The sequence below is a fragment of the Artemia franciscana genome, chromosome 6 (assembly GCF_032884065.1).
Source record: "Artemia franciscana chromosome 6, ASM3288406v1, whole genome shotgun sequence".
NCBI classification, from domain to species: Eukaryota; Metazoa; Arthropoda; class Branchiopoda; order Anostraca; family Artemiidae; genus Artemia; species Artemia franciscana.
Window position 1 is genome coordinate 33,986,164 of NC_088868.1, and position 60,948 is coordinate 34,047,111.

The following is a 60,948-nucleotide window of genomic DNA, read 5'->3' on the forward strand; positions in this document are numbered from 1 at the left end:
TTCTTGAGCATTCCACAGAAATTTAAGTTCTTACTTTAACGACAATATACACATACATTTCAAGTAAGATCTCCAATACTGCTTGTTTCACTCTTCAAATACTAATCTTTGTGAGATTTACTGCTAACTGTAACTTTATCATGTACACAATCTTTCTTGATACTGAATCCATTTCCACTGTTCCACTGGTGTTTACACACTAACTCACTCCGGCAAAATATATTCCTTTTGCTGCGGGTACCCATTTAAAGCACACACAAATCTAATTTTTCACTTTTCATAGATTTCTTGCTTTTGTTAGGAGATTTTCTTAGGCCCTTTCTAGAAATGTGCAATATATAAATGAGAGACAAGTAAGATTTTTATTTTTCCAAAATTCTTTCTTCTGTGTTTCAAAAAAGTTAAACACCTGTATCCATAAAGATATTAATTATGAAAAAAGCAAAAAATCATAATACAAAAACATTACAAAGTAAAAATTCGATATAGCAAAATGTTAAAACTTAAATTTCTGCAAAAAAAATGAAATACTCATTTCTTTCAAAAGACTAGCCGTCTCTCGTCTAGCCGAAGCCTGGGCCCCTCCCCGGGATGGGTAAGCGCAGACCAAACTCTCCCCCGACCACCGTCTATCTGCTGGTTGCAGACCCCTTCAGACCGAGCGAGACCTCCACCGCGAGGGTGTTTATTAATAAAAATATATTTTCACATAAAAACAATAATACCGTGAAAACTGAAATCCAAAAAAGGATAATTCAATACACTAATATTGAAAAAAAGTAAAATTCAAGTCACTAAAATCTTAAAAAACAAAAATTAATGGGAGGTGTTCTGGGGAGGGGGCCCAAACTTCGGCTAGGTGATATGGGGTACTGAAAATGGCCTTTTGAAGGAAATGAGCGATTCATTTTTTGAGAAATTTCAGTTTTTAACATTTTGCTATAGCAAATTTTTAGTTTTTAATATTTTTAGTTTTAATGTGTTTTCTAGTATATGTAGAAGATCCTGAGCTAATCGTGTAGAGAAAATCCTACATGTATCCTTACCCTAGGTTTATCGAAAGTGTAATACAAAATTAATATGTAGAAGCAAATTTATTGTAAAATTTTAGTACAAACCTTGTCAAGCATATCAATAATGAGATTTGTCACTATATCAAAATTGACAAAGTCCTTCTATGTGAAAAAATCAGATTTTTCAGCACTTTAATCGGGTACCCAAAGTTAAAAGAACATAGTTTCCTAGATCTTGAGTTAGTTTGTAAACACCAGTGGAACAGTGAACATGAATTGTCTCAAAAATTAGTGTGTAAATGATAGAGTTATCATTGCATTGAATACTCACAAAGATAAATGTCTGAACTACGAAAAAAGTAGTATTAGAGGTCGTATTGGAAATGTATGTGTTTGTTGTCATAAAAGTAGAAACTTAAATTTATTTGGAGTGTCCAAAAATTTCCATCGTCAAAGTGGTGGATATGCACGAGCAACATTTCCAGAGAGGCTAGCGCTCAAAGATAATTCAAATCTAAAACTAATAGTTGACGATCAGAGCAAACTACTTGCTTATGGCTGTGGCAGCACATTATCGATCGATAAGTCGCATAGTCATTTTCCTTGCATTACCATTCAAAAGAAAGCAAGATGAAGACAGACATACTGCTGTATCAATGTTATAAAGCATATCTTATCGACAGCCCAGAACTGCAACCTATTTAAAATTAATGTAATAATAGACAGTGAAATCGCAAGTAAAATAAAAGCAGCATTGATAGATAATACCCCTGATGACTATAAGAATGAATTGATGAAAAGAACACTGTATACAGACATTAGTAGTGCTAATGGTGGTGAATCAAGAGATAAATTCATTGAACATAATTATAACAATGTTGAAACACGCGATGAGTTTGTAGATGAGACCGCACTAAAGACATGTAATGACACAAATGGAATAATGAGTATTGTACTGGATTCAAACTAAAAGAAGAGAAAAAGTGTCCTGTTAAGAAAGAATATGACGAAACATCTTATGAGAGGAAACTCACACATCGAAAAAGCGTGTTTACAAGATCATCGTAGCATTGAATGCTCTGAAAGATGAATAACTGAATTACGAGATAAGCAGTAATGGAGACCTTACTGAAAATGTATGCATGTATTGTCATGAAGGTGAGAAACTAGATTTCTTTAGAGTACCGAAAAAATTCCAATGTTTTAGTGGTGGATATACCAGAGTAATATTTCCAGAGATGATAGTGCTCAAAGAGAATGCAAACATAAAACTAATCGTTGATTACGAAGGCAAACTTCTTGCTTATGTTGGGGTTAACACCTTGTCCGTTCATAAATCCTATCACTACATTTCTGCAATTACTTACTTGTACTTGTACTTGTAACAGGACCACACAAGGACGCCACACCCGGCATCTAGAAGACTAAGCATGGATAACTCCCATTTGTCAAGATCTCGTGCCTACTCTTCAGCAAACCGGAGCCAGCAGCTCTCCCATTTTCTGCCAAATCTTCAAAATCCGCCAATGGGGTTAAGGTCGTTTTTGGCAGTTGCTCACCAATTCTTTGATTGACCGCCAGGTCGCCTGCACCAATCTGGCAACGGGGCAACTAGAAGCACTTATTTTATGATGCGGTCATTGGGTCTTCTAAGGACATGGCCAAGCAAACGCAGTCTTCTCTGTTTGACAATCGTGGCGGTGGGATCGATTTTACAGCAGTGGTGGCGCACATCAACATTTGAGATTCTGTCGGAGCATTGAATCTTCAGGATTTTTCGTAGACAGTAGTGGTCAAAGACTTCCTAATCATGGTGACGAAGTGCTTTCAGTGGCCAAGTTTCGACTGCATAGAAGAGAACAGATCTAACAGCCGGCTCTTTGCAAAGATAATATAACAATACTTTTGCAAACATAATACAATAATAGACTTAGAAATTGTAAATAAAATAAGAAGGGCATTGTCAGATGTCATTTCAAATGAATATAAAGATGAATTTATGAAAAAAGTGTCTGGGAATTTAATTATCCTCTAAATCGGTACCTGGAGAAATCTTGGGAAGGTAAGCAGGAAAGGTGTGCGAAAGCAGAGAATGGTTCCCCCCCCCCATTGCACTTCCTGGCTGAAGGGCCACAAAACTTAATTTTGCTTACTTTAATAGTGCTAATGATAGTGAATTAAGGGACACAGTTATTGAACGTAATAAGAGCAGTGATGAAACGTACAATAGATTGGTGGATGTGACTTCAAAGAAAAATGTCTATAAGCCAAAATGTAACAATGAACATTGAGTTGAATACGAAGTAAGAGAACAGAAAAAGTTTCCTATCAAGAGACAACATATGGAATTATTTTATGAAAGAGATTTTAAACATCCAAAAAACTTTCTATGATATCAATAATGTGTAATATTGTATATAATGATGTGTAACTATTTTTTTTTCTTTTGTATTAGATTGTTATGATTCCTTTAGTCTAAGACTAGCAGAATTAATGGAATTTATAAACGTATAAGGAAAGAATAATCTTAAAGACTAATTATGTTAAACACTAATAAAATGCAAATGGGCCTAATTCAAAGAAAGTTCAAGTTAAAATCCTTCTGAAATTGAGTGACAGCCAAGATTTCTCGAAAAAACCTCGTGAAATACTATGTGTGGCATATGCATAAACCTTAGAAAATAATAAAAATTTGATATAAATCTTAAAATACAGAAAAAAATCGGTTAAAACCCTAAAATATAAAGCAAACAGGCCTAATTCAAAGAAAGTTGAACATAAAAACCTTCTAAAAATGAGCGACAGCGAAGGGCTCTCGAAAAGAACCTGTAAATTACCCTATGTTGGATATGCATAAAGCCGTGAAAAAAAAAATGAAACAAATCTTAAAAATATATAAAAAAAATCGGGCAATACTATCAAAATATAAAGCAAAAGGGCCTAATTCAAAGAAGGCTGAACTTAAAAGTCTTCTGAAACTGAGTGATAGTAAAGGGCTATCGAAAAAACCACGTGAAATACTCTTTGTGTTAACAAACTTTTGTTGTATTTCTAAGGTTTTTCTGGTACCACCTCCTCCGAACAAAAATAATCCCCTCCCAGAACTCTGGACCCTGCTGGTGCTACCCTCCTGGAACGTTCACGGCGAGTGACAGCCAAGAGGTCTCGAAAAACCCTCGTAAAATACTGTGTCTGATATGCATAATCCATGAAAATAATAAAAAATAAGAAACAAATCTTAAAAATCTAAAAATTATACAAATATAAAACTTAAAAGCAAAAAGGCCTATTTCAAGGAAAGATGAAGTTAAAATCCTTCTGAATTTGAGTGGTAGCCAAGACCTCTCGAAAAAACCTCATGAAATACTCTTTGTTGCATATGAATTAACCCGAGAAAATAATACAAATAGGAAACAAATCTTAAAAATACAGAAGAAAATCGGTTAAAACCATCAAAATATAAGGTAAACAAGCCTAATTCAAAGAAAGATGAACTTAAAACCTTCTGAAAATGAGTGACAGCGAAGACTTCTAAAAAAACCTCGTGAAATACTTTGTTTAGCATATGCATAAGCCCGAGAAAATAATAAAAATATGAAACAAATCTTAAAAATATAGAAAAGAAATCGGTTAAGACTCTCAAAATATATAGCAAATGGCCTAATTCAAAGAAAGTTGAACCTAAAAGTCTTCTGAAATCGAGCGACAGCCAATGGCTAGAGAAAAAAGACTCGTGAAATACCCTTTGTGTTAACAAATTTTTGTTGTATTTGTAAAGGTTTTTGTGTACCTCCTTCTCCGATCAAAATAACCCCCTCCCCAAACAAAAATAAAACTAGATACGACCCTGCCGGTAATATCCTCCTGCAGCGCTCTCTTTCAAAGCACCCGGCAAAGGTTGAGACCTCTGCGAAGATCGGGAACAAGGTGAAATTCAAGACACAAAGATATAATAAAATAAAAAAAAATAAAAAAAAGACACGAGGTTGAACTTCTAACATAAGTGGATTATCTAATTCTATTTCAAAATGTACGCCACGAGTTGTGTAATGGTATACCGCTTTGTTTCTAAAGAGGGGTGCAGCCTCTTCTTGCTGCCTTCTTTCCAAGCAAGCATCAACCCGCTGTTCAAGCTGGTCGCCTACCAGATGTTTCTAATTTTTTGAGAGCGTCACTGGAATACTTTTGAATACGACCTAATTTTGTATCGTCTGTTGTGAGCGAGGTATAAAAATTAAAAATGAACGACATTTTTAAAATGTTTTTACCTCAGTGTATAATGATGTCCTTAATTTTGGAAAAAATAATTGTGTTACAATGGGTTGAAAAAGAAATAATGGCATGCTATTTTGTTTGTGGGTGGTTTCTCTCCCAAGGGGAAAATGAAATCATTGCTTGGAGTTAAAATCATGCATCTCAGGAACACAAATGTTTACAAGACAAAGAGTGTGAGGAATATCGCAGTAGAGCTGTTTGCGTATGAACTACGTTCCAAAAAAAGGAATCGCACCACGTTCTGAATAACATTTACCGCAGGAAGTACCTACCAAAAAGGGAACACATCACGTTCTGAGTAGCATTTGCGGCAAGAAGAACCTACGAAAAAGGAATTGCAGGCTCTAGATAGCCTGATCTATCAGGAAATACATAAACCATTCCTACTAATGTATTTAGGTTCTTACCACCATAAGATGATGTTTGACGCTGCATTTATGAGAGCAGGATTTTTTTGCAAACCAAAATAACCAAGTTATAAACTTTTATGCAAATATTTTCTTTCCATGGGCACCAACGATTCCGAAGAGACACTTACAATCACTATTGCTACTTTCGTATACTCAACTAATTGAAACTAATTTTAACATATGTGGAGAAAACTTATCTTGGGACGGAGATAGTGCAAATTTTAAAACATCAAAAATACTCCAATTAAATAAAATGGAACTGAAAAATTATGCAGAGCCGTAATACCGATATACTTGGAGGGTTGGCCCAAAGAATCCCCCTTGATTATGTTAACAGCCTGAAAAAACAATCAGGAACATAGTCCAAAAGGGATAGACGGGGGCCAGAGGACCGGGGTCCCCCTGATATAGTAAATTTTTCCAAATTTCTTGCAACTTCCTATTTATATTATCAAAATGTTTTGTTTTGTTTTTTTACTTGGCTCCTGCTGAAAAATTCCTGATTATGTACCTGTACATTCCGAAATCAAATGCAAACACCTTCCCCCAAATGTGATCGATTACTACAACCTAGTTACCATGACAATAAGCCTTAGAAAAAGACGGGGTAAATGTTTAGTTTCGTCAAAAGCTGTCTAAACTGGAAACTATGCTGCGAAGCAGCATAGTTTCTAGTTTAGAGCACTTAGAAATACTAATTCTAGAAGCGCATCCCCGCGGGTAGCAGGACGAGGTCTGTATTCTATTTTACTGAATAATTATTCGCTCTGAACCCTGAAAGAGCAAATAAAAAGTAGGTCATAAATATACACTAACAATTCAACCAATCAGAATACAGACCTCACCCCACTGCCCGCGGGGCTGATGGACTAATTGGCTTCGCTCCTTAGGTAATACTCACTCGCGAGAATCACTATTCAACCAAATTTGTTTCACCAGGATTTTAAAACAAATTTAATCTCGAACTGAAAAACTGTATGATCTCCATTCCTTCCGAATGCATTTCTTCAAATCAACGGAACATAAACGTAATATTTAACTAATCGCTCTGATTCACCGGTTCACTGGCTAGTTTCATCTCGAAAGTGAAAGTGAAAGTGGATAATTAGCATTAATGGATATTTGAGTTCTTTAATTATCTGTTGACTTCCTACTATACAGAAATTACCAGTGATGACTGGAATTAGTATTTCGAATATAATCTCATTCATACTGTACAACCCCAAAATTTCCCTTGGCTTCAAAACCCTGCCCACTTTACGCATTTTTAGTTTGTCCCATGGAGGAGGAGGGTCAACCAGAAATGGAATTAGCATTTCTAAGTGCTCTAAACTGGAAACTATGCTGCTTCGCAGCATAGTCCCCAGTTTAGACAGCTTGTGGCGAAACTAAACGTCTACCAAAGGTGGCAGAAGGTACACCTATGATAAATAGAGAAAATGGTTATTTTTTAGTTAGACCCTAAAATCTGTTCCCTTAAGGTCGAGTGCGTTTGATCCAGGTCCAAATAAAATTGAGAAACTAAACATTCACGTTAATTCTTACCTTGGTTTAAATTCAGCAATAAAGTTAACATCCAAGCAAAGCATTTCATATTGTAGATCGTATTTGATACAAAAATCAACCCCATCACTCGTCAGAGATTATCAAGCTCTCCAGGTTTTCTGCACAAAATTTGTATTACTGCAATATTAGTAACTGGAACGGTTTATGACGTCTTGATAAGGTTGACCAATAGAAATCGAAAATACGTTGCGACACCTTGCTTATGCAAAGCACCATTTTAGAATTGAGTAAGCTCCGCTCGCGCTTACTTGCTTCAAGAATTCATGCTTGGGTAATTAAAAATGTACGAAGATCAAAACATAATTTATTATTAGGTATGTAAGCAAGGAGGGGGAACGGAATTTAAAATTATGTCCCTTTTATCATAGTTGCAGGTGGCTCCCCCTCTTCAATCCCTCATATGGGGTAGTCCCTGACGTAAAATTCCTCCCGCCTAAAATCCCCCTGACCAATCTCCTCTCGCTGAAACTTTCCCTCAGACAATTTCACCTGGATAATTCCCCTCTCGCTGAAAATTTCCCTCAGACAATTTCTACAAAAAACGACTTTTTTTCGTTTGATTTCAGATTATTTCTCAAGTCTTATTGAAAATCCCCTCCTCCTTGGAAAATTTCCCTCAGACAATTTCCCTATCCCATAGAAAGTCCCTCTCGCGGAAAATTCCCCAACGGAAAATACTCCCGTAGAAAATCGCCCCCCTAAAAAATCCCACAGACTCTTCCGCTGCAAACTTTCCCCCGGCAATTCCTCCAAAATATTCTCTTCACGCGCAAAATTGAGCAGCCAAAGAGAAAGCAACACAAATAAAAAAAATCCGTAAATGAATTGCGGAAAATTCCACCGTGAAAAAACCCCTGGAATATTCCCACCGGAAAATTCCCTCTTCATGGAAATCTGTCAACAGAAAATTTCCCCTTAGTATTTCCCATTAATAAATACTAACTATAAATAATTACCATGTTTACAATCTACAGCCTTTTTCCAACTCTGTGCGGGAGGTCACGTTATCACAGAGGCATAGTTACTAGAAATTCGACCAATAGATATAATAGACCAACCATAAAATAGACCAATAGACCATAAAATAAAATAACCATAAAATAGACCAATAGACCAACCATAAAATTTTGATTGGATGACTTTGCAAAAAAATGGGGCGTTGGGAGGGAACTAGTCCTTCAATCTTTTTAGTCACTCAAAAAAATCACGAGGACTTCTAATTCAGTTTGAAGGTATTCCCTATCCTCTAGGACCATTGGTTCGATACAATCACTTATTGGAAAAAAAAACACAAGAAATAAACGCATATCCGTGATCTTTCTTCTGGCAAAAAAAAATCCATTGTAGATAAGTGCTTGAAACCTATATATCAGGGATCTCTGATATGCTGAATCTGATGATGTGATTTTTATTAAGAACTTTGGGGAGAGGGAGGGTTGTTCAAAAACTGTTGTCTTAAGAATCAGGCGAATTTTTTTGGGCTTGTAGCATTTGAAAGATAACATTAAACTTGAACTTATACACCAAGACAAATTGTAATTGGCACTAACTAATATACTAACCTGCGACTTTAAGAAAATGCTAATTTAGCCAAACTGAATATTAGAAAATTAATTAGTCTCAACATGCATGAGGTTGAATACGAATATCGTGTTAGCCAATTAGTGTTTAATTATTTTTTTTTACTTATTGGCGAACCAAGAACGCTGTACTCAGCCTTGTAGCGTTTGAAAATTCAGCGTTGCCAATTCCCACCTGTCGATTCAGGGACATTTTTAATTTTCAAATTCATAAGACTAAAATATGACACAGGCTTTGCTAAGACAGAGGGTAACATTAATTTACCAAAAATAATTTACAACATTTTAATGAGATATATTTAGAAAAACGATTTCACCCTTAAAATAAAGATAAGGGCAAAAATGAAATGTGACTGTTTGATTGGTTAAGTAGAAATTTAAACAACCACGTAAATCTTAAACATTGAAAAAAAAAGAAAAGGGGATGAAATATATCCAAGGAATAAGCTTAACACACAAGGCGCCGAAAAGCTTATGAAAATTTAGCATTCCTTTCAAGTCGCTTCGTACACTCATGAAAATGTGAGGGGGGGATTTATATTTCAAAATAGATGGGAGAGAAGGCAACTTTGTTTTTGTTTTTTTCCATGAAAATGCTTAAAAAAGGCACTTTTCAAAATACCCCCCAATATAATAATTATTTTTCTCAAAGCTAGGGGAGCAGGGGAGTCAAATCACGAAATCTTATGGAAGAGGGCAAGATGTATACTCAAGGAGGAGGGGGGTTGACGCAACAACATTGAAGACGTATCTAGAAATACCTAGGTGGGAGACAGCCCAAGATTGGTTTGGAACCACTGGTCTATATCGAATCCTGCAGTAACCAAGTCATCCTCTCATTAAAAAACGCACTGGTCATAGTATTACCTGTAGTTAATAAGTGCCAAAGCATTACCTGCAAACGGATATTTTGTTGATCTGGAATAATTACCAAAAACCGTTTGGTGAGCTACATTCTGAGAGAGAGGCAGCAGGACAATGAATGTCAAAGGCAGTTTTAGGAGGGCAGAGGAGACGCTTGTCCTGGGCTCGGAAATTATAGGGGTGAAAGATATCAAATAATTAGTCTAACAGTTATAACCATTTTGTAATTTTAGAAATTTCATTGTAAAAATAGAATAGAGGGCGCAGTTAATAAATGAAATTAACTAATAGATTATTAATTAATCAATAAAATAAAAACAAATCAAAAATAATTAATTAATAATAAGTAAACTACAATAGTTAATAATAATTAGAAAATAATCAAAAGATAAACTATAAATTAATTAATAAATTGAAAATTGTTTCGTTGATAAATAAATATTTTTTTTTGTTTGGTTTGCAAATTTTTGGGAGACAGGGAGTTGGAGACACTAATTGAGATTATGCCCCAGACGCAAGATAGGCTAGAACCTCCATTGATGTATATTCAATCGGTCTTTGATTTTCCTGATGTACATTATTCTGCTGGTCCTCCCTTAGAAAACGGCTTAGGAAATAATTCGTTCATTTGCACTTTGACTCAAATATTGGACGAAAGGCAAAGGTCCTTCCAAATGACAGTAATGCACGTGAACAAATAGATTTTCACGCTGGTAACAAGCTCAAAAAGACACATTGGGATTGTAAGAATTCGTTTTTTTTTCACCTATTTTAGCAGTAATTGTCGTAGCTACAGTTAAATGTCATTCTCAATCTGTTGTAATATTAAGAGACTTGCCTTTAACAATTTTAAAATTGAAATACTTCACGTTCTTCTTATATGAACGAAGTATGGTTTAAACCAAAGTCTGTTTAGGATATTATTACAATTTGGAGTTATTATGAAGGATGTCAATAGGGTATTATGTATTATTCTTATATTGGCACCAAACTGGTAATTTTCTGTGCTAAATGTAGGCCTACACGATTAAAAATGAATAATTAACCATTACAACTAAAATCAATTATTTCTCTAAATCACTATAGCTAATTAACCAATTAATCATTGTAAATAGGCCTATGAAGCAGATTTTCAGCAGCAAAGATTTTTATTTTTTGGTAGCATTTGAATTGTTTCAAACCATATATATACTAACTGATATTTGTTACAATTACTATCCACCTGAAATTTAAATACAAACCTCCACCTGAAAATGACTACCCCATAGGGGTAGTCATTTGACTCGCATTCGGCTTTCATTTTGCCAATGCAACACCATATCTCATTAGGGTTCTCTAACAGCCTATCACTACATTTATCTATAACGTCTGCCTTATGTTTACTAAGGATCTTAGAAAACTACGCTTAGTATAAACATCGTTAACAACACCAAACCGAGGTCTGCCACAATCGTTCCAAATACCATACCATAATTTAGAAGTTTCACATGCTCGTACAAGCTCAGGGTTAAGAGACCATCTAGGAACTTCAGATGCGACGCGTACTGTACGTTTAGGCACAGCAGCAGCTTCTGTACATCGCATGGCATGGATAAGCTCAGAACAGTATATGTTTAACAGAATCTGCTTTCACCAGCTGATATATCCGCATTCGGCTGAAGGAGCAGGAACGGTATTTTAATTTTCGCCAAAATACTGTCGAGAACACTTGAGTATGAAGTTAAGTCAATTTTGTTCCATTCATACTTTGAATATCCATTTCTTTTACTTGGGGACCTATTCTCAACATGCGTAACTTCGAATAAGCAGTTAATGATCAGAAACTGATCAAAAAGCAGGAAATGATCAGAAGCTGATACGCCGGTGTCAACGTGACATTTATCGAGTGTTTTTATATTGTTAGAACACAGAAAGAAATCCAAAGAGCTAGTGGAGCCTGAATTATGGACATAGGTGAAGGAGCAATCGTTCAAGACAGGTTGCAGATCAGCAAAAGTGGGTAAAAGGATTTGAGTCCTTGCATTAGCATTATCATTCAAATCAAAATTAAAGTCTTCCACAACGATTACCTGACCATGCTTATCTAAACATTCCCTGACAGAGTGCATTAGTTTGGCGCAGCTAACACTAAATCTCTCTTCCGAGGGAAGATCACGGTAGTCCGCTGGGAGATAGACGGAGAACACATATGTATCTCCAATTTTCACAGCTATGTAATGTTCGTCTTCAGTAACCAGCTGAGTGGTAAGACGAGTGTTGACAAGAATGGCAACCCCGCCTCAGGGTGTCCCTCTTCCCGAAGAGATAGCATACATAGCAATTAGTTGGATGCATTCAGTTAGTTTCAGTAGAGAGACAGAAAATGCGGTCAGGAAATGCTCCTGTAAGCATAGCACATCATTACAGCATAGTACACTGTCAAGAAAGGGTAATTTTTCAATTACACTGCCATTTATATTCCACGAGCACACCTTTAGCTGAGGAGTTGTCATTTATTCACCATTAGCTTCATTGCTATTGGATATTTTATACTATAGCGAGGATGGTCATCAGAACCGCAAAATGCACATTTTACACTTGGCAAAAAATAAGCAAGGGAGGGGGCCTAGGTGCCCTCCAATGTTTTTGGTCACTTAAAAAGGACACTAAAACTTTTATTATCCGTTAGAATGATCCATCTCGTGACTTCCTGTGACCACAGGGACTATACGATCAACCCTAGGACCCTACCCTTTCTGCTTACAGACAATTCTCAATCATACTGCAGAGATCTGTGTCCGTAGCCTCATCAGGAATGTGGCGTACAATGCGGAAGTGCAAGGAGTATTTTAGTTTTCCATCTTTCACGGCATTAACAAGAGTAGTTGCAGCTTCCTTGTCATCAAGTACAATCCACCACTCTTTCTGTAAAGGCTTCAAGTCTAGTATATGAGAACAGCACGCACCATCAGCAAGGCTCTCAAGGTAACCCTTGCACTCGACAGGCTTTTCAAGACCTTTAGGTGGTTGTTTCAGGATTACTGAGTACGTTGGTTTCGTTAGATGAGCATCAGAGGATCCCTGAGGCACTTTATTATGCTGATGTTTCAATGAGGTTATATGTTCCTTGAGGTCGTCAACAGTACTACAGACTTCATTCAATTTCCTGGTTAGGGTTGCAGTAATTTCACCAGGGATCATCGGCACTTCATTGGACTCATAAATTACAAGCTTGGGTAGCGTAAGTTCCTTTTCGTCACAATGCCGAATAGCCCTTAGTAGATCGGACATAATATCCTGTGTTTTTACGGGATCAGAAGCGCGAGTAGTCATGCCAGCTAGTGGCCAAAGAATTTCCTTGGCCTTCAACAGTATATCGGGCTTGTAATATTGCGCAGATTTCGAAACAATATCATTGCTTGCATTTCCCGCCTTATTAGCACAAAAATGGAGTTCAAGGCATTTGGCCAGTTTTCACTGGCCAAATACCAAAAGTCAACTATATATATATATATATATATATATATATATATATATATATATATATATATATATATATATATATATATATATATATATATATATATATATATATATATATATATATATATTATTTATTATATATATTATTATTTATTATATTATTATTTATATTATATATATTATTATTTAAAAAATAGAAGGAAACACCCCCCTAAAAATCATAGAATCTTAAAGAAAATCACACCAATAGATTCAGCTTATCAGAGAACCCTATAGTATAAGTTTCAAGCTCATATCGACAAAAATGTGGAATTTTGTATTTTTTGCCAGAAGACAGATCACGGATGCGTGTTGATTTGTTTGTTTGTTCTTTGTTGTTGTTTTTTCCAGGGTTAATCGTATAGTCCCAGTGGTCACAGGAAGTCTCGAGAGGGATCATTCTAACGGATATCAAAAGTTTGAGTGTCCTTTTTAAGTGGCCAAAAACATTGGAGGGCACCTACGCCCCCTCCCTCGCTTATTTTTCCCAAGTCAGTGGATCAAAATTCTGAGATATCCATTTGATTATAGTCGTAAAACATAAGTCGTAATAGCATAGTCGAAAAAATAACTATGTCTTTGGGGACGACGTGCTCCCCACAGTCCCCCTGGGAGGGGCTTCAAGTTACAAACTTGAAAACATTTTACTGTTTTAAAAAATAGAGTTGAAAGAGTCAAAATTTAGCGTAAAGAGCGGGGCGCTGAGGAGGGATCAGTCTCTTTCATATACGGAGTAATTTCTGTTCGTTTTAAGTTTTAATGTCGCTCTTTACTTTCAGTTAAAAAACTTGTTTTTTATTTAATAATTAAATAAAGACTAAGCATGATGTCACATTTTGCACGAGCTTTGAAACGGAGGAAGTGAATTAAGGTGAATATAATGAAGTATATCAATGAAAAAAAAATGATAAAATGCTTAGTTACTTCAAACTAGTTAGTTTACATTGAGTCATACGCTATAAGTCAGCAAACGGAAGATGATAAAGAGGTCAGCGGCGAAGCTAACTTGTTATGGAAAACGCTTATTCTGAAACATCTGACCAGTTTTTTTCAAACCCTTCCCATCACTCCAGTAATACAAGCATAGTGTCTTTTAAAATCATCATCAGCTTTTAAAATCAACTGCTATTGCGTATAATGTTAAGTTTTATAGTTTTACAGCACTTAATTAATTTGCTGCTTTATTTATCTCTTCTTTTGCCGGCTTGGCCAAAATGTTTTTTATGAAAACAGAAATAATGAAAATAAAAATTAGTTTAAAGAAAAAACAGTTATTTAGATAGGCAAGAAAACAGGCGAATACGCAGAATTTTTCTCAGAAAAGAATTTCCTCTTCCAAAAAACAAAAAAGAAGCCAAAAAAGATAAAGTTAAAGAAAAATATGGGAGAACATAATAATAAACCTAACATTTCATGAATAATTACAGCTTACGAACTCTTGGAGAGCATGAGTGTAATATATGCCGGGTGTTAACCCAGGGAGCCGGCGTTTTCCCCTCTCCCGCAGAAATTCTCCCCCGCATAAAATTCCTCCCAGATAATTCCCCTGAAAATTTCTCCCGCGGCAAATTTCTCCTCCCCAGAAATCCCCCACGGAACATTCCCTCACATGCAAAATTGAGGAGTCACAGAGGAAGTACAAAATGGGTACCTCGAAATGTCAATACGTTGTCCTAACGGCTAACAAAAGGACCAGATGAGTGCCTTTTTAATGAAATTTAACGTGCCTTTTTCAACAATAATATTTAAAAAAATGGAATCAAACACATCATGTTTTCTGAGCAAAATGCGAGCGTAACAAACCAAGTTAAAATAAAAATACAGAAAGAAACATTGAGGAAATTAAAACAGAATAAAACTCAAATTAGAAGAATTAACAAATCTAATAGTCTCCTTGGAAAAAAAAATTTCTCAATGAAAAATGCTTTTGAAAGTTTCAAGGAAATATGTTCACATTTTTTGAGAGAAAATAATAGCGAAACAAACAACCCAAAAATAAAATGACAAAAACAGACAAAGCTGAAAGTAAAAAGAACGAAAAATACAAATTGGTATAACTAAAAAAGATAACAGTTTAGAAAAAACGCAAAAGATAAAATGAATAACATGGAGTCAACCTGTAAGTCAGAACCAAGCAAATTTAAAATGGAAAGAACTCCTTATCTATCTATATATATAAAAATAAGTTGTCTGTCTGTGTGTCTGTCTGTGGATCAGGTGACGTCATGTTTCTGTGTTGACTGACGTCATGAAATTAGTTGTCGTCATTTTTGCTTTGACGGTGACGTCATTCAAGATATTTAAGACATATGTTCACGTAGAAATCTATTAATGTTTAAGTTTACAATGACTGATGAACTTACCATGGCAAAAGCCGATGAAGATGCTCAAAGAGTCTATGCTAAAAAACTTGCTGCTGATAGAGAAAGTCAGAAAAGAAAGCGTGCCGAGGAATCAAAAGAACAGCAAGGAAACAGGCTTGAGGCTGATAGAGAAAGAAAGAACAGAAAGCGTGCCGAGGAATCAAAAGAACAGCAAGGAAACAGGCTTGAGGCTGATAGAGAAAGAAAGAACAGAAAGCGTGCCGAGGAATCAAAAGAACAGCATGGAAACAGGCTTGAGGCTGATAGAGAAAAAAAGAAGAGAAAGCGTGCCGAGGAACTACCAGAGCAACGCGGAAGCAGACTTGCTGCTAAAAGAGAAAGTGAAAAAAGAAGGCGTGCCGAGGAATTACAAGAACAGCAAGAAATCAGGCTTGCTGCTGATAGAGAAAGTAAGAAAAGAAAGCGTGCCGAGGAATCACAAGAACAGCAAGAAATCAGGCTTGCTGCTGATAGAGAAAGTAAGAAAAGAAAGCGTGCCGAGGAATCAGAGCAACCTGAAAGTTATCGCCTGGCATTCAGGTACAACCCAGTCGATGATTATAGCTTGAGTAGATGTGTTCAAATCGGGACAATGTCTAAAATTTGTCCCTATTGCAAGGCCTTGAAATTCAATGGTGAAACAATGGGAATGTGTTGCGCCTCAGGAAAAGTTAAACTTCCTCTATTGGCTGCACCACCAGAGCCATTGAAGACGAATGAATGCTTGCCTGAAAAATTCTTATTTATGGGCACACGTAAAAATATTAAAATTAACTACAAATATGCGTGTCCGATTGCAAAACGATGACTCTGGTCAAACATTTTCAGATCAATTGCTGACAATTGGAAACGGAAAGCTCCCAGTAGACTCAATTTCAGGACGTATACAACTACCTGCTGATTTCTGTAATTTAGTGACGTCCAAAAATGAATTGATTGAAAAAGTATTTCCGAATATTCTAAAAAATTATAAAAATAATAAATGGCTAAGTGAAAGAGCGATTCTCGCACCCAAAAATATAGACGTCCACGAAATCAACAATATTGTTTTGACCAAGATTCGAGACCAGGCAGTCCTTTACAAGTCAGTCGACACAGTTTTGGAACCAAATGAAGCGGTTAATTATCCATCTGAATTTTTAAATTCCATAGATCTTTCAGGGTTTCCACCACACGTGCTACAACTAAAAATAGGCGTACCAATAATACTTTTAAGAAATATAAACCCACCAAAGCTTTGCAATGGCACTCGACTTGCCGTAAAAAAAACAATGGAAAACCTAATAGAGGCCACAATCTTGACAGGGCCTTTTGAGGGTGAGGCTGTTCTTATTCTTCGCATTCCCATGATTCCAACGGATCTGCCTTTTCAATTTAAAAGATTGCAATTCCCAATTCGATTAGCATTTGCAATCACCATTAACAAAGCTCAAGGTCAATCATTAGAAAAATGTGTTATAGAACTTAATACTGATTGTTTTTCCTATGGACAATTGTACGTTGCATGTTCGAGGGTCGGTAAACCTGACAATCTATTTATATGCAGCGACAATTGGACAGCGAAGAATGTTGTATATTCGCAAGTTTTACGCAGTTAATTTGTATTGTATCTATCTATCTATCTATCTATATAAAAACGAGTTGTGTGTATGCATGTTTGTTTGTTTGTAAAAAGAGCGTTTGCATATGATGTCATTATTAGTACATACGGCTTTGTATATGCAGAGACAATGGGAAAGCCAAGAATGTTGTATATTCGCAATTTTTACGTAGTTTAACTCCTGCAGACGAAATGAATGCTTGCCTAAAAAATTCTAATTTATGGGCACACGTAAAAATATTAAAATTAACTACAAAAATGCGTGTCCGATTGCAAAACGATGACTCTGGTCAAACCGTAGACTCAATTTCAGGACGTATACAACTACCTGCTGATTTCTGTAATTTAGTGACGTCCAAAAATGAATTGATTGAAAAAGTATTTCCGAATATTCTAAAAAATTATAAAAATAATAAATGGCTAAGTGAAAGAGCGATTCTCGCACCCAAAAATATAGACGTCCACGAAATCAACAATATTGTTTTGACCAAGATTCGAGACCAGGCAGTCCTTTACAAGTCAGTCGACACAGTTTTGGAACCAAATGAAGCGGTTAATTATCCATCTGAATTTTTAAATTCCATAGATCCTTCAGGGTTTCCACCACACGTGCTACAACTAAAAATAGGCGTACCAATAATACTTTTAAGAAATATCAACCCACCAAAGCTTTGCAATGGCACGCGACTTGCCGTAAAAAAAACAATGGAAAACCTAATAGAGGCCACAATCTTGACAGGGCCTTATGAGGGTGATGCTGTTCTTATTCCTCGCATTCCCATGATTCCAACGGATCTGCTTTTTCAATTTAAAAGATTGCAATTCCCAATTCGATTAGTATTTGCAATCACCATTAACAAAGCTCAAGGTCAATCATTAGAAAAATGTGGTATAGATCTTAATACTGATTGTTTTTCCCATGGACAATTGTACGTTGCAGGTTCGAGGGTCGGTAAACCTGACAATGTATTTATATGCAGCGACAATTGGACAGCGAAGAATGTTGTATATTCGCAAGTTTTACGCAGTTAATTTGTATTGTATCTATCTATCTATCTATATATATAAAAACGAGTTGTGTGGATGCATGTTTGTTTGTTTGTAAAAAGAGCGTTTGCATATGACGTCATTATTAGTACATACGGCTTTGTATATGCACAGACAATGGGAAAGCCAAGAATGTTGTTTATTCGTAATTTTTACGTAGTTTGAAACACATATATAAATCTATCTATATTCACAGGTGGGACACAGGGACACAACTACAATGGCGCATAACTAATATGGCGCGTAACGACTTACGCGCGCGGGGGGGCTTGGGGGGGCGCGAAGCGCCCCACCAACTAGGTGTTGGGGTGGCGCGAAGCGCCACCCCAACAGCTAGTTCCAAATAAACAAACAATATTTCAAGTAAAGAAAAGGATAAAAAACAGAAGAAACGAAAATCAAGAAAGGGGTTTTTACAAAGCTAATGAAAATACTGGAAGAAACAAGAAGAATATTTTGCGAGGACAACCGCTTCCCTTCTTCTGCTTTATAGGAGAAATTCTCTCTCGTTGTATGCATTATTTTTGCCCAAACATCCCAAATCTCATTGGGCCTTCAAATAAATAGAGAATTAGTTCTAAGGAAGGAGTTGGAGGTAAATATTGATGTAAAATCCTTCTTTATTTCAAGGTATATTTCTAGTCTAGGTTGTATGAAAGCTTCGGAGGATACTCATTCGATCAGTAATTGAGAATTCTAGTCTTTTTTTTAACTTAAAAGTGGTCAAAGACTAACTAGCCCTTTTCTAGTACTGTTTTTTATATGTGGACCTTTTGGTACCCTTTAGGACTTCAGATCAGTAATTCGACCTATTCTGTGATTTTTCTGTGACTGCTCAATTTGCTTGAATTTTCAATGGGGAAACGTCTCGAACCATTAACCCCAAGCCCTTACATATACCCAACTAAAGCAACTAATTGATTTTTCAGGAGAAAATCACTAGTGTTTCCACTTCCTAATTAAAACATTTGGGGTATTTTCACTTTCATTCGTACTTGTATTCGTTTATTAAAATAGCTAACGCAGTGCTACAAATGAACGCTCTTATGCTCCTGTGGCGATGAAAAGGAGTCACTTATTATATCATGTGTCTCTGGCACGAAGCACGAAGGCGTCTACAAATCTGTTCGTACTGTATTTAACATGTTGTAGTTTTTTGTGATGCCTAGTAATTCAGTTACGAATTTGAGTATTAACCGCTCAACACGGATTTTAAAATTTCTGTTATGGTCCCAAAAAATATTTTTTGACATTTATTGGAATGCTTCGTGAAAACATAAACATAGATTATCGTTGTGTGCATTATTTTTGCCAAAAATATCCCAACTCTCATTGGGCCTTCAAATAAATAGAGAATTAGTTTTAAGGAAGGAACTGGAGGTAAATATTGATGCAAAATCCTTCTTTATTTCTAGGTATATTTCTAGTCTAGGTTGTATGAAAGCTTCGGAGGATGCTCATTCAATCAGTAATTAAGAATTCTAGTTTTTTTTAACTTAAAAGTGGTCAAAGACCAACTAGCCCCTTTCTAGTACCGTTTTTTATATGTGGACCTTTTGGTACCCCTTAGGACTTCAGATCAGTAATTTGACCTATTCTGTGATTTTTCTGTGACTGCTCAATTTGCTTGAATTTTCAATGGGGAAACGTCTCGAACCATTAACCCCAAGCCCTAACATATACCCAACTAAAGCAACTAATTGATTTTTCAGGAGAAAATCACTAGTGTTTCCACTTCCTAATTAAAACATTCGGGGTATTTTCACTTTCATTCGTACTTGTATTCGTTTATTAAAATAGCTAACGCAGTGCTACAAATGAACGCTCTTATGCTCCTGTGGCGATGAAAAGGAGTCACTTATTATATCATGTGTCTCTGGCACGAAGCACGAAGGCGTCTACAAATCTGTTCGTACTGTATTTAACATGTTGTAGTTTTTTGTGATGCCTAGTAATTCCGTGGTCGAACGGTACGAATGGTGGAAGAACAGATCGGTACTTCTCAGTTACTAATAGCGCCTTAACGAATTTCAGTATTAACCGCTTAACACGGATTCTAAAATTTCTGTTATGGTCCCAAAAATATTTTTTGACATTTATTGGAATACTTCGTGAAAACATAAACATAGATTAATCTACAGTATAATCATAAAACATTTTTGCAAGTTATTGATGTTAATTTGACACCGTATTAAATTTAAATTTGCAATTTTATCTTGTTGGGATAAACTATCCAGAAAGACTTTTTTCTCTGACTCACGAGATCTAAAATATCTCTTTCTCAGAACGCTAGCTCATTCGCATTTATTTTTATTCATTAATATACTCGAACATAATGTACTCAAAGTAAAGCAGTACATTCTCAGAATTACCATCTATCCACTATCTGACGATGCAATCAGAAAACTTTAAAAATTGGATTAAAGTTTACAAGAAAAGCACAGAAGGAGATAATCCAGTAGAGGAAGAAGTGACTACGAATGGGTTCAGATTTTTTTTTTCTGCTTTGGTACAATACACAATTATATATACACAAGCTATATATACACAAGCTATAGTTCCTGACTAGTTAATTGGACGTCTAGTATTCCTTTCAAAACAATAGGGATGAATTGGAGACAAAACTTTATCAAAGTTTTTGATGAAATCAACTATAATTCAGTTAAAGGTCCAAGCGATAAAAATTCACCCTTAGAAATTTTTAGCAGAGAATACCTTTCAACTATAGAAAAAAAAGAAATATTGTTTATCTCAGAGGTTTAGTTTAGCAGGGAGCCCTCCTGACTTTATTTTAAATACATTTGGAAAATTTAAAGGAAAAATTTAGTATGCCAGAAAATGTAGCACCGTTTAATCCAAATTACTTAGGTCAAATGATTGTACTGTAAATGAGCTTGAAGAATAAAAAACGACTAGTGGACCAAGTTTTCAATTGTCGACGTCCAAATAGAGTGCAAATCAAGGCGAAAAGAGGGATTTTTGCTCAAAAAGAGCGGCTACCACCACGCGCCATGCCTCTCTCACTATTTTGCCCACTCTTAAATAAATTAAAAGTAATTATAAATTATGGAGCCATCATCAAACATACTATCTTTAAATTTTTCAAATGTATTTAAAATATAGTCATATAGCTGACTTTACTATAGTCAAGCATCGTACCGTATCGGCAAAAAAAAAATGTTGAACACACTCTTAGTCACTTCTTCCTCCTTGTATAGAGTCTTTGTGTGTGTTTTTTGTTGTTGTTTTTTTTTTCGTTTCTCAGACAATTCATAAATCATGTTTTTGTTATGAATTTTGACCAATACCAAAAGCAAGTTTCAGTGTTCGTCATACTGGGCTAAAAATTTCTGAAGCTGAGGTCCACCTAAAATTCGTTATCATTGTAACAAACAACTGTTTAAAGAGGCTCTTAAGAAAATACCTGAAAGGTCAACCCAGTAGAGAGTAGTTCAATGTGGGTTTTGTGTCAGGTGGTTTGTTTGATATGACTTTAGCTTCCGTTTGTGCATTATTTGCAGCACTTTGCAGCAGGGGGCATGTGCCCATCAAGGTCCTAGGTATATAGGTAAAATTATAACAGTTCATATAACTGGCTTACTAATAAAGTGAATATACCCACTCGATGCCTTTTTTTTATGTTCTTTGTGAATATAATAATCGCTTCTACCGCAAATTCAAATTTAAGCGCTTTTTGAGCTCTTAAAAATGAAGAATTTTCAATTAAAGTATGAGTTATCGCTCGTTTTCCACAAACTAATACTACGATTTTCTCAGTGCTAAAATTATTTATATTAAGGTTAGATTAGGTTAGGTTAAAAAGTGCTTAAATTTGAATTTACGGTAGAAGCGATTATTATATTCGTAAAGAGCATAAAAAAAGGCATCGGGTGGGTATATTCACTTTATTAGTAAGTCAGTTATATGAACTGCTTTAAATTTACCGGCTATATATTTGTGTCTAAATAAAAATATTTTATATTCTTTTTTTCACCTTTGTTAAAGATCTCCGGACGTAAAACCCAAATTATCCGACAGATCAAAAAATTAAATGAAAGGCAGAATTATTAAATCAAATGCATAGAGCTATACCTTATCGAGATCTGGACTCAATGCAACTTTGCTGCCAGAAAATACTGGTATCATAGTTGTGGTGGTAACAGTAGGAGCAGTAGTAGCAGTAGTAGTGTTGTATTAGTAGAAGTAGTAACAGTAGTAGTAGCGGTATTGATAGTAATAGCGGCATGTAGATGTTGCCACTTGGTCAGCTGAACATCCCCCTCATGATGCCCCGGAAGCTTCAACTTTACACGGTAAGGCGTTTCAAAAATATTGCTGATAAGCTCTTTTGACAATCTGTATAAACATAGCATGTTTTGAATTAGTTGAACTTTCTCCTCAACATTTCCTGTCACTACAGAAAAAGCCCTTGTATAAATTACGTATTTTTATTTAGTTCGATCGTTCCTTTATTTAGATTTTTACTTAGTTCAAGAATGCCTTTCATCTTTTTGGAAACTAAAGGTTTAACATGCCAACCTTTCTCAATAACAAATACAATATATAAACAATGAGTGACTTGCATAACTTACAACCCTTAACCTGAGGACATGGGGGAGGGGGTATCATCCATAAAAGCAGGTACTGGATCCTTCAACTATGCTTGAAATGGCTATCTCAAAATTTTGATTGGATGGATTTGAGGAATAGATGGACGTGAGAGGGGCTAGTTGCCCTCCAATCACTTTTGACTCTTAAAAAGAGCACTAGAACTTTCAATTCCAATCAAATGAGCTCCTTTTGAATTTTCTATGAAAATATTACTCCTTCTAGACGAAGTGTCTTAAAAAAAAAACACACACTGTGTACACTTAGCTCGGTACTTTGGCAGCGCTGTTGCGCTGCCAAACCTTCAGAGCATGCTGACGGGTATGTTGAACCAACAAAAAAAAAATACTATATACATACTACATCTACCGCTATTAGAACTAATATTAATAAGGCAAATGATATGTTGATCCCCGTCCTGCCCTGGTATCCGGGATCAATGCTTTTCCTGAGGCCAAAATAATTTCAATGATTTAAAAAGAAAAAACATTAGAACTTGGAATGTTACGACATTAAGAAATGGCTAAGGTATTGATATTTTGACTGACGAATTCAGACGATTCGAATTGGACTTATTAGGAGTTTCAGAAACTCATATCCCACGAGTAGGAAGCATGAAATTAGATGATATAGAATTTGTTTATTCAGGCAGGAAAGATGGGGTACATAGAAAGGGAGTAGGCTCATAATGAATAAGGAAGCTGCTAAGTCTTGTTTTGACTGGGAAGGTATTAATAATAGAATAATAATTGCTCATTTTATGACTAAATAGTTGAGGGTATCACTTATAGTAGTATATGCCCCTGTCGAACCGACGGACTCAGGTGACTTGGTGATACTAGTGACTTGTGATGTGACTTAGGTGGATTTTACTTACAGTTACAGGAGCAAATAGACAGGGTCCCAGGTAGAAATATGGTGTTTTTACTAGGAAATTTCAACACCCAGATCGGTAGAAATAGGGATAGATGGTATCCTAGCCTTGGTAAATTGGAAGTAGGCAAAGAAAACAGTAGTGGCTACAGACTTTTGCAACTTTGTAGGTATAACAATTTAGTTACAACCAATACGGTGTTTGGTCATGAAATGGCCCAAAGTTGACATGGTACTCACGTGATGGTAAGACAGCAAACCTTGTTGATTGGGTGATAGTAAACCGAAGACTGGCAGGATTAACACAAGGTATAGGGTATATAGGAGTGCTGTTATTAATGTGAAAAGTAAATATCGCCATCTAATAGAGTCTAGGGTTAATTTAAAGCTGAAATATCGGAAGGGTAACTACCTACTAGGAAGTTACGATGCTGGTAGACTCCAGTATGGGAATTTGAAAAAAAACTTTCCAGGAACAGTTGATTACTAAACTTGAGAGTTTAAAATTTGACAATGTGGAAAGTTAAGACTGCAGCTAGGAATATTGGTGAAAAACCTTTATTTTTAATAAAGAGAAGAAGGGGTTTATACAAGAATTATCTGAGTGATAGATCATATGAAAACAAGAGGAATGTAAAGAAAGTGAAGAAAGCATTAAAATACTAACTAAGGAGGTGTGAAGTGGGGCCACGAATAACATTGCCGAGGATCTGGAAGATGGAGCTAGACGGCATAATAGTAAAATATTTTACTGGCATGTTAATAAATTGAGAGAGATAGTGAATCCGGACTTGTCCCAGTTAAAGATAAGAACAGGGCCACAATTAGTGATAAAAAGAGAGTTCAAGAGAGATTGGTGGAACATTTTGAGAATGTGCTAAACCACAATACAGCAGCAGGAAAAGATATAGAGGAAAATAAAAAAAGCTTGTGATACCTTGAATGTGAAGCAAGATTTGTTTTGTGAGGAACAATTAGCTACAGTAGTAATATGATACTTCTTAGATTGAGAGAGGCTGCAGACAAAGTTTCAAGAGAAGAACAGCACGGATTTAGAAACGAAGAGGATGTGTCGACCAAATTTTCACTCTTAGGTTAATAATTGAGAAGTGGCTTAGTTGTCAAACACCCCCGGTCCTCAGTTTTATAGATTATGAGCAAGTGAGAGAAGAACTTTAGCAAAGGTCTTATCCTTACAGGTTAAGCCAGAGAAATACACTAAAGTGATAAGTGATATGTATGAGAATAATTAGAAAATTCAGCTAGAAAATGAGGTTAGCAGCTGGTTTGTATTAAATCAGGAGTTAAGTAGGGTTGTGTTCTATCCCTCTTTATATGGATCATTTTGATGGACTTTGTCTTAAGGAGAACAGGAAAGGTAACGGAAGACCACGGAATCAAATGGAGAGGAAATCTCTCCTGGACTTAGATTATGCTGATGATTTAAGCATCCTTGATGAAAGTATGAGCAAAATGAATGAACTTTTAGAGTTTTTGCAAGTTCAGGGTGCTAGAATAAGTTTGAAAATTAATGTTAAGAAGACTAAGTCACTAAGGCTAGGAATAAGTGAAGATGAAAAGGTGACGTTGTGTAACGGAAATATTGATCAGGTGGGCAGCTTCACTTACCTTGGTAGCATTATTAGTAAAGACAGTGAGAGCAGCAAAGACGTTAAAAGTAGAATAGCCAAGGCTCAGGGTGTTTTTTCACAATTAAAAAAAGTTTGGAAGAACAGGAAGATATGTCTGCAAACCAAGATTGGAATATTGGAAAGTAAAGTGATGACAGTGGTCAAATATGGCTCTGAAGCATGGACACTCCGAAAAGCAAGATTTAGTAGATTTTTTCCAGAGAAATTGCCTACGGATTGTTCTGGGTAACCAGCTGACTAACCGTATTTCGAACAGTAGGCTGTACGAAAAGTGTGGTTCAATCCCACTTTCTGGGGCTATAATGAAATAAAGATTGAGATGACTAGGACACGATCTGTGGATGACAGATTGCCGAAGATTGTCCTTTTCGGTCAACCGTCTAGGGCTGAAAGGAAAGCAGGTCGTCCTCGTCTGGGGTGGGAGGATGAAATAAAGAAAGATTTAAAAGAAATGAGAACTTCCTAGGAGGGTGTAAAGAGGGAGGCTTTGAATAGATTGAGATGGAGGAGGAGCTTGCGTAGCTGTGTTGGCCTCAGGCGGCTTGGTGCTGTGGTGAGTTGTTAGCAGCAGTAGTAGCAGAAAATTCGTTGCTGGTGCTCCCATGTCTTTTGACTCTTAAAAAGGGCGTTGGAACTTAGTATTTCCGACCGAACGAGCTCGTTTAGAGTTTTCAATGATAGCACTAGGCTGCCTATGATGTTTCTTCTATAGGATTTTGAAAACCTGCAGGCATATAGTTTCAGTCATTTAATTGACCCCCCCCCTTGCCTTATAGTTCCCTAAGCCTTTCACCTTAACACACTAGCTTAGACAAATTTGGTGCGAAAAAAGAAAGTGATAATGGTTACAGACTGTTGCAATTTTGTAGGCATAACAGTCTAGTCATAACCAATACAGAACTTAGTCATGTAATTGCCCATAAGTTAACCTCGCATTCACATGAGAGTTAACCTTATTGTTTATATTATTGTAAACTGAAGACTGGCAGGATCTACACAAGATACTAGGGTATATGAGGGCTGTTATTAATGTTTAAGGTATAAAATTACCGCCTAGTAGTGTCTAGGGTTAATCTAAAGAGGAAATTTAGGGACGGTAACTACCTTCCGGGAAGCTATACCGTTGGTAGACTCCAGGATGAGAATCTGACAGAAACTTTCCAGGAACAATTGAATTCTAAACTGGAAAATTCGAAATTTGACAATGCAGAGGATGGGCAGAGTAATTCTAGGAAAATAGTATGTGAAGTCGTTGATGGTGTCATAGGGAAGAAAGTTAGATACGAAGCTAAGAATATTAGTGAAAATGTTTTAAGTTTAATAGAGGGATTGTACAAGAATTATTCGAGTGACAGATCACATGAAAATAAGATGAATGTAAAAAAAGTGGAGAAAGCATTAAAATATATATTAAGGAGGTGTAAAGTGGAAAGCATGGATAACATCACTCAAGTTCAGGAAGATAAAGCCAAACGGCATAGTGAAAAATTGTACTAGTATGTTAATAAATTGAATGGGAATTGTCAATCTGGACTTGTCCCAACTAGAGATAAGAACTGGTACACAATTAGTGATAATGAAAGAGTTAAATAGAGATGGGCACAATATTTTAAGGATGTGGTAAACTGTGATATAGTTCTAGGAATAGATATAGACAAGAATGAAATAGTTTGTAACACTTTGGATTTGAAGGAAGATGTATTTTGTAAGGAAGAACTAGTGACAGTACTAAAAAAGATTTGAAAACAATAAGTCCTCATGTGCTTATAGTGCGATAAATAAGTTTTTTTTTTTTTTAAATATGGTCGTTATGAATTTAAAGAGAGAAGAGAAGAACATTTTAAGAATGTGCTAAACCATGACAAAGTTACTGGAAAAGATATAGAAAAGAATGAAGAAGTTTGTGCTGCTTTGTATGTGAATTATAATTTATTTTGTGAGGAAGAATTAATTATACCCTGGGTACTCATAGTGCTGTAGGCGAGTTTTTAAGTTACAATAAGTTACAGAAGACTAAGAATGGGATTTTTGAAAAAGGGGAAGTACCTGGCGATTTTAGGACAACTCAATCAAACCCCTCTATAAGAAAGGAGATGAGAGCGTATGGTAATTATAGAGGAACTAGCTTGCCTTTTGTGGGAAGCAAATTACTTAGTAAGATGGTACTTTTTAAACTGATGGATGCTGTAGATAAAGTTTAAAGAGAAAAACAGTATTATTTTAAAAATGGGAGAGAATGCGTTGACTAAATTTTCACTCTTAGATTAAGAATTGAAAAGTGGCTGAGTCATAAAACCCTTTTAGTCCGCAGTTTTATTGATTATGAGCAAGCGTTTGATTCAGCTGATAGAAGAGCTTTAGTGAAGGTCCTTTCTTTGCATTGTATACCAGATAAACATATCAAGTTCGGTTACACTCGGAAATAAAGAGAAAGACCTTCAGCAAACTAAACCGATCTATCTGATTCTTCATTTCCAAGAAAAAATCACAATAACACATCGAACATTCAAAATTTTTACATTACTTACAGCAAAGGCAATGTGATTAGCAACAAGTGGTCATGTGATAAGATTAGAAAATTGTTTCTTTTCCTCTCACTGGACCAATTTTTTTTTCTTAAGACATGCCCTTGAACACCTTGTTGTATATAATCTTTGAAAAAATAACGAACATTTCTTTGAAATGGCTTTACCTACAATTCAAATCCTCAAGAGCCATTGCTGACGCGTAGGGCATCAAAGTTACGTTCCAGTAGCTGGGACGTTTTTACGGGGGGCAGGTAACGAGCCTGTCACCCAGCCTCGCTGCAGTAGGGACCGATCCCTGGACCTCGTATCGACAAGAACACCTTTAATCCGCTGTGCTGCTACAATGTCATTATGAATAATATACAAGGTCATTATGAATAATGTAAAAGAAATTTATAAATGAAGGAATCAGTACTTATTGAAATACCTAATAATGTTTATTGTAGTAAGAAATACCTTTATTATATTTGGGAAACTTTATAATGTTCATGTCACAAAACTTGTCTTTTTCACTTGAAAATGAAATTACTAATATATTTAGAGGTAGTATTAGTTTTGGTTGTAGCATTAACTGCAGCCCATTCATAGTAACAAAGTAAATACAGGCCATAGTAACCGAAATATATAAAACCTGTTTCGAAAAACTTGTATAGTAAGGAAAACTCTTCATTTAAATGGGATTCAGGAATGACTCAGCTGGGCTGCACTTTACTCTTTATTAGTTGCAGTTACTGCTGCAACCAGGATAAGAAATTCATTCTTTAGTCTCCAAATTTACCCAGTTTCCAGATATCTATCAATTTATGTACGGTAGCTTAAATCTAGCTTTCACACTTGTTTTTTTATAGAATCAAACACAGCCACATTTGTATAAAAGCAGTGAAATTTAATAGCCAAAGTGTTCACAAGACTTTCTTGAGGAAATACAAGATAATCAGGGGCAATTTTTATTAAATTTCTCATAAAATTTTTCATAAGAAGTCAAATGAACAGGCCAGAATATACATTTTCCACTTTGAAACTACCACTTTACATAGATCAGATCCAGCTTCCAAAATTGTTTTACTCATAACATACGACACATAATTTCAAATCTTTAGTTCGTAAAATTTTTCGCCAGAAGCACTTTCACGGATTTCCTAACATGGCACACAGCCGAGCCTGGTGGTAAGACTTTCTAGCCGGAGTTGCATTTTATCTCTTATAAAAAAAAAAATTACAAGCCTATAGCACAGGTCAACAGGTCATCAGCATTAAGCTGTTTTTGACAATAGTCTAAAAACTCGACCCCAAGGCCATATCCCCGGGGGATTACGGGCTTGAGACCTCCCCCCCCTGGAATTTCCATCTGAATAATTTTTTATACTTTTTGAAACTTCTACTAGAGGGAAATCAAACCCCCACCAGGGCCATTTTTCAAGTCCAATTCACTCTTTAAAATGTCAAGATTTTACTATTTATCACATAATTTTTTACTTAATTGACCAGCGTTGTTATGAGTGAGCGATTATTACTCAAGTCATATACTGTTCTACCCAACAGTTCCACGCAGTGCCTCAAAGATGGAAAAAAAATCTTTCGATCACTCGTTTAAATGTTTTCGGTAAAGCACTGTACAACTTAAAGGTTAAGAATAAAGGGTAAGGTGGGGGGAGATTTATAGGTTGTTAACGATATCGTATAAACATTTATTTCATTTAAAGAACGCTATCTCGATAATTTACGTGAATCCAAAGTGTTGTAATAAATTAAAGAAGTAGGTTGTAGTTTCGCTCAACGCATTTTCCTGAAAAGTTTCAAGAAAAATGTGTATCCATAGATATCTAGGACAAAGGTCGTTTTCATGCGGAAACGTTGATATCCAAAAAAAAATAGAAATAAATAATAACTTTCTTACGGAAATACTGTGCTTATTCTACTGTAACAAGAGACGCTTTTGGCCAAATTTTCTCATAAAGAATCGCATTTTTCACACATCAAAATGTTTCTTTTTCACTAGGAAAATCACATTTTACATGGCTTAGACATGACTTCTAGAGCTCTTCTGCTGGTAGCATAAATCACAACCACAATTGTGAATTTACATGAGGTGACATTCTATGCTCAAAGCATTCATAAGATTTTCTTACAGAAATACAGGATAATGTAGGAACAATTTTCATTTAATTTCTAATAAAAATTTCATATCACGAATCACATCTCTTGCAGATCAAAATCTGTTTATTTCATTCAGAGGCTCACACTTTATATAGCTCAAATCCAACTTCCAAATTTTTTTTCGCTAATAGCATCTACCAGATCACTTCGTATCTTTAGTTCGTAAAATTTTCCCTATGTAGGGACAATTCTAGAACTGTTGGGCTGGTGGTATCAGCCGTAGCCACACTTCAGTGTATGAGGTGGCATTCCTTACTCAAAGTGTTTATCAGGCTTTGTTACTTTATTCAATTTCTCATAAACATTTCTCATCAGGGATAACGTTTCTCACAAACCAAAATCTGTCTTTTCCACTCAGAAACTCCAACTTCATGTAGCTCAAATCCAGCTTCTGAAATTATTTTGCCAATGACATCTACCACATCACTTCGTATCTTTAATTGGCTAAATTTATCATCAAAAATATTTTTTGCTAATTTTCTAACACGACGCACTGCCTGTCGGTAAGATTTCCAAGCCTGCGGCTCAATCACTAAATTGTTTGTCATTCCACATAAATATTTTATTGTATTCAAAAGAACATCATCTCCATAGTTAATGTGAATCCAAAGTGTTGTAGAAAAACAAAAAATCAGGTCAAAGTTTAGCTTACCCCATTTCCCCAGGAAATTGGTAATTTCTTTTTGATCTTCTACGTTGGTTATGTCAAGGGTTTTAAAGGTAAGAGCTGGCTCGAATGAAAAATTTTCAATGCTTCTTTGAATTAAAACAGAGTCAATATCCAAACACAGGAAGACACAATTTTTTCCTAAGGATTTGAGACGCTCACACAAGGCGAATGATAGCTCCTAAAAAAGAAAAGTTTACATGTTGCAAAATTCATCAAACTGTAAAATGATTTTAAACGAGATATGCATCACCTTCTCGAATCCAAATATTTGCTGTTGCTTTGGGAGTTGAACCCATGAATCTTTAATAGCTACCCAAAGCTTTTACTCGTAGACCATTCAGCCACCAGAAAATCTTTTCATTTAGATTTATTGTAAACTTTACCAGATATTAGACATCGCAGACGTTAACAAATCCACATATTTTGCACTGAGAAGCTAGTTCACTAACATTGTTGGTCACCATTGAAATATATATATATATATATATATATATATATATATATATATATATATATATATATATATATATATATATATCTCGTTTATACGTTATATCTCGTTTACAGTATAGAGAGTGGTGCGGCATGTGAGTGCTTGAAGATTAAAAACAATACGTTGGCTCTCATTCCACATAAAATCTAACGCTTGCGGGGAGAATATTTCAATGCTGTGGAATAATTACGCTCCATGAAGAGCGTTTGTAGGCTATTCTAGGTCAATTGTTTGCGGAAAAAGTTTTTTTTAAATTAATTACAGCCCCAAAAAAGAGCGTGAGGCGGTCGAAAAAAAGCCAACTTATTACACTTCTGGGTTCTAGAATAGTAGCCATATCTTACTCACAAAAGGTATCGATATTCAATTTCAATAGGGAAAAGTTTTTCCCTGGGAAAACACGAAAACACATTGAATCGATCCAAAAAAGATCCCTGCGAAAAATTTTCAAAGAAACTAAGGTCCCATGCTTTCTCCTTCTAAAAAAACACAGGTTGGAAGCACTTGAGCATAGGAGTTACCCCTCCATTTTGAGAAAAATGAAATAGCGAACCCTCGCACGGAAAGGCATTCCCCACTCGGACACCACCTGCCACTGACTGTTCCTGAACCCGTTCCTCTCTTCCTCCCCATTCGTTGCTTTGCCTCCAGATTTGAAAAAAAAAACCGTCACTACATTCCTTTTTATTATTTGGTACTAGTGATACCAAAGTTTTACCTTACTGAAGTGAGGAAACCTATACTAAAAAGTGCTTGAAATTAATTGGGTGCTAAAAACATTTCGACTGATTGCGGCCGCATTTTTAAATGAGAGCAGAGTGACGTAAATCCTGTGCGAATCAGATCACTTCGGAGATCCTCTAGATCTTCCTGTCGGTTTTGTTTGTTAATTATGGCTTTTTTCTTTCTGTTTCTTCCCTTTTTTGTTCTGTATTCAGTTTTTTCGTCTTTTTTTATTTTGTTCATTTTTGTGTTTTTGTCATTCTTTTCTAAGTTGAAATTCAATTTTAATTACCTTCGTGATTTTGAATGGTATTTAATCTTTAGCCAGATTTATGAATAGTCCTTTTCGTATTGAGGACCATTTGGAGGCCCAACTTGGTTGCAATGATTTGCCTGTTGCAAATTCCAAACCTCTCTGTGAGAGATTGTATATTCGACTGTCTGAAATAGAAAGAAACAATTCGCTTTGCCTTTGGTCTCGGAATTGCCATCTAACTACTGGATATTTTGATTTTCTCTAGTTGATTCAAGAATCTTCTTCTAAATTTGATGTTGAAGGGATTTGTGAAACATTTTTAAATTCTAACCTATCTCTCTCGGCTTATTTTTTTTCCAGGTTATGATTTTGAAGTAAGGAACTGAACATCTTCGAACCGTGGTGGATTGGGATTTTTTATAATAAAGAATTTAAGGTATGTAATTAGAGATGATTTGGGGGTTTGGATTGAAGGTAAGATAGAAAGTTCTTCTCTTGAAATAGAAGGTAAAAAAAGAAGATGTTGATTAGTATGGTGTATAAGCCAACCAGTCCTCGTCTGGATGAGTTTATTGATGGTTTGGATGAGCTGCTTTGATTAATTTCTTCTACAGGTTTGGATTTTATATGTATGAGTGATTTTAACTATTATCTTTTAAATCTTACATGTGATAATTTTGATTTCTTAAATTTTATGCTTTCGAATGATCTTTATCCCTTAGCTTGTGTTCCAACTCGTATATCAAGTCACTCTGATATTCTGATTCAATGTGTTTTCGTTACTTCTACTTATTTGAGTCATAGTTGCGGAGATGTGGTTTGCACCAAGGTTCAGACCACCTCCTAGTTGTAACTCTTAACTTGTCTAGTTATGAATAGGTTTATACAAGGTCAAAGAAAGTAATGGTGCATGTTCTTAGAAAAGAAAATCTATATAAATTTGCCAAGGAACGGAGCTACCTCAGTTGGGATACTATGTTGGACATAACTGATGATTCTTCACTTGTTTACAATAAAGTCATATCTATTTTGTAGCTAACTTATGATAAAATGAGTCCCTTGGAAGCTGTTAGACAGAAGAAGGATGAATCACGAAAGCCGTGGATAACTGACCAAAATCATAAGTGAGAGAAATAAAAGAAATCTGCTAAATGAACAAGCTCTGAATGTTCGGAATCCGAGGGATTTCGAGGAGTTTAGAAAGGTACCAAACAGAGAAAGCTTTCTGCGACACCAAGCTAAAAAGAGGTATTTTAGTGAAAAGTTCAGTAAGCACAAGGGTGATACTAAAGTAACATGGCAAGTTATCAACGAATTCATGGGAAGAAAAAATTGCAGCCATTCTCCTTGCATTGGCATTAATGGCACGTCTGTAAGTAACAAAGTTGTCGTCGTCAATCATTTCGGTCAGTTTTGTTCAAAAATAGGATCTTCAGTTCATGATAGTGCAAGAGATGATTCATAATCTCTTCCTTTGGATGAATTTGTGAATGATGTAGGAGAAAGACTGGAGTTATGGTTTGAAAAATGTACAAGTGATGAGGTTATAAAAAATGTTGAGAATATTAAATCGAATTCTGCTGATATTGATGCTGTACATTTAAGGACATTTAAAGCCACAATGATTTATCTACTTCCTTCCCTCCTTCACATCCTGAAAACAGGAACCTTTCCAAAATGCCTTGAAACAGGCTAAAGTAATATCTTTGTTCAAAAGAGGTTCGAAGTCAGATATGGACAATTGAAGACCAATCTCAATGAAATTCTCCAAGATACTTGAGAAAGTGGTCCATCACCGCCTTTACGACCATCTTACGTAGCATGGCCTATTAAGTGAGACACATTTTAGTTTTCGGAGAGGCCACTTTACTAGTAATGCTGCTATTCACCTTGTTCATTTCGTGAGGAAAATGTTTGGAAAAGGGCGAAACTCCCCTTACGGTTTTCTTTGATTTTAAAAAGCTTTTAAAAAGCGAATTGTCTGGAAAAGGGCGAAACTCCCCTTACAGTAGTATTTGATTTTAAAAAGCTTTCGATACGAGAGATTTTAGTGTTTTATTGTAAAGATCAGAATGTATACGTAGAAAAGGATTATGCTTAAAATGCTGCGAAAGTTATTTGAATAGTAGGTTTATTAATGTTGTGACTGATGATATCGCTTCTGCCCCGTTTCGTGTACCTTGTGGGTTCCCAATTTTGTTGCGAAGGAGCCAGTTTAACAAGTGCACGAGACGCGACACCTTGGGTTCTACCAACATTACAATCTTTAATGGAAACGACGTAGCGATATTTTTGCAACGAGAATTGCACGAGGATTCGGCATTTTAAGAATTTTTTACCACCACAAATTTTATTGCTTTTATTTATTTGTTTATTAATGCATTAAACGGTAAGCAATAATGCTTGTCGCTATAGACACAAAACAAGAAATAAGCTAATTAGCAACACCAGCAACACTTATGAATGTCAGAAGAGGATATGCTTGAAAAAAACTTATATCCAAAACTCAAAATTCCTAAACTCAAACAAAAACTCATAACCAAAAGATCAACTTATAACTGAACATCAAAAACTCCCAAATAGAAAGGTGCTTTCACTAAAGAACGTTTAAATATCTGCACATTTCCAGCTTCCACGACTTCAACGGGTAGATATTCCAAGGTGAAACGACCCTACTAGAAGATGAACATTGCCCTATTTTCTTATTTGACTTTGGGGGGTAAAATTCTAGTTAATTGACTTCTTGCTATCTCGGAAAGGGTTTAGGCTAGGAAAATGAAACTTTCAGGGATGGGTCTACAGGCTAAAGTATGTCCCAGGAATGTGTTTTAAAGTACCCACCTTCACTCCTTCTCCCTCTAGAGGGCCCTGAAATTTGCCTACATGACAGGTCTATACCTATTGAAATTTTGACAAAACAACATTTTACCTTAATTTTCAGTTACTAGTTGCTTTTTCTCTGCCTTTAGTTCTGAAAATGCAATTCCTGTTATTTGAGTAGATTTTTGAGCCATATCAATGTTTTTTGTTTTTTTTTAATTTAAGAAATGTATTTGCATATCTTAAAAACCTTATAAAACGGAATTGAGCAAAGTTATGAAACTGAAAACAATTATGTTGTACTTCAATTAAACAGAAGATCTATTTTGCAAGGTTTCATTTTTATAACACACATATTTTTAAAGGTCATCAAAGGTCAGGGCCCTCTAGAGGGAGAAGGAGTGGAGGTAGTTACTTCAAAATACCTTCCCGGGACATACTTTAGTCTGTAGATTCATCCCTGAAAGTTTCGTTTTTCTAACCTAAACCCTTTCTGAGATAGCAAGAAGTCAATTAATTAGAATTTTACCATTTTGGGGGCTACAGTTTGTAATGGTGTTGGCGGGTTGGGTGATAGTGACTGTATTTGAAAAATGAATCAAAATCTAAGTCATCTATACCTTTGATAATACGGAACACGTTGATAAGGCCACTACGAAGCCGTTGGAAATCTAATGACAGAATACCAAGCCTAGAGAATCGCTATTTGTAGGGAAGATGGTGAAGGTAAGGAATCATCTTTGACGCCCTTCCTTGTACCTTTTCTACGCAAAGCTCATCCATTACAGTTAATGAGAACCAGACGGAAGTGTTATACTCGAGAAGTGGGCGAGCAAGAAACTTGTAAAGCAAAAGGAAATTTCGAAAATTGAATTTTTTGAAACTTCTCTTCAAAGACGATAGACGGTTGTTCGCATTTCTCACGATTGCTGAAACATGCTTATCAAATTTTAGCTGGGTATCGAAATGGATACCAAAGTCTCGCACCATTTCTTCGGAAAGGACATTTGTACAAGACAAAAGATACGTGTAATTGGGAGGTATCTTGTGACCATAATGTAAAACAACACACTTAGACAGGTTTATAAACATGGAATAGGACTCACACCACTGAGTCAGGGAATGCAGGTCCTCTTGCATAAGTTGTACATCTGTTAGATCGTTTATGGGTAAGTAGACTTTGCGTCGTCGGCAAACAACTTTAAAAATGAGTGATGGATAGAAGAGGGTAAATCATTCACAAATAAACAGAATAAAACAGGTCCTAGACAACTGGTCTGGAGTATCCCTATTACTTCAATCGGAGATAATATCACCTCCCCAATAACTACCTGTTGAGTACGCTCCTTTAGATAATCATCAATGTATGAAACTGTTCTTGGCCCTAGGTTATACATAGCATATTTACGAAGAAATAAGGGTATCGAAACCTTATCAAAGACTATTATTATCGAAGAACTTCTGAATTCGCTCTACAAATCAATTTTTCCTTCACTCGACAAAATATAGATGTGACTGAAATAGGCCGAGAATTTATAAAGCCTGATTTGGAACACTTTTTATGAAGGGATTTTACTAATGCATTCTTCCAGTCAAAGGACACAACCCATGTGCAAGAGATAAATTAAATATAAAAGTAAGTGGCTCTGCAATTTCCTCAGCTATTTTTTAAGTCACTTCATTTACAAATCCACTCCGGTGATCAAATCTGGTGATTTTGATGTGTTTAATTTTTCAAGAATACTAAACACCTCAATTACTGAAAAATCCAAATGATTAAAGGGTTGAGTAGTTTCAGGTAGTGTTATCAGTATTTCAAAATGTGAGGATATTGGTTTTGGCTTAACAAAACAGAAGCAAAAGTCTCATTAAAAATGTGGGCCTTTCCAAAATCTTTATCAAATAGTCATTGTGTAGTTGATAGTGCGAATGTTGATATAAACTGTTAGATTCAGTTTATTCTATTTACGTACTTCCAAAATTTTTTGGTGATGTAGTGCTAGATTGAATAATACGCGTCTCTAGCTCTTCACGATTGGCTCTAAGAAACTTAGTAACCCTATTCCTTGCTCTTGTGTATGCAGACCATTTATCATTATTTTGCAGTTGGCTTTGTGACTGTTGTGGCTTATTTTTGTTATTACGTAATTCAATATGAGACCACCAAAGATTGTTTTTTTTTTTCACGAATTACTTGGAGTACTTAACGTGGAAGCTTAGGCTTTCCTCTATTGTCAGAGCATTTACCCACCAATGGAACAAATTTCTCCCTACAATTCTTTAAAAATTCTTTCAGAAATTCAAAAGCTGAATCTGGAGACAACCGACCAGTTTTTAGCTCATGCATAATATTAAGAGACGAAACAAAATTTTTCATAGATTCATAATCTGCATTAAAATAATCATACCTCAAAGTGTCAACCCCCTCTCTCTGAACATTGGTATTCATATAAATCTCAAGAACAACATGATCACTTTTATCTAAAGGAGCTCTAAAATCTAGGTTCAAAACATCATCTACAGATTTAGGTCTAAAATAGATGGTGCAGCATGCTTTCTTGCTCGAGTTGGCACATCAATATGCTAATACGAGTAAATATTATCCAGTCTAACTAAAAACTGCTGTTTATAAGACAGACCTGGCTGACTTGTACTATGGACACACCAATCTATGCACGGTAAGTTAAAGTCACCCAAAATAAGAAATTTAGAACAACACTTTGCAAGACGAGAAAGGCACGCAAGAGTATTAGCATTGTTAATAGGGCTTGTGAGACTGGATGTTGGATTCCGACAAAAAACAGCGATACGCATATAATTACTTTGAAAAGGTAGATTGATATCAAAACAAACGCATTCTGACACTGAATCTACTAATGGATCAATTACGACAGGAAACTTTATAGATTCATGAATGTAAACACAGATCCCCTTTTAGGTGATTTGTTAAATACTAAACTATAACGTTGTAACTGCTGAGCAAAAATAGATGGATCACTAAAATGCTTCGATAAAACTTCCGTAACAGCGACTACGTGTGGCTTCCGTTCATTAACAAACTCACTAAACTCTACCCATTTGGAGGAGAGACAACCTGTTTGAGTGTAAAGCGCCAAAAGTGGATCACTCCGACATTTTGAATTCGGCTTGGGAACGAAAAGACCGCTGTTCTTGAACTGATTCCGGCTCACTCCTGCGAGTCTTAATCCTCCAACCAACCTCACCAGCATCAATACCTTCCCTTTGTTGTTGTTTCAAAGCATCATACTTCTTTTTCAACGCCAACTCAGCATCACTCCTGTCATGCACAATCCGAAAATACGTTGTGTTATTTTTTATTGTTGTACGTTGTGTTTATTGAAAATACGTTGTGTTGTGTTAATTATTGTTGTGTTATTGTATCTTTGCCGTCATGTTTATCTTTGTATTGTAGTGTGTTATTATTTTATCTTTGTCTAGGCCTAGTTTTTCGAGCTTGTCTCCCCATGGGCCTATGTCATTTATATATATATATATATGTATGTGCGATTAATAAATAAATGAACTTGAACGGAATCTTCTCCTTAAGCACAGCTTCTATGTTGGTATAAAGAAGGCGGCTGAATCAAGGTCTATTGGTGACTTAAATATCAACTTAACTGGTCTATTTCTGTTAGCCTGCTTCCGACCCAACCGTACCAAAAAAGAACATTTAACGGAACAGCTCTGCATTATTTCATTATTAATAAACTGTAGATCAGGTTCATTCTGGAGTTTTTGACTTACCATCCCTTTTCTTCTAATCCGAACAATATAAGGTTTTTCTACTTTTGTATTGTATCACAGAACTTGCGTTGCACTGCTTGAGTAGAATATGTAGAGGCTTTTACTTGGGTGCTCAAGGGATCTTCACATAGACTTTCCTTCACTTTTCAAACTTCCTGCATAACCGCAACTTTTACTTCGCCTTTTGAGCATTTATCCGCAACTTTCGCTTCTAATTTCGACGTTTTTTCATCAACTGGTTTCAGTAGTGCTTAAAATTTGGTTTCCAGCTCATTTTGCAAATGTATTCTGAATTTAGCGAAAGATTCAATTACAATCTTCCTAATAACCTCAGGAGTAATATCCTGATCTTTTTGTTTGCAAACGAGACCAGCTTCAGAAGGGGATTTTTCCTCACTTGAGAGTTCTTTCCCAAAACGTCTTTTTAAACTTGCTTTTATTAGGGGCTGTGGTTTGCTTCTTACTTAGTTGTTGACACAGCTACAAACCATGTTACTCTTTTGACTGTAGTTTCTTCCTGTTTTCAATCGTGAATATGCATTGCTGTGAAACGAGCAAAATACTTGATTGTTTGTTTTTATTCATTTTCTCCCTATTGGATGTTGGCCTCTTCTTTTTCAAGGTTTATTCCTTTGGTTAAGAGTAAGAAAAGTATTAGAAAAATAAATACGGCTAATACTTTCAGTTAGGCTATTGTAATAAATGTTATGCTTTTGCTGGGTAACATTAGATGGCGTTGATTGATATTTTCTTCTAAGAGATGAATTTGATTTTCCTCCGGTTTTCCGTACCTTCTCATACAGTTTGTCACTGTTCAATTAAAATTAAAATGATGCTTTCCCTTGCATAATGAGTTTACTATCCAATGAAGCTGTTCTTAGGGCTTTTGGGTCACCAATTAGAGGAGAGGACCCCCATAGATTTGTATGTATTGATTTCATGTATGCTTATTTCAAAAAGAACTGAAAAAATCCTTGCCTTCCTCCTAATTTCCCGTGAGTTGACACCCCAGTAGGGCTTAAACCCCACCTTTGTCATTATCAACCGATTGATTATCGAACGATTGTAAAGAAAAATTTGATTTTCTTTCAAATTGCTCTAGTGTTAGAGCCTTTGCTCTTGTACAGCTAATATTGAAAATTAAAACTTTAATATACAGGTCAGGATTTGCTGGAGTAGTAGCCTTCTTCATAAATATGGAGATATGGACAAATATTGATCCATGTTGATCAGGATGAGCGTGATTATGACCATCTCCCCCTATCCCTCACTGTTACCCTTAATGCTACTGCTGAAAAGAACCTTCGTCCTAATTCTAAAAAATGGATTTCTAAAAGAGAATGGAACAAAGCTGACTGGCCTCTATATTTTTCCACACCTGTTAGCCTTCTATCAACGATTAAAGTCCCTTTTAATATGTTGTGTACAAGTGTTGGGTCCCCACAAGCCAGAATTCAGCTTAATATTTATTATAGCCACACTGTATCGTGCTTAAAGAGGTCTGAAGAGGTAGCTGTTCCCCTATGTCGCTTTCGAGCACAAACAAGAAGTTCAATTTGGAAGAATGACCCAGAGCTCAAAACAATAAAAAATCGGGCTAAATTGTGGCTAAAAATTTGGATAACTTGCGGCCGCCCTTTAAGGGGTAATGTTTTCGATATTAAACAAAGAACAAAGCTTGATTTTAAACACTATCTTCGAAAAATTAGGTATAATGGTGCCAAATTTCCTAAGACTCTTAGCCAGTGGAAAAAAGTGATTAATGTCGCGAAGTTCGATAGATCGCCTGCGGCCGACCGAATCCCTAATGTATCATGGATCAATCATTATAGTAACATTTTCGATACAGTGATATATGCGGTTCATTTTCGTTTTGCCAAGTTCTGTTCTAGCCTATTGCCTAAGAAAATCATTCAAGGTCAAGGTCATGTACCTCCCGTTTGTGTTGACCGTGTCAAAAGAAGTGTAGAGAGACTTAAATAGAAATCTTATGATATAGATGGCATCAGTGCTTTTCACCTCAATACCGAATCGGAGGAATTAGTTTATCACTTGCAGTTACTTTTTCAGATGTGTTTATGCTCTTGTTTAGTCCCTGATTCTTTTTTAGTTGGTAACATTACGTCAATTTTGAAACGTGGTAAGGATCCAACTAGTTGCGCTTCGTATAGGCCTATTACGGTTGCTTGTACTTTAAGTAAAGTATTTGAATATGTTTTGCTCCCTGATCTCCTGTCTAATGTAGATTATATGTCTAATCAGTTTGGCTTCAAGCCGTATATAGGATGCCAACATGCTCATCGTGCTATAGTTTCGCTATTACTTGAAGCACATAAAAATGGTTTTGAAGTTCATTTTTGTGCACTCGATGTTACAAAAGCTTTTGATTCAATATGCCATAGCCAACTTTGGTATTCTTTAATCCAACTTGGTGCAAATGTGTCTATTATATCTACTCTTCGTTTTTGGTATGCTAATTCATATATTAGACTCAAGTCAGGTGACACCTACGATGGTAATCTCCCCATCCGTTCTGGTCTTAGGCAAGGAGGAGTCTGATTTCCTTATCTTTTTAATGCTTGTCTTTAAACTGTTTGCCACGTATTAATCCATTATGTTTTTTAGTCCTAACTAATCTTTCGTATATTGCATATGCAGATGATTTACTTTTGATCAACCGCACTAAATCTAGCCTAATTAAGTCGACCCAGCTTGTTTCTAAGCCTTTTGAGGAAGTCGGCCTCAAACTTCATACTGAAAAATGTGAATATTTAGTTTTTAATGCTAAGCATCAAAGTAGTGATCTTGATTGTGGTTATTTTTCAGTTAAGCTTGTTTCTTCGATTTAGTGGCTTGGTTTCTCGATTTTGTTTCTTCGAGTTAGTGTATTTGTTCATCTTTATCGGCTTTTCGATCCTGTGGACTTAATGATATTAAAAGTAAACTTAAAATTGGGTACGCGAAAATTGTCCCGAACCGAGGCAGATTTTCATGACAGGCTTTATTCTATATATTGCGATCATTCTATATTGTTTCTGGCCGGTTTGCGCCCGTTTTTTAATAATCAAAATTTTCAAGGTATAAGAGTAATAAAGGTATAAATTTTCAAGGTATTTTCGTTATTGTAAATATCTATTGGATCTGCCACGATCTTATAGAAATCAGAAGATTATCTGAAAGTTTTGTGCCACTGATATTATTTTTCTTTATAAAAAAAATCTATGCTAGATTAGGTGCTGAGGCCTGTCAACGCTTGGATCCTTACCACCCTTTGATTAGACTGTATTATTGTATTGTTTGTGTTATTCTGTTTTTCTTTCCTTAATGTCTTTACTCCGCTTAAATTGTCAAAACAAGTGGGTAACAATAAATTATTATTATTAATTATTAATATCTGCTAGTGTTTTGCTCTTTAATGTTAGAAAGTGGAGATTTTAATTGCTGACGAAAGTTGATTAATACTTCACTTTATCTGCTGAAGTCTCTTCTCGTACTCTTTTAAAATAGATGTTCAAAGATGCCTTATCATATTCTAGGATAGAGACCTACTGCCTCAAAATAAGAATTCCTAATAAAGGAAAAAAGCTGCAGTTCGCTTTTCTAAGTTACCCAATAGGTTAATTACTGGTTGACTATCCCATGATGCTATCCTTGGGGCTTAAACTTCACCTTAGGCAACCATATGCACAGGCCAAAATATGATGAACAGCTCTAGTAAAAGATGAATTACAAAATTTATAGCAACGAGTGGTACATCTAATTCGAAAAAACGTAGGAGGAGGCCAAAATATATCATTAAAAAACTAAGGGTTGCACTTTTGTTGTTTTCTTTCGACTGAAAATAGCAAAAAGGGAAATTTTACAACATTGATACCAAAAAATGGTATTTTTCAAAATTCAGCGAGCAAGCACATCTGCCCTCAAATTGGGGCGACCGATAGCAGTCTCTATAGGGTAAAGTCCTGAATGTGAACTTGAGAGAATTGAACAGACCATGAAAAGCATACTTGCAGGAGTTGAAGGTATGAGTTAATACTCCAAAAAGCCAAGTGCCTTTGATCTTTGAAAATTGGGTTGTAAAAAAATAGATATTAAAAATAAATGTTGTAAATTCAACTTTAATCGAAATCATAGACGTTCCTCATTGGCAAGACGTAAAATCTAAAAAACAAACAAATCTCAAAATTAAAAAAAAAAAGTAAAGTAAAATAAAATTTACAAAAATGGTTTTAGTCTGTTCAGACTTGACATATGGCACTTAGTGTCATTGCCTTGACATTTCAAGGTTTATAGGCCTTTTCTTGTTATTTCCTATATTTTCATACAATTCACCTAATTTTCAAAAAAAAATAGTTGTAAAAAAATGGTAGCAATGAATATCCTCATTTCTTTGCAAGTAGCTCAGACTGAATAATTTCCAGATGAAGTAATTTTTTTTGCTATAAATTAGGCTTTTTTGGTGCAACGAGTTACCCTATCGAATCTAATTTGGAGAAAAAAATAACGCCTGACAATGCTCATGATCTCAATCCTCTTACTGTGCCTCCCATGAATGGCCGCCTCTCCCACTAAAGACTGTTCTATTAGAGACCATAGTGATAAAAAAAACCACCCACTCTACTACTGAAAGATTCTGTCTGCCGTAAGAAAGAACTTGATAAGACAGGGTGTGCAAATATTCGTTATGTTAAAGCGACTAAGGCTAGTGTTATGGTATCGGTACCATGTCAAGATGCATCGAAGCTCAGTTGTGATCTAAAGGTTAATTTTCCTGAAAGCATAATAACTTCCAAGCCTCGGCGATGTTTTGGAATTATCAGAAGTGTTGACATTGATTTTGATGTTAGTGCCTACACATCGGACTTTCCGGGTATAACCGAGTTTAATCGGCTGGCAAAATCGCAAACTCTAAGAGTTATTTTTCAGATTGAAGAATACCTGCACTTTTACATCACACATGGTATCAAATTGGGTTATGAGCTTTTCCGAGTAGAACGTGATCGTATTCAGCCTATGCGTTGTATTACATGTCAAAGTTTTAACCAGGGTCAAAATCAATATAAATCTGAATGTTTCAAATGTGCCCAATGTAGCGGTAATCGCATTTCGACTAAAGACTCCCCGTGTCAAGCGCCAGTTAAATGTGCCAGTTGTGGCTCGAATGATTATCCAGTTTACAGCTTTAGGTGTCCGATTTTAAAGAAATTTTGTAAATGAATGTATTACTTCGTGTTACGTCCTTTAATTCAAGTGGTGTGTTAGGGAAATTACCTGTACTTCATGGTTTTTTGAATGAAAAACCATCGTTATTATGTCTTCAAGAACACACCTCCTTAATCATTCGTTGAATCTGCTTTCTAGTTTGTCTACTCAGCATGATATTTTTGCTGTTCCCGCTAGGGCGACTGGTGGGCGTCCCCCCGGTGGTTTAGCTACTATGTTACCCAAGTCTTTTAATGCAATTATTCTAGCAATTGATGCAAATTTTTTTAGCTTGTAGTTTTTCAAACGTAGTTTTAATTAATTGTTACTTTCCAACTGATTACCATGATGATATTTCTTTTGATGCGTTTACTCAATGCTGTTTTAATCTTAGTCGTTTTGTCTCTAGATTACAGTCGAATTTGCATACGTATATTTTAGGTGATTTTAACCGTGATCCAAACATAGCGAATGAACGGGATATAATTTTATCGTCTTGTCTTCCAAATTTTTCTGTTTTAAAGAAGTCCCAGGATTTTACTTATATTCAATGGAGTGGTAGTACAACTAATATTGATCATGTTTTTTTCTTCTAACCCAAATGATCCTTTGCCTGTGGTTATTGCAATCAAAGATTTTCCCGTTAGTGACCACATGCCGCTTCAGTTCCTTTTACCCCCTTTGCCTTCTCGTCCTTTCGCAGTTCGTGTTTCAGGTAATAAGCTTCCTAAATTTTTTGATCGGATCGGATAATCCTTTTTTGGTAAATTCTAATAAGGCGGCAAAACAAGCGTATTGGGAATGGCGGGCGCTTGGTAAACCTAGAGACTCACATCCAGCTTTTTTGCTAATGAAAAAGAGAAAGACCAAAATTCCAAGCGGAGCTCCGCCAAGTATCTTCAAACATTGATAAGGACAAAGGCAAGAATCTCCTTTGGAAAGTTTTCCGAGGCAATAGGCGGACTAACATGCCTGATACTAATTCCACACCATCGCTAAAAGAGTGGGAAAATCACTTTTCTAAGTTGTCGACTTCGCACGATTCTAACAGTGTTGTGTTGCAATTAGATGAAAGGTTGAAGAATTTTTCAACTGATTACAGGATATCTGAGGATATGTTATGTAAAGCTATCAAAACGTTAAAGTCGGATAAGGATCATGATGGCGTATTTTCCAATCACTTCAAACTTGCTCCTTCTTCTTTTCTTATTACTCTACTGGCATTTTACAATCTATTGCTTACTACTGGTTTAGTACCATCGCCATTCTATATTGGCATAGTTACGCCTATTCCTAAGAACGGGAAGAAAGACTTGTCATCTTGCAGTTACTGGAGGCCAATTACTAAGGGTTCTATGATTGGGAAAGTGTTTGATTTGTGTTTGAAGGATCTTCTTGGAATTCTCGACATTGGTTCTAATCATGTTGGTTTCAAGAGAGGTTTGGGATGTGACCACGTCCATGCATCTTTCAGCAAAGTTATTGAAGAAGCGAGAATCTCTGGTCAACCGGTATATGCCCTCTTGGTTGACATCAAAGGGGACTTTGATAACATTTCTCAAACATCTGCACTGCTCGCTTTAATCCATGCTGGATTGCCCCTAGCTGTCATTCGAGTCCTTCGCTCTTGGAATTCTGGATTAAAGATCCGTATTTGTCCGCGTTCGTCTTTATCTCAGTCCAACTTAATTCAAATGGGTAGAGGAATTAGACAAGGAGGAATTATTTCTCCTTATATATTCAATTCATGTTTAGCTACTGCCCTTAATTCTCTTTCCAGCTCTTTTGTTTCATTATCTCAAAATCTGTCTTACATTGCATATGCTGATGACATTATCCTTCTAAGCCGCTCCAAGTCTAGTCTTGTTTCTAATTTTAATATTTTAATTAATTGTTTAGAAGGTTTTGGGCCTTTCTATCAGTTTTGAAAAATGTCAATTTTTGGTTGTAAATTGTTTAGGAAAATGTCAGTGCGACTCTCGATTGCGGCAATAGTGTTATTTTCCAGTCGTCACCAATAGTCACTTATTTGGGATTACCTTATGCTGCTTCGAAAAGAGATTTTAAACCAGTCCTGGTTCAGCATGTTCAGATGAAACTACGCAAGGCATTTGGTCTTTTAATTCGTTTTCGGGGTCTTTACGTCGAGACGTCCTTGGTCGTATGTATAGCGCTGTTGCTCTGCCTCACGTATTGTTCCCATCCCTCCTCTTCCATAATTTCAGACCTTCTGATCTTTCGCCCATCAAAGTTTCTCATTTTAAATTTTGCAAACTTTTACTTGTTTTCCCCCTTTCTTTTAGCAACACAGAGATTGTTTTAAAGCTTAAAGTGAAGGATCCTGTAGTCTGTATAAAGAAAAAATATGAAACATTTGAAGACAAGGCGAAAATTATCCTTTTAGGCCACAATTTATTTCCATTTTTTAGTAACAGTTCTGGCTCTTGATGATTTACAGGCGAAATTATTTAGCAAGTGTTTTTGTATCTTTTTTTTCTCTTTTTAAGTGTTTGATCAATATTTGATATTTTTTATTGTAAGCGTTATCATTTGTTTTTTCTTTATATTTATATTGTAGCTTAATCCTCATTTTTTGAGGGAAATAAAGAAAATTAATAAATAAATAAATATTTACGAATGTATATAACTGTTTAATCTACATCGAAATCCATTATTCTTGTTATATGTCACAAAAATTTTAAGTTAAACATAAGTATTCCTTCAACAACTGTAACTTTGTTACTTTTTTTGTTCTACAAGTTTGCATAAAGGTGAATAATAACTACCCTAATAATGAATAAATCCTCCCCTCCTCAAAACATAACTGCTTTGTGGGCCCCTAGCATGTGTGGTATATAAATTACACTTGTACCTAATTAGCACCAAAAACAGTAGCCCATTGTTAAAGAATTTAACATACCCCTGAATTACACCCTACATCTAGGCAGCAGACATTTTCTGGCAATCTTTTGGACAAGTTAGTCCAAAATTCATCTGACAATGCTGTCATTCTATTACTGGCTGGGTTGAATTGATAATAGTTAATGAAATTGCCGTATTGAGCAGCACCTGGTTCAGATTTCTCGATCATGGTATATTTGTCTTCACTTTAACCTGTAAATAAGAACTGGTATATATAATCATTGGAACTGTTTTAAATAATGGAAAGAAATCACAGGGACAGGCACTTCAACAGTATATTGGGAATTCCCAGCACGGAAATGCCCCTCTAAAAGGATTCTTAAGGAACGTTTAGTTAAGAATTAAACATTAAAGGTTTTTTTTCCTTTTCCCTCTGTGGAGTTGATGTCACATGAGTTTTTTTTTCATGATATATGAAGGTCTTTTTTGCACTTGACTCCCAGGGCTTAGGCATGGTCCTTTTTTTTAATCTTTTATGTTGTTTGACGATTGATCCTTTTTTGGTTGTTTTTTTATCCCCCTTGTATCCCTGGCCATGGATACTTTCGAGGAGGAATAAGAGTATTGTCTTTCTTGATTGTTTTATTGTTGAATAAAACTCGGAACTCATTAGTGCATGGGCAATCAAAATATTACGTAGAAAAACTATCAAACTATCAACTTGGTACTAAATCTTACAATATATATTTTTTATCTCACATTCTCTTAAAGTACCAAGGACGAAAAATTGAATAATTTTCTACTCCTTGGACCCATTTTGAGTATATTTATACCTGAAAACTATAATTCTGCAATATTTTTCTTTTGGTTGTTACAAAATTATGTTTTTGGGGCAGTATATAACTTTTGTCAGTAGTGTCAAACAGTAAAAATAAATAAGCACAGCTAATTTAGTTAAATCTGATCATAACTCCACCTCAAGATGGTTGTTTGATTCCCTTCTGACAGTCCTAAGCCTGGAAAAGAAGGAGGGATGGGCATTGGCATAGCAAGCTATCCCCATAAAATAAAGCCCGCTAAAAAAACGTCAACAATAGGCCACGGATCCTCGATCTGATTACAACTCATGTAAGCCCCCAGAAAAAAATTTTTGAACGCGAACAAAGCATTAGATTGGCATATGGAATGTCAAAACCATGTCATTGGTGTCAAAAACCAAACAAGTCCTCCATAAATTCGTGAAGTTTGAACTTGACATAGTCGACAGCTCAAAAGCAAGATGGAAAGGCTGCGACAAGAAGGAAACCAAAGCTGACCGCGATATTTAATTGTATACAGCGGAAAAACTGAGAGTCGCGTTGCCGAAGTTGCAGCAGCAATATTAGGGTATTACACCTATTAGGGTATTACACCAGGGTATTACAATATTAGGCTATGAACACCCTATGCCCATGGAAACTGGTCAATAAACGAATTTTGTACTTAAGATATACTTCTTATACGCTAAATTGTCTTTGATTGTGCACTCTGCACCCACAATGATAAAGATGACACCATTAAAGATGAGTTCTATGATGACCTTCAGTCAGTGATAAATTTGATCTTCTCCACAACGTCACCTGTGTTGCAGGAAACGTGTTGCAAAAGTTGGCCAAGACAGATCCTACTGACCTGGAGTGACAGAACATCACAGACTTGGTAGTATAAACGAAAATATTGGTCGACTTTTCTGCTTTGCCATGCTGAACGATTTGCGAATTGGTGATATACTCTTTCAACAAAAAAACATACACAAATACACTTGGAAATACACGGATAGAACCATCAAAAATCAAATCGAGCATTGACCAATTCACAAGAGGTGGCGGACGAGCTTAAAAGATGTTTGAAATTTAAGAGGTGCTGACATGGGTTGAGATCACGAACTGGTAGCCACTGCACTGAAACTGAAGTTAAATAATCAGAAACAGAAGACGTGCATACAGTAGTTTTGATATAGCAAAATAAGTGACAAGGAAGTCCAATCTTTGTTTTATATAAAACTTTCTATTAAAATTGAAGCCCTCGATGACATCCCAAAAGACGTTGAGGAAGCCTGAGAGACGACTTGCAAAAACTACACGGATTACAGCTAAAGAAACCCGGTTAAGCAACAGCGGGTGTCTGCAAAGACCTGGGATCTCATAGCAAATTACAAGAAACTGATCAGGGGCGGAAGATCTAGAGTGAAACCTTGGGGGGGGGCAATGTGACAAGGGCACCAATAATTGACCAAATTGACAAACTTTTAATTAAAATTCTATGACTTCTAGGGGGTCTTTCCCCCTTTTTTCGAAAATCAAACAATTTTTATCAGGTTCGTATCTTTGGATGGGTAAGTATATATTTGGAATCAGTATAATAAGCCAATTCTTTTGATATTTCTATTGGTATCAAAATTCTGTTTTTTAAAGCTCGGTTACTATTGCGCCGGGTAGCTCCTTACTTACAGTTCGTTACCACGAACTGTTTAAATATCCATCAAAATCCAAAAAGAGATCCTTGAAACATTAATAGTTTTTTCTTTGCTACCAAAAGTAATGTATTCATAAAACCTTACAGTTTCCTGAAATGTAATTAAACCAATACAAAAGGTTTTTCAACTAGAGCAGTTTTAAAACTTAAAATAAATATAAATTACTCTTTATATAAGGGGGACTGCGCCCTTCTCAACACTTTGTTCATTAAACAAAAGTTTTTCAGAGCTTTCAAAAAATCTTAAAATGCCAAACTCCACAGTAAAGAGTAGGGAGCTAAGGAGCAGACAGCCCCCTTCATAAAAAAATATTCTCTTCAAATAGGTTCCAAATTTGTTCCGTGCTTTCAGTTGAAAAGTTCTTTTTTTTATTTAATTTCACATTGTTTTCCAAATCATATCCATGCCTAACCAAGATATAATTTGTGGTACCGGTTCCTTAAATTCCTGGTTAATTGCTTTTAAAATGTGTAAATAAATAATCGTACGTTCATTAGTATCGCCCTACGTTTAAACTTGCAATTTCAATTTTGGATAAAATTTGAATATCCTTAAAAAATTGACGATCAATAGTAATTTTGGCGAAAAGTCCTTGTTATTATTACTACTAAAGAATTACGTGTGGATAAAAAGGAATATCATTGTTTGTATGGATGGAAATTCTGTGAGACTTTTGATCTTCTACATAACTGAAGTCATCACAACCTCTGCGATAAATACATTACATACATTCATTTAAATACATTGAAGTACTTCATATAAATAGAAAAATATTACTATTTAACATTGCTGAAAACTAAGTTCCTAGCAGTATTTGCCACCCCAAATAAATTTCCTGGCGGGGCTGATGATGACCTGTCTTGCCTTTTCCACCTATGTGCCTTTAGATATGGGAATGTATAATTTAGCTGAATAGAGAAACACTTTAATTGATTCCTACTCCCCCCTACCTCTTTTAAAATTTACAGCACCAAACCGCCTGAGGCAAACACGGCTTCGCACGCTCATTCTCCAACATAATCTATTCAAGGCCTCCCTCTTTACACCCTCCCAGGAAGTTCACATTCCTTTAAATCTTTATTTATGACATCCTCCCAACCCAGACAAGGGTGACCTGCTTTCCGTGTAGCCCCAGACGGTTGGCCAAAAAGGGCAATCTGTCATCCTTCATCCGCAGAACGTGGCCTAGCTATCTCAACCTTTCTTTCATTATAGCCCGAGAAAGCGGGATTGAACCATATTTTTCGTACAGCCTATTGTTTGAAATACGGTCAGTCAGCCGAGTGCCCAAAACAATCCGTAAGCAATTTCTCTAGAAAACATCTAGTAAATTTTCATCTGCTTTTTGAAGCGACCATGCTTAAGAGCCATATTTGACCACTGTCATCACTACAGCTTCCAATATTCTAATCTTGGTTTGCAGACTTATCTTTCTATTGTTCCAAACTTTTTTTAACTGTGAAAAAACACCCTGAGCCTTAGCTATTCTACTTTTAACATCTTCACTGCTCCCACCATCTTTACTAATAATACTACCAAGTTAAGTGAAGCTGTCCACCTTATCAATCTTTTGTTACCCAACGTCACCTTTTCATCTTCACTTATTCGTAGCCTAAGGGACAGACTTCTTCACATTAATTTTCAACCCTATTCTAGCACCATGAACTCGCAAAACCTTTAAAAATTCATTCATTTTGCTCACACTTTCATCTAATATGCTTAAATCATCAGCATAATCTAAGTCCAGGAGCGTTTTCCTCCCCATTTGATTCCGTGATCTCCAATTGCCTTTCCTGTGCTCCTTAAAACGAATTCCATCAAAATGATCCATATAAAGGGGGATAGAGCACAACCCTGCTTAACTCCTGATTTAATACAAAACCAGTTGCTAACCTCATTTCCTACCTTAACCGCAGCAGTATTATTCTTGTACATAGCACAAATCACTTTAAGGTATTTTCTGGTATACCATATAAGTATAAACCTTTGCTAACGCTCTTCTATCAACAGAATCGAAAGCTTGCTCATAATCGATAAAACTGAGGACCAAAGGTGTTTGACAACGAAGGGACTTCTCAATTATTAACCTAAGAGTGAAAACTTGGTCGACACATCCTCTACCTTTTCTGAAACCGCACTGTTCTTCCCTTAAAACTTTGTCTACAGCATCTCTCAGTCTAAAAAGCATCATATTACTCAGTAATTTGCTACCTACAGAGACCAGACTAATGCCTCGATAATTATGACACTCACTCTTGTCACCTTTCTTATACAGTGGTTTAATTAAGGTTTTCCAAAAATCATTAGGTACTTCCCCTTTTTCAAAAATCTTGTTCATAATCTTCAGTAGCTTATTCCTAACCTCAGAGCCACCATATTTAAGAAACTCATTTATCACACTATCAGCAACTGGCTTATTATTTTTAATTTTTTTAGTACTGTTGCTAATTCTTCCTCACTAAACAAATCTTCCTTCACATCCAAGGTATCACAAACTTTTCATTTTCATCTATATCTTTTCCTGCAACTGTATCTCAGTTTAGCACATTCTCAAAATGTTCCACCCATCTTTCTTTAACTATTTCCTTATCACTAATTGTGGCCCCATTTCTATCTTTAACTGGGACTAGTCCGGATTGACAACTCACTTTCAATTTATTAACATGCCAGTATAATATTTTACTATTATGCCGTCTAGTTGCATCTTCCAGATCCTCAGCAATTCTATCCATGGCCTCCACTTAACATCTCCTTAGTTCATATTTTAATGCTTTCTCCACTTTCTTTACATTCCTTTTGTTTTCATACAACCTATCACTCAGATAATTCTTGTACAAAACCCTTCTACTCTCTATTAAACCTAAAGCTTTTTCACTAATATTCCTAGTTGCAGTCTTAGCACTCTTCCTTAAGTCACCATCAGCAACTTCACAAATTGTTTTTCTAAAACTCTTCCATCCATCTTCTGCATTGTCAAATTTTAAACTCTCAAGTTTAGTATTCAACTGTTCCATGAAGTTTTTCTCAAATTTTCATCCTGGAGTCTACCAACATTATAACTTTCCAGGAGGTAGTTACCCTTCCAAAATTTCAGCTTTAAATTAACCTTAGACAATACTAGATGGTGATCTTTACTTTTAACATCAATAACAACACTCCTATACACCCTAGTATCTTGTATTGTTCCTGCCAGTCTTCGGTTTACAATAACATAATCAATAAGGTTTGCTGTCTTACCATCACGGGAATACCATGTCAACTTATGGGCCATTTTGTGACCAAACACTGTATTGGTTATAACTAGGTTGTTATACCTACAAAATAGCAAAAGTCTATAGCCATTACTGTTTTCTTTTCCTAGACCAAATTTACCTAGGCTAGAATACCATCTATCCCTATTTCTACCAACCTGGGCTTTAAAATCTCCTAGCAAAAACGCCATATTTCTACCTGGTACCCTGTCTATTTGCTCCTGTAACTGTAAGTAAAATTCATCTGAGTCACTAGTATCTCCATCAGTTGGTTCAACAGGGGCATATACTACTATAACTGATACCCTGAACTTTTTAGTCATAAAATGAGCAATTAGTATTATATTATTAATACCTTCCCAGCCTAAACAAGACTTGGCAGCTTCCTTATTCATCATGAGCCCTACTCCCTGTATATGTACCCCATCATTCCTGCCTGATTAAACAAATTCTATGTCACCTAATTTCATGCTTCCTACCCCTGGGATATGAGTTTCTGAAACTCCTAATAAATCCAGTTCAAACCACCTGGATTTGTCAGTCAAAATGTCAATGCGATAATCAGTTTTTAACGTTGTAACATTCCAAGTTCCAATTTTTATGTTCTTTAAATCTTTGAAATTATTTTGGCCTCAGGAAAAGCAATGATCCCGGATACCAGTGCAGAACAGGGACCAACATATCTTCTCAAGTCTAAACTGAAGCACTTAAGCCTGCTTAGAACCTGACAACAAGAAGTCCCTGGGACTTAAAACGGTAAAAACGGTAAAGTTTGAAAATAGCAGCTCTTCAGAAGGGAACATGCTAGAGTAAAAATAGATACATTTTCAGATCACCAATCTAATGTTTATTTTCACTGTTTTATTTGTGTTCTTGACAATTCATCCCCAGCCCCCCTCCCACCTCTAATAGTCTCATATAGCCTTAAGGTATGTAGAAATAGCTAACATAATATTTGATGAAAACCTGATTCTAAAACAGATAAAAATGGGAAAAACAAAGAAATATAATTTGTTGATACTTGCTGTTGTATATCATAAAGTTAGAGATACACAATTTTTAGGTTAGTTTTTTTTTGAATAGTCTGGTGCTATATGAGGATATTAGAAAAGGACTGGGGATGGATTGTCAAATAAAGTATAAAAAAAAACTACAAAAATGAGCATAAAATTAGCAATCTAAAATGTGTCTCTTTTTGTTTTAGGGTGTCTTCTTACAATCAGGGAAGGAGGGTATTTTTAGGGGAATGATTATTCTGTGTAAAAAGAGCATAAAAAAGGAATCGAAATGAAAAAAAATCTCAAAGAAAAGAGAAACAAGGATAATAACAGCTAGTAAAAAAACAGACAAAAACCTATCCAAAAATCTGGTCAAGACTTCCAATCAACCATCCTCAGTGCAGAATTTAAAAAAAAATGAAGATAAAAGTCAAACGACAATATAAAAACAAAGTGTATAGCCTGTGTGGTCTCAAAAATTACTTACAAAAGGAGTCAAGTAGTGAATTCACCTTGTCCCTATGTCAGTTATGGAATTCGTTTTAGCCTTTGTCTTGAAGTTTGGTTTTTATATTGTTCTTTGTACTTTTTTCTTATTCTGCACTGAGGACAGTTGATGGGAGGTCTCAACTCAAATATTTACATAGTTTTTCTTCTGATTTTCACTGGCTGTTATTGTCTCTGTTTCTATCTTCTTTACAATTTCTTTATTTTGTCATGATTAGCCAGCATGGTCTCCAAAATTATTTATAAAGGGAATCAAACAGTGAGCTCACCTTGTCCTTATGTCAATTATAGAATTATAGAAAACAAAATAAACAGAAAAAGCACAAATTTGGAACAAACTACTATGCAGGTATGTTTTAAGAGAAAAACTGGTTTCATAGCCACAAAGACAAAACTCAATTTAGTTTGCTATGCATAGTGATAGAAGATAGTGTCTGAACATGGATATTGAAATGAAGATTTGGGATTTGCTAAAAACTGAAAAAGAGGCATTTATATTTTTCCAGGATAAGGGGTTGTTGCCCACAGCAAAACAGTGCATCAATAGACACAACATAACTTTATACTCTTACAAGAAGGAATGCATAGTGATAAATTATACCTAACCTAGTCTAACTTCACTCATTGAGCATGATGAATTTATTTAGTGATTCAACTTACAAAAAGTATTTCACTTTCTATTCTAAAGCTAAACACTATGGACAAAAAGAAAAAGAAAAAAAAAAAAAAAAAAAAAAAATTAGCCTTACGGCATTTCACGACTAACAAAGAGACAAAACTAAACATCTAAAATAAACTACAAAACACATAATTTTGTACATACAATCTAACTAAACAAGAGAAAACAAAAACAAAAGGACAAACTAAATAATACACAATGAATTCCGTTATCAGACATAAAAAAAAAATCCACATATTTTTTTTTAAAAATAAGATTATAACCCCAAATCCAAACGTTTAGTTTTTCTTATGTATTTCAGTAAAATATTTCTAACATTCCTAAATTTAAAAATCAAATCAAGATTAAACGGAAAAGGAACATTGATACTATTAAGGTGAAATATTAATTCTAAACGTTCACGAGCATAAATAGGGCACTCAAAAAGAAAATGGGAACAAGTTTCATTTACACCGCAAAGGCACAACTCCGTATCAATTTTGTTTATTCGGTGAAGAAAGAAATTTAGCCTGCAATGACCCGTAATAATCTGCGTTAGATGGTAGGAGGGCTGAACTTTGCAAACAGCTAATAAATCTTCTGTTGAAGCAAAAAAGCGAATTGACCAAGAACTAACTTTATTCTTAAATTCTTCATACCATCGTCCGTAAAGTATATTTTTCAATGCCTTTCTATTAATATGAAAGGTTGAAGTATGGATTTCTCGTACTGTCGAAAGGCCTAAGATATCTACTAATGATTCATCAGTGAAAGTACTATGATTGGATGAGCGTTTAGAAAGGGGGAATTCAGGAGAAGTGAAATTTGGCCAGTGACTTGGACGGCCTTTTTTCGCATAGCGCAATGTCGCTAGCTCAGTCGCTCGGAAAGAAATTGGCAGTACCCCAGCAATGGCCGTAATTACGTCATTTTGGGCAGAACGGAAAGATTTTGAGATTATTATCATTGAAGTTCTTTGAGCAGACTGTAGCATTTGTAAAATATTTTTCTTTCTAAGAGCTGAAAACCAAACTGATACCCCATACAAAATTGTACTTTCTATAACTGATTTATATAATTTTCTTAAAGCTTGTGGTTTGAGACCCCATGTCATCTTCGCTGCACAAAGGAGTCTCGTCGAATACTGCTTTGCAGCAGTAACTCGGGAAGAGACATGATCAGTCCATAAAAGTTTCCTATCTAAAATAATTCCTAAGTAACGGACTTTTTGTTGTATATTAATTTTTTCTCCTCCAAAAAAAAGATTTACAACAGGAACTTTGTGTTTGTTTGTGAACAATACAGCTTCTGTTTTACGTTGGTCGAAAGTAAGTTTGTTTTCTGCAGCCCACACTTCAAACTTCTGAAATATTTTTTCCGCCAAATTTTCTAAAAACAGAATATTTTTACCTGTTAAAATTACAGTGACATCGTCAGCATATGCCTGAATCGTACAATTTTCACCAAAATCCATTTCTAAAAGGTCATTTATGTTGATTAACCATAAAAAAGGAGACAAAATTGATCCTTGCGGACAAGACTTTTCCAACTTCCGGGATACATCTTTTCCATATGATACCGTCCTATCTGATAAAAAACTTTTCACTAATCTTAACAATTGAGTTGGGCATTTCTTATCCTTGAGCTTTTTTAAAATACCTGGATGCCATGCATTGTCGAATGCTCCTTTAATGTCAAAAAAAAGGCAAAGTGTGAATTTCTTTTCCTCTTTATTTTTCTCAATAACGCTTACCATATTGTCAACTGCATCTATTGTACTTTTACCCTTGCAAAACCCAAATTGTCTTTTAGAAACCCAACAATTATCCAAACTAAGTTTATCTAATCTATTCATAATAATCCGTTCAAAAATTTTTCCGATGTTTGACAACAAGCTAATCGGGCGATAAGAACCGGGGTTACCATCATTAGTTTTCCCTTTTTTAAGAATTACTATAATATTTGCTTGTTTCCAAAGGACAGGAAAATATGATGTCTTTAGGCAACTATTAAAAAGCTTCAACAAAGTAGGTGATAAAACATTAATATTTTTCTTTATAGTAAAATTCATTATACCATCAGGTCCCGGAGCCTTCATGGGTTTGATCGACTTAATAACATCCTGTAAAATTTCCATGGTAATAGGTTCCATTTTATCCTGATTTTCACTAGAGATATTTTCTGTTTCATTTCTTATCAACTTTTGAGCAACACTGTCATTAGAATTATCATCTGACGAAAACCATTTACCTAGAAGTTGTTCTCCAGCCTCTTTAGGTGAATCTGTCATCGACCCATCTTGTTTTAAAATATGAACTGGGAGAGTTGCAGAGCCTTTTAACTTGCAAATTTTATTTATAGTGTTCCAAGGGTCCAAACTAGCTTTTTCTTCGCAGAACTTTTTCCAATCTTCCTTTTTCGCTGCCAAAATTTTCGTTTTATAATCTAGATGTGTTTGATTCTTTATTTGCTCGCTTTCAACGGTACCAAGTCTCTTATAGACCCTTTGAGCATGTCTGTACTTCTTTCTTAAATCTGTCAAATCTTGGTTCCACCACCTTGCATATTTGCTTTGTTTGTGACTATTTTTAAGAGGGGTCGATTCCTTAGTTGCTTTTTGCATTAAATTCTTAATTTCATTAGCAGCACAATCAATTTCCTCCACCGAGGACATAGGTAGAGAATAAATGTCATCGATTCCACGTAATAAAGTAGCACTAAAAGTATCCCATTTAGTTTTCTTATAAATGTATCTTGGCTCTTCAGTCTCAAATATGGGGAAATTAAACTCCAAAGTAAATAAAATATACGAGTGATCCGAAAGAGAAGGGTATTCATCAAGAACTTTCCAACACCTTACACTTTGAACAAGATTAGTACCTACAGCAGTAACGTCTGGGCTAGTTGTATTGCGTAGCCCATACGTTGTCTCACTAGGATCATTCACTACTAACAATGATTTACTAGCAAAAAAATCTTCAAGCTCCTTGCCTTTCTTGTCAGTTTGACTGTTACTCAGCCACAAAGGGCTTTTAGCGTTAAAATCCCCCCCAACAACGTAATTAGCAAAATGTCTGACCTTGTCTAAACAACTGATATTATCTGTCAATCGCTGCACCGAAGGAGGACAATATACCAAACAGAATGTCAAAGTTCTACTGTTCAAATAAACTGAAACTGTCACACATTCATTAGACGAGAGGTTATGGTGTACGTCAGCTTTTAGACTATTTTTCACTAATACGGCAGCACAAAAAAATTTCTTATCTGTGTCAATTTTAGAGAAACACTTGTAACTATATGGAACACATGATATTTTACAGAATTTATTTACATACGGTTCTTGCAACAGAACTATATCCGGTTTCAGTTCTTCTATTGTTTTTTGCAACTGTAGGGCTGCTGAATAAGAATGTTGCAAATTAATTTGAAGCACTGTTAAGTTATTCTTATCAATATTCACATCTCGAGATTGAGTCAATTAAACTGGATATTATTCTTTAAACGAGCAGTTAACTTCTTTGCAACCGGGCATTTGCTTAACTCATAGGCAGCATGCCCATCTGACTTAAGTTTGTTTTTTTCGCAAGCCTGGCAATTTGGGCGGGACGAAAAGGACTTGTCGCAATTTTTATAAGTGTGCGGGCCCATGCACCATGAGCATACTTCGTCCGCTCTACAATCTGTCTTCCGATGACCGTATAAGCAACATTTGCTACATCTTATCAAGTGTACATAGTCGTCGCAAGAGGCAAGGATAAAACCGATCCGTAAGCCTCTTTGGGACAGTATAAATTGGCGGATCTTTGGACTCACTTCCACAACAACTTTCCTTTTCGACGCGTTTTCAAGAATGGTGATGATCCTGAAGCTTTCCCCTTCGTTGGCCATCCGCTGAATTTCTGGGTTACACTGCAGCAGGTATTTTTCACTTTCGTCTTTGACCTGAGGGGAGGGAGCCCCATTGACTAACATTCTTGGAAAGTGCTTTTTCACCTCTTTCGGTTTGTACTTCGTGTCCGACACTTTCTCTGTCAGTACTGACATGGCTGCCTCTAGCTCCCTTTTCGACCCCAATTCCAAGATGACTCTACCTTCCTTCGCCAGAACAACTTTCTTCACGGAAAAATCGGAATTTTCTCCTTTGACAACTCTGCTGATTGATTCCGTAACTTGCATGGCTTCGTCAAAATTCATACGGTTTCGTTTTTCCACAGATACAGGCTCCAGAATCACAGAGAATGTTTCAGGACCCTTGAGCGCTTGGGCATAAGACGCCTGCTGGGGTGCGGGTACATAAATCTGTCCATTTTTTTGCGATTTTATCCGCTCAAGCTCTTTCTGGAGATTCACAACTTCATTCAGACGGGAATTTTCGATTCGGAGGAGTTCAATGTTCTCTTCGATTGTTCGTTGGTGAAGATATTGGATTCTGCTGCATATTTGGGAGGCATTAAATTTGCCACCGGGGACTTTGAATGACCCTATTACGTCCTTCAACATATCCAGCAGCACTGCAACACTTTTTTCATTCATGACAGTAAGAGACTCCAACGATTCGTGATCAGACGTCTCTAGGGACGATTTTACTTTGGACATCTTCGAGTAACAAACTAGGTATCCCGATCACGGTATCCCGTTCACGGTTCAGCGTCTAAATGAACGCCATCTATAATAACTGAAATTAGTAAGAATCTAATAATGTCAACGCCAAAAAAAAATGAGTTAATTATTTCAAAAGATAGCTTCAAACAAATGCCAACTTTATGGGCAGATCTTAGTAAGGTAGGTTTAACCTAGCCCACTTAAGCATCCACAGATACACTGTATCAGTCAATCCAAGAGAATCATTGTAATCCAAATTTAATAATTTTCTCACTGTTTACATTCAGACAAACTTACTTCACTCATTGAGCATGTTCTGAATAATACACAAGTAACCAAATTTGTAACAACAAATTAGCTTTTTTATGGTACAATGTCCATTACCTTACTTACCATACAAATTATTTGGGTAGGCTAATGTTTATATTAACAAATTATTCAGGGAGCTAAGAAATAAACTTTCTCTCACTCCTATATAGGCCTATCCTAATTCAGGGTAGGCTATATATTTGTGCATTAGGGGGGGGGGTTAAAGTTCCAACTTACCTCTATAGTCAGAATTACATCCTGAATTCAGTTTTAGTATTCATTTGAATAAGAAATGAACTTTATCACTATCCCCTAATTTGTAATTATATACCCTTAATTGGTATAGCCTATATAGGTGTGGGAGTAAGGTTTAGTTCCAATGCAAATAAGTACTAAATTTGGATTCATGATGCAATTCTGACTAAAAGGGTTGATTTGTTTCTTAGCTTCCTGAATAGTCCATTGTCAGCCTATAAACATTACCCAAGTACTTAAACAGGAAGTAGGCCTATTTTATTAAGGATTTCAGCTAATAGATTTTGCACTAAAGTTTAGAAGTGATGGATAAGCTAATAGGCTTACTGTGACTTTAAGAAAGCTGTTCCAGTTCCAGAATTTGTATGAGGGTACTGTGCAGCCCTTTCACCAATTTTGAGCTCAATGTAGTGTCTAAAATGCTTCTCTGTTTTGAGCAATCCTTACTGAAATAGTCAATAGTCCTCCTTTATCTTCATAAAAACCAGCACCTGGAAATAAAAATAAACTCCAATTGGCATATCTTTTATAAGTGAGATTATTTTTCAAAATCCCTGCTTTATATATAGCGCTACCTACTGATGTTTAAATTGTAGTGTCATCTATAGCCCGCCGTGTAATAGGTTTGCTACACTTGTTTGCTACACATTCTACACACGTAGAATGAACGGAAATTGAAATGAATGAGCCAGTTAAACTTGAAACAGACATAAATTACCAATAACAGGAGGAGGGATACTTCCCCTAAGCTAGTATCATATTAGCTTTACTGAAAAATGAATGGCATTTATTTTCAATATTAGAAGTGAAAATTTTTAACACTATACAAAATTTAACTGTACAAAAAACTAACATAAAATTTCAATAACAAGTACATGTAGTTCTGGGCTTTAAAAGTGTTAGAGGACAGTCACCCTGCTTCTACCTCGTAGTCTCTCTTTGTTTCGACTTTGAATTTATTGCTCATTCTTATTCTTGTTAGACTAATGATCCACTTATCCATCGACAATAGTTTAAGTTAT

At 35.7% G+C, this 60,948-nt stretch overlaps 2 protein-coding genes across 2 annotated transcripts in view; both read right to left on the reverse strand.

Moving 5' to 3' along the window:
* LOC136028342 (heparan-sulfate 6-O-sulfotransferase 2-like) overlaps positions 1 to 7,711 on the reverse strand; it is a 106,597-nt gene extending 98,886 nt beyond the window's left edge. The window contains exon 1 of the mRNA XM_065706127.1: positions 7,244 to 7,711. Coding sequence (XP_065562199.1) covers positions 7,244 to 7,328 — 85 coding nt within the window. The 5' untranslated portion in view covers positions 7,329 to 7,711. The remainder of the gene's footprint in view (positions 1 to 7,243) is intronic.
* A 21,103-nt stretch (positions 7,712 to 28,814) lies between these two features.
* Positions 28,815 to 60,481, reverse strand: LOC136028343 (pre-miRNA 5'-monophosphate methyltransferase-like). The gene is made up of 3 exons (XM_065706128.1): positions 60,254 to 60,481; positions 46,887 to 47,080; positions 28,815 to 30,885 (listed from the first exon to the last, which is right to left on the reverse strand). Exons 2-3 carry the CDS (start codon positions 47,055 to 47,057, stop codon positions 30,349 to 30,351), a joined length of 708 nt encoding a protein of 235 aa, XP_065562200.1. The 5' UTR covers positions 47,058 to 47,080; positions 60,254 to 60,481; the 3' UTR covers positions 28,815 to 30,348.
* Between the last annotated feature and the right edge of the window lie 467 nt (positions 60,482 to 60,948).

What these genes read in the sequence shown, in the direction of transcription:
- LOC136028343 (XM_065706128.1), bottom strand. Translation starts at nt 47,057, where the DNA reads ATGATCGAGAAATCTGAACCAGGTGCTGCTCAATACGGCAATTTCATT. An exon ending in ATGTAGGGTGTAATTCAGGG is followed by an intron (nt 30,886 to 46,886) that starts GTATGTTAAATT and finishes TTTCTTTTTTAG; the next exon opens with GAGCTATCATTCGCCTTGTG.